Source organism: Diadema antillarum, unplaced genomic scaffold (genome assembly GCF_040938485.1).
Source record: "Diadema antillarum isolate AM-2024a unplaced genomic scaffold, OU_Dant_1.0 seq00000846_RagTag, whole genome shotgun sequence".
Classification (NCBI taxonomy): Eukaryota; Metazoa; Echinodermata; class Echinoidea; order Diadematoida; family Diadematidae; genus Diadema; species Diadema antillarum.
In genome coordinates this window covers 304884-376972 of record NW_027271720.1, presented here as the reverse complement: position 1 = coordinate 376972, position 72089 = coordinate 304884, and the positions used below count along the sequence as shown (strand labels likewise).

The following is a 72089-nucleotide window of genomic DNA, read 5'->3' as shown; positions in this document are numbered from 1 at the left end:
GCCAAGTTTGAGTTGAGTTTCATCGTACATACAAAATAATCAGATCCTCTTGGCTTCAACAACATTATCAGGTCCCCAGAGACCGCTTCATGACATACACATAAGTTACAGTAAGTCATAATTATGTATCAAAAGTAGCATAAAAAGATTGGTGATTTTTTGGTCCGAGATATGTAGTATTTGGCAAGCGTGTGCTAGGGTGTAAGTGGAAAATGACAACAAATGCAACACGGCTGTTTTATTTTTCGTTTGTTTTTTAGTGCAATGTAATGCTTTTCTAGATCTTCTGCCGATACCTTTGATGAAGGTGAAAACTTTCTTCCCTGAGTGCAAATTGTTTCATCATCATTCGTCAATACTGCATGACGCATCCGACACGTCGTAACTTCACAAGAATTCGCTCTTTTAAGTTGTTAACTTTCGACGAGCACACCACTGATGTTCTCACCGGTTGGATAATATTTGTTGGAAGTCAGCCTTGATGTTTTACCTTATCAAGAGCTAACGATTCTTAAAGAGATCCGATATACCTCTGCCTGCCTGCAAATTGATGTCTCTGTGGAATGCAAGAAGCGACTACTATTTGTATATCATTACTGGCAAGAACTGAAAAATCCGATTGTCGGGTTTATCTATAAATGGCTGAGTAAACAAACAAAGATTTGCGTCTCCTTCCGTAATACTTCTTTCATTACATCTAAATTATTTGAATGTACTGTATACATGCACAACCATCTCGAGGTTTTAACTTTGAACTTTGGCCATCTCTTCTTCTTTTTTTGGGGGGGGGGGGATGGGGGATGGGGGTGGGGGTGAGGCGTGGGGATGTGGGTTTCAACAGATTGTCCTGACAAGACCCGAGGAAATGTTCCGCCCTGCACGTGAGCGTAGTCAATCCAATCCTCTTTTGTTCTGAACTCTTGAAATGCTTTCGCGATACAAGCAGATGTCGGTGTGAATTTCTTACAAAAAAAGAAAAGAAAAGAAAAAAATGCTTGCTCGTGTAGACGGTCGCTTTCTTTATGTGCACGTACATTTACATGCACAATATGTATTTATTTGGGGAGTTCAGAATTGCAACAGGCGCGTGCAAGAAGGGCTTAACTACATCGTTAGTTATATAATCATATAAGTTAAAAAGTTAAATAGTTACACCGGAGGCACCTCCAAAACTGTCCTCGCTGGTTCACTTTTGTCAATTAGTGCATTGTTGTATGTACACGTGTCAATATGCCCATAAGTGTGACAAATTTGGTGAATTTATGGATTTGGTGAATGTTCATTCACGAATACAGGAATGGCATTTACGAGCTAAATTATTTCTCTCAAAATAGCATATTATTCATCGCAGTAATCAGTGGTGCACTCCTTTTTCTTTTTTAAAAAAATTTTTCATTAAACTAATTAAAGAAAAGGAGGGGGCATTTCTCTCGTGTGACCTTTTCTCCGTGGCTACTTTTGCTAGTCTACTCCAGATCCGATGCCACCAGAATCGGATATCAACACAAATATATGAACATTGGATGGGTGAATGAATGAACAAATGAATAAAAGAATAGAGGAATGAATGAATGAAATGATGGATGGATGAATGAATGGATTAATAAATAAAGAAATCGTACGATATGAAGACACGCATATCAATGAGGTGATTGACAAACAAATGTGTGTGTACATGGCTGAAAGAATAAATACAATAACAAATAGTCAAGACAACAATTTGCACAAAAAGACAACAGAAGAGAGTATCACGACAGGAAATAGCTGTGATATAGGAATCTACTTTGGTCATACATTGTATTGATATTTTAGCAGACACTTTGGTATGTTACCACGTGATGTGAGTTTTGTTTCAACAGTACAACCCGGAGTCATTATGATTATACGCAAGTGTGACGACTGAATAACAAAGTTTACATGACACACGAGATCGCACTTGCACGGCAGAGCATGACTTAAGTCTGCCGCACGCTATATGATCAGACCAGTTTTACGACCTTAAGACCGGAAGTGTGACGTCACCAGCCTTGCCAGTTTCCAGTCGTGCGACTCGGTCTTCGTGCCAGTCGTAGAGATTTGACATGTTGAACGTATAATTATATCAATATCCTTGCGATCTCGTTAAAGTGAAGCATTCTCTCTGCATTTCTCTTCGCTTACAGTGGAAGAAGAAGAAAAAAATTGTAAATGCACATGGTACGCAAAACATGTTCATTTTGCCAACATACACAAGACTAGCGCGACAGTCTCAATTAGCACGCGAAGTATAAAGAACTGCGAAGTACGAGAATAGCAGCAGCAAAGCGATAAAAATGGTTCTTTGAGCACTGACCAAGGATTGACCTTTACCCCTGTGTATATACACACATGTGATACTTTCGAATTCAGTTCACACCCTTACACACACACACACACACACACACACACACAAACAAACAAACAAACAACTATACCGTAATTTTGGCGAACGTCATTTTTCTTATTTCAAGTTAATTCCGATTGTCATTGACCGTGACCTTTGAATTTTCACCCTTGAAATTTCCGGCAACTACACTGTAATTGGGCATAATATTGATTTCTTTTTTCTTTCTTTTTTTTATCCTAGTACCAGAAAGCACAGCCACTGGACAGTCCCTCATGCGCAAACGGCTGGAACTGATAGTAGATAGACAACCCAAAAAGATGTTACCCCTATTAAATCTCTTCATCTTAACCAAAGTAGAGTGACTTTTGACCTTTGACCTTCCACCAATAGATTGCTCTGGAAATGACTGTCAAATCATCTTTACCCTGTTTTCCAATGAACATCACAACTGGACTTCACTATAAGAAGTAATGGCTGGCAGTGAGGTCTTTCCTTTTTTTTCTGTCACCACAATCATTTCAAGAAAACGTCTGTTTAATTCTACCATTCCAACCAAATTATATTGCCATGAACATTCTTACAGGACGTTACAGCTGAAAAAGGCTAATATTGGCCAAAGTTCAAATTACTAAGATTCATTGACAGTGATCTTTGACCCTTATGTATTTTGCCTAAGATCTGACTGATGTATCTGCACCTCATGCATCATTCTTGTACAAGATACCTAAGAATGTTCATTAGGTGGTTTTCTTCAATTGCAAAAAATGTAATGTGGGACATAAGGACTGACGGGCTGAAGGGCACCGCAAGTACCTTGTATCGATAGCTAATTATCGACATGCATTAACAGTAACAAATGAATTGAACGAGGGAGAATAAAGTAATAGATAAATTGACGGTGGAACATATGAATAAACGATTTGAATAAGATTAATCTTTAACGCCTGCAGCATGATCAGAATGAATATCGTCCAAAAGATATCGTGTCATGTATCTGGCCAATACATGATAATTCACGCCAGGCGACATAGTTTAAGTACACACACTGGGAATTGACCGGATTATCTGAATGACAAAATTCTACTAGTCACCTGCATTCAGTGAGGTTTCCTGGAAAAATAAAGAAGAAAGAATGGAACAAATACACAAACGAACATATTGAGGTATTTTCCAAAAGCAGTAGAAAAACAAAGCATGAAAGAAGAAAAAAAAACATGAAGTGGGCTATGCATGGTCACAAATGTAACTTCAATGATAGCTCGTGAAATTACGCTGCAAAAAGTACTGGAGGGATAGAACCTAGCGGGTGCCATGTGTGAGATTGTCATGGATATTGGCTCAGCCATGTAGAGACTGTTTTTAGTGGTAGGGAATATTAGTTACTGTTTAAAAGGCGAAATGTCATAGATAGCCCCTGGAAAAGGGAGTACATATCATTTCCGTTTGGGAGGAATGTTCATCTTGTCAGCCATGGCAAGAACAACATGTCTATGACTTTTCACTTGTTCGTTGGTCACACCCTTCAAACGTTTTCTGAACTCGCTCAGCTCGTCCTCGAATGTCGGCCCGTACTCTGTGATGCGCCGCCACAACGTCCTATTGAAGTGATCATACAACTGCACGTCCGCGGCGTTCCAGCGGCGGATCTTCCGTCGCATCGCCCTGGTCGCCGTAAACGCCTGTGTGGTATTGTGCACCATCTTGCGGACGTAGAAAATGTCCGCGGTGTCCCAGCAGAGGACCTTCCGCATGAGAATGAGCGACTCGTCGAAATGCTCGGTGATCAGCACGAGGTCCATCTCCTCGTCGAGGCGTGCGATGGCGGCGTCGACCGCGTCCGAATCGTCGGAAAAATCCGTGTTCAGGCCGAGGTCGAAGAACTGTTGATTGTGGATGACGTGACGCAGAGGATGGTCCTTGAGAAGCTTGAAATTTTTCTCCGGATCATCGAGGAACTCCTCCAGGACGTTCTTGTACCTCCGACCATCTCTGTCGAATTTGCGACGGAGCCTTTCGTCGAAATGGAAGAAGACAAAGGCAGAGACAAACTGCGAGGCCGGGTCACGGAGGACGGTCACGTACTTGGCATCGGGAACCACCGCGTCCATTTCCGGGCGGTTGTACCGCGCGTGGCTGGAGAAGATGTTCACGCTCACCCTCCCCTCCTCCCCATCGCCGACCGACTGAGGCGCGTTGGCCATCATGTCTCGGTGGAAGAGCTTGGTGCGGTGCATGTAGGGCTGGCGGTCCTGCGGAATGGCAACGGAGAGGTTGTTCCGTACCGCAAAATTGTCGAAGATGCTGGCTGCGGTGGTGCTGGCCGTCTTGTGGGTCTTGATGAAAACGATGTTCTGCTGTGGCTTGCACGCTGTAGCCTTTGGCGGGACGAATTTTAAAGAGTCTCCATTTGTGAGTAATCTAGCGCAATGTAGGAAACAAAAAAAAATGATTATCAATTTAATTAAACTTAATTATATCAACGTGCAACTCCATACCAAATTCAGTCATTTTTTTTAAAGAGGGTGAAAAAGATCAATCTTGGATATAAGCCATGGGATTTTTCAGGTATTGTTCTCACAGCTGGGTGATACCATTGGTTAAATTAGTAGAGGTAACGGTGTCATGAATCTACACCCTTTAATTAGTTGCGCACGAAAAAAAAAAAAAAATATGAACGATTATCATTTCATTCTGTAATTCTGAACGTCTCCCATCCATCCCCATTCCACACAAAAAAAAGAACTCATCACCGTTATAAAATCATATAGGAAAACCATAAAATGTATGTATAATGCAAATGGAACAAGTCGATGATGTAGATATTATCTTTGGTATGGAATAATTTAGTACGGCAAACGTGTGTGTGTTTGTGTGTAGACAAAACAAAAACATGAACAAGATTTGCGTATTCCCTCCATAATAAAGTGATACGAGTCAACTTTGAGTCGCAACCATTTTCGTAAAGTCTTTCAAGCCTTAAATGACAAGTTCACTCAAATAGCATTATATATGTAGATTGGGTGAATGCAGCAATAAAAGTAGAACACATCAGTGAAAGTTTGAGGAAAATTGGACAGTCAAAAGAATGTTTGCGACTATAAGACACATGTAAATAATCAATCACATCGCAACAGTTTCTTCCTGCCATAACAACAATCATCACTACCACTTTGCCCCTAAATGGACTCACTTCTACTGATGACAATGATCAAGAATGATGGTAACAATAATTGCAACGAAATAATTGAAAATAAAAATCATGATTCATACAAACATGAACTAAAATGACGGTCAATCTACAAGTAATTGACCCACATTGAGAAGTTACCTCGATCCGCCGCCAATAATCGGTGATAGGATTCCATTCTCGGAGTCGTTCCTGATGTCGACGACGAATCCGAGGAGGATGATGACCACCAGTCCGATGATGACGCCGTAAGCTAAATATGCTTTAGAAGCCATGCTGTCTGCCCTCGGCGTGAAAAGGTCCTGAAAGACAAGTGACGGAGTACACCGGATTTTTGTGAACGGATGGTTCATTTCAAAACAGATTGTCTATCAGACAACGTGTGACCATGAAAGGAAGCGGATAAGAACTTTTAGTACTTCAAAGTATCTCCCGGATATATCTCCATTTCTTCGTTTCCATCTAAAGAAGTAGATAGTGGTAAAAATATTATGAGACCCCATATCCCACGATTTCTGCTAATGTAAATAGCTCCTCACATCAAACATTCAGAATTATTTAATGTCAATACGATGAAATGTTATTAATAATAAATTTGTGTTATCATTGGATTGACACGTCATAGGAAAATTCACAATGGATGCCCCACTTTAGTTAAATTTCATTGACTTTTGAGCTTGACCTTAACCCTGCGTACTCACTGCAATCATAATGAGCGAAATAACTGCTTATTCATTTCCACCTGTCAAATCAAACTGATTAATCACTAAACATTTTGACCTGTAACATTTAAAGAACAAGTCCACCTTCATATACATAAGGATTGAGAGAATGCAGCAATATTAGTAGAACACATCGGTGAAAGTTTCAGGAAAATTGGACAATCCGCTCAAAAGTTACGAATATTTTAAGTATCTGCGCAGTCACTGCTGGAAGAGAAGACTACCACATTAGTAATGCCTCCACCAGTTTCGACATGGAGGTATAAAACAATTTTTAAAAAAAATAGTGATAATTATGATCATTTTATTCGACCTGTTCCAGGTTATTTAATTTGTAGACTCAATCAGAAGTAGAATTCAAAAATTTACATGGATCATTAGATGTCAGCGGTGGGATCGTAGTTAATGAACGAGTGACTTCCATTCCAACCCCCCAACCCCCCTCCGGGTAATGGTATCATGGGAGGGGGATACTTTTGGACCATAGATGATTACCATTGTGAAATAATTGTCTGAATGAGATGTCAAAAAGCGCAATGAAACGTGCCATGGCGTTTGCTGTCAGAGGTAAGAGATAATTTTTCATGTGCATTGTATATATGTATATATATATATATTTTTTTTTTTTTGGGGGGGGGGTGAATTCTAATTAAATGTGAAATTTGGCAGTGGCGTAAACTCGTCCACGAGTCACTGCAGCAGCGGGTCATGTATAGTTATGATCATTCATCAAAATCATGTAATATCATATATTGCAAAATTTGATATTCTATAATCATATGTTCATCCTTAAGACAACTTATAACGAATGGGAAGAGACAACGGTGTACCTGCTGTGACAGTTATGATATGTTCTAGCACATGAATGAAACCACTCCTTGCTAAGAGTTCCATGTTTCCGATTCTATATCACACATCACAAAAACGAGCTCAGCGCTGTAAGTTTGAGGCATCTGGACAAGGGGCATCTAGAGATTTGTGTAACAGTGCACTCGAATGATTGCGTCCCCCTCTACAAACGAATAAATCGTAACAAACCAAGACCAGCAGAAATAAAACAAAAATACAAAAATATCCGTTAATCCTGCTCAATGATTGACAAGCAACTTGCTCATTGACAACAGGTTTAATTCTAAATAGGAGGCTAGTTCCGCATTATTCATTCGAGCATTCCCACTATCGAAAAGCATTCCTCACAAATTATGGATAAACTTACTCATACGCAATGCCGCATTAAAATGAGAATAGGACATAGGCAAAGAAATCTGCAAAGATGATATGTTCGAGTAATTCGGGTCACCACGAGTATAGTTAAATTGTTTTTGAAAGGTTGTTTTGCCTAGTTGCTAACGTGGGAATTGCTATGATTTTCCTACGTTCAACGAATGTAACCTGCTTTGCACGACTGTAGACGCTGGAGTCGTGCTGTATGACCAGTTAGCACGTCGTGTGGACAGCATATTGGACGGGTGTTGGAATTCTACATCAGCGAGAAATGTAGAAGGAAGCTTAATTTGAAATAGACAACTCTCGCTATATATTGAAAGGCGTTTACAAACGGTATGGGCACAAGACCACTGAGTTTGCTCTTGGTCCCGGTGAAATAGTGTGATCGCGTAAGGAAGCAAAGGCATCGCGCTCGACTGCGCTCTGTATAGTGGACTTGCTGTATTGTAATTGTGTTTGTTTTTTTGCTTGCTTTTTTTTTTTGGGGGGGGGGCAGTTTATATATCTGCAGGTGCCACTTCCGGGTTTCATCGGCTGACAATAAATAAAAAAATCGTCAACGCAATTTTCTGGTACAACTTCCAGGATTCATCAGCTCACAACATAAGACAAAACATGGAACCGTTTCAAGAAACTTGTCAGCAACGACAAGCTGTCAGTCATTGACAATAACATTTTAGTAAGATCTTTGGCTTTGATGGGCTGAGAAGCTCTGGTGTCTGACTGTTACCACGGTGAATGTCAGAAACTGACAACTTGTCAGGGCTGACAACCTTCATTAAACATGCACTATCCTGCATGATATTTCAGCAGCTGCAACGTAATCGTTTACATTTCCTAGCAGCGGCAAGGCTTCCGAATATTCTTTTCCTATATTTTCATGTGCTTTTGTTGCAACGCTGCGCCATTAATTATCGATGAAGTTCCTGGTGACGCATACCGGAGACACCAAATCTAGATAGTATCACTAACACACTCACCTTCGACAAGTCCGCTTCTGAATAACCAGGTGGTCTTGCTGGCAGACTTGCTTTCATACTCCTCATCTCTTGCCTCGAATTTTGATTTGCGAAGAAAAAAAAATCCTCTCCAAATAATCTCCCATCTTTATCTCGGTATTTCCAAGTTACATTTACAGAGGAATAAATTTGATGTTTGATCACTTTCACTATATACTTCTACCTGATTGGTTATAGTCCGTCTGCTCCTGATGTGTTTCGGATCCTTCAATCACCGTGTACCAACCAAATCCAGATATCTGAAGGGCATAACACGTCTCTTTAAGTGGCAGTGACAAGCGACTTTTTTCACTCTTCCGGACAAGCCCCCATTTTCTAGCATGAACCATTCACGTAACATTTGGAAACATTTAGAAGCGACAATGATCAGTCCCTATGTTCTCAGATCCCCATACGCACACACACACACACACACACATACACGCACATACACAAACACACGTAATAAAAAAGATAAATCCTGCCCCATTGCTCATCTCCTCTTCTATCTAAAGTTTTAAAATACAACACGCCAAGTCCCATCCTTAAAAGGAGGTAGCACAGCTATATGAGGAGACATAGATTAGACCACTATCTCTCGATGGTTGGAAAAGGACATATTGGTGTCTTTTCGCTTTGTTGACCCAACTAAACACGTTTTATATTTCTCTTTTTTTTTTAGTTGATCAAAAGAAAATGTTACAGGATATAATTATAAAGCATTTCAATTGAAATATTGAAGACACTTTTGCAATGGCACTTATGTCTATGAAGATCAAATTTGGAAATTGACACCTTAGTTGCTAATACGTTTTACGACAGCTAGTCAACGATCATTGTTTACGACCGCTGCAACATCCGTCCGTGCCAATTTCTCAGAAAAATTATGGCATCGTTTTGACAATTGCGGTCAGTATGTCTGCTTTAGATAGCGGGCAACGGTCGGCCTTGAACTACACGCAACAGTGCACTTCAATGCTCAACCGATGTTGTCTCCACGACGGAATACGATCACTGCCAAGATTGGCCATGCACGTAACGCCTACGCTTCAGTGAAAATGGCAGCCTACAGTGGCGCTGCTTGCTCCGTGGGGAATTTACGCCCGATGTAGCATGTTTCTGGTCTCAGGATCGGTTTAATCATGCCACAGTGAGGATGCTGTAAGGACTGATATCATAACCTCAGTCATTCATCAAGAATTCATTATGAGTTTCCTGTTTGGTTTCCAATAGGTCAGTTTGCCAATGTATTTAAATTCATTGTAATTGTTCTTGATGCAACTATCAACATATTCAGCTAACCTGTACGTAGGTACTTGTAGATCACATGCTAACACCTGAATTCAACTTAGCATGTGTCTATTTGTTCCTAGATATTGGGCAAGCCTATCGTCAGAAGCCTTTGATTTGAAGACAGACATACATTGTAACTACGCGAATATAATTATAAAGGAGTCTGGACATCTATTTTCACTTCAACTCTTGTTTCTTATTAGTTTTTGCATGTTTACACTAATTTATTCATGTTCAATCACTCTTACAAATTAAGTGGTATATCTTAACATTTTAACTGTTTCCACAGCTCCAACTTTTTGTTAAATGTTACATTTAACCCTCAAAATGTATAGTACCATTTCAGAAATAGTAAATCCAACATTTTGAGTATTAGATAAAACATCTATAATAAGGCTGGAGGAGTGACAACATTTGATATGTTTATCTTACCATTTCACTTTTAGAGTAGTCATTTCCGTTTTGTTGAAACTCCATAAAGCTTCGTATTGCTTATGCTGTGGTTTTTTACTTCTCTGTCCTCGGTTAATGTACATGAAGATTTCATGTAGGCATCCGACCTCATCAATCACAGCTGACTTGTTATCAAACTGACATGTCGTCACTTTTATGACTTTGTTTCCGAGTATTTTCATAGTATCACTGATGTACAAAAGCCCGGAAAACTGCTCTGTATTGACAGGTGCGAGACCTCCGCTTCACGACTATCAACGAGGCATAAAATAACACGCTATCTGTGGTCTCTGAAATAACTGTTCGCCTGACACGTTAGACGGAAGATGCAATTGAAAACCACTCAACTTCCCTGTTTGTGCGCTCTCTCGCTCTGAACAATAGAAAAATTATACTCTCTGAGGAAAGTCCTTATCATCCTTGAGGCTTCCGATCGTCTCGTGAAAACGTTGAACTTTTATCGTGTCATCCAAACCATGTTCAAGTTGGATTTGCTTAACAGAGAAAATCACACATCAGCATATTGTGACGCAAAATATTACAGTTGAAAGTTTTCAAGTTTTACAAAATGTATCTTTCACATTTTTGTTTCTGTTTTTGTGTAACAATACACACAGAATAATCTACAAACCATGACTTTCGGTATAGACAGATTTGTAGATGATTGTCGGTTTAAACATAGAGCTTTTAAGATATTGATGGGAACAAAGCACATGTAAACGGATTTAAATATGATGGCATTGCATTACCTCGCCTAATTATTTACATAGTTTAGTGGCGACCATCACTGCAGCGTATACTGTACAAAAATGTGTACTTCTGTTGTGTAATACATGAGTATCACCGCATTCCAATATTACGGAGATGCATGCTACATCATTTTTACGGATCTTTGCTTTTAAGAATATTCAAACAGGCCATGGTAATATGAATTTTCCTCTCTGAATAGATGGCGACTTAGCCGAAAAAAAAATAAAGTAAATGGCTGTGTCGTACGAGCTATCAATCAACACAGAATATCGTGTAAGCAGTGACAAATCATTCTCTCTTGAATGAATTCTTTGCATCCGTGTTTTACGATGTTCTAGTTCTAGAAAAGGTAAGTTTCCGAAATACCGGTATCATTGTGTATACCCCATATACTCGTAACAATTCAAACGGTTATGGTGTGTTGGATGCAGAATGTCTGCACTTTGGTATTTTTTTCCTTCTTTCCTTTTTTTCTTTTTTTTTTTTGAATCCCCAGTTTCCTCTACAAAGCCACGGTGCACTGCATACCGTTCCTTCTCGTATCTTCCAACAATTCTTGTTCACGAGCGTGATAACTATCACGCCGAATTGCAAATTTCAGTAGCCATAATCCAAGTAGTCATGGCAACCGGTAGTGCCATTTTCATTTCTGTTTGCAACACCGACTTGACTTGTTCCTCGCTCGCACAGATACTCCTAAAATCGTAATTTTGCGGGTATGCGTATATAGTGAAGGCGTGTGTGCGTGTTTGTGATCTACCACTCGTATATAACTTGCATAATTATTGGAGATGATTATCTTGTAGAGAAGCTTTGAGATTGACAGTGAATTGAGCAAAATTAAGGAATATGCGCGTGAAAATGTAAGCTTAAATAAGAGAAATGATAGATTATATAACTTTTGAATATCAATCTATCATCTCACGTTGCATGTGCGGTTTGTTTTATCAATCCCCTGATCGATCAGGAACATGAACTGCCTGTGTGTCTGTGCAGCCAGTTTACGGGAAACCAAAGCCCAACTATATAATTTGGATTGAGTGATAGCAGCAAATTTAATAGAACACATCAGTGAAAGTTTGAGAAAAATCAGACAGTCGATTCAAAAGTTAATAATTTCCAAAATTTCAGTGTGGTTACTGCTGCATGAGATTACTACAGATCGTGGTATAAGACATCATTTTGAACAATATCATGAAAATGATAAAGGAAATCCACAAAAATTTCATTTTCATGACAAATGCACATTCCTTTGACTTGTTACTGACATAATGTTAAGGTTATTCCCTCCGCTTCCTGAAAGAGTTGCTAGAAAAAGTAAAAATATGCTAGAAAAGTTAACATATTTTTAATTTCTTCGTATTTTCTTTATAAAGTCGGGCAAAATGAGGTCATGAGCAGTCTCCTTATATCAAGCAATGACGGCACGGAAACTGTAATAGAAATTAATAACTTTCGAATCGATTGTGTGTGTGTCTATGTGTGTGTGTGTGTGTGCGATCAAACATCTGCATTCTAAAAACTTCAAGATTTTATTTTATTTTGAGGCTAACATGAACGTGGAGAAGCGTCACTTTCATAATCCAAGTTTGCTCAAAATTGGACCAAAATGTAGCTTTTATGTTGTTACTACTTCACATAATAGTAATTATCTTCCCCTCTATAAGTCATCTTTGGTAGACACACACACACACAACACAAAATGAACAAAAAAGTTTGTCGTCTTCAGATCTTTTCACGTCTGATCAGGAATAAACTCAAACTCATCCAAACGCTGTCTAGGTACATGTACATTGACACTATTTACCGAATGATGAGCCACAAGGTTATACAGAAGTACTTGGACACATTGACAAAAACTGCGGAAACTCCAATGATGTATAATGAGGTCAAACGGTATAGCTCATTGGTCCACAGAGTAAGCAAAATTGTTGATGCGTGCTTTGGGGTATAGAGTAGAAAATAATGTATTAAGGAATAGCTGTGCAAGTCTGCTTTGTGTAAGGGCGAATATTGTGCTCGATACTGCAATGTGAAGTGTGTAGTTGCATACTGTGATAATCATGTACGAAGTTGAATTAGAGGTGCAATAAGGAGTTATGTGCAGTTTAATCTTGATTGTTGAACTGAGTTTAACTCGCCATAAGTACTGCTGACTAAACTACTGGTGCTGAAGAAAACTGAATAAATAAATTCTGGACAAAATTGGTTGTGATGTTGCAAAATTGTCACAGCGATTTGAACAGGAGGCACGAAATTAAAAGCTACTTCCGCTCTCAGTAAACACAATACACAATAACATGGCTGCCTTGAAACTTCAACAAAATCTCATTTCAGCATGCTGCCAATTTTATTCTGCCGACTCTTCTTGCATACATGATGTAGCATAAATTACTAGATGTGACACCACAGACATTATCCATATCCTGTACCATGGACATTTTCTATGTAGGCCCTACTTCGTTACATTCGCTTTTGGCAGGAAGATACAAAAATGATGATTGAAGATACAGACAGCCTGGATGATTGTCAACTACAAGTCAACTACAACGTCACATACAATATCTCGAGAGATGTTTGTGCGAAGGTATACAAAACGTTCTATGGAATTGGTCGGAAAACGCACAGGTTTAATCCGTTATAGTATAATAGTACACCTCTTTGACGTGACAGCTTGTAACACGCGATCATCACAAGAAAATGATACCGTAAGTTACTTGCGAAGAACAGCATGGAGAAGCAGAGCAGAGAAAGAGCAAATTAAAGGGACATTCCAGACGATTTTCATGATTTCACATCATGTAGCACATAAATTGACAACTCCATGTATAGATCTGTGGAATTCATTGTGGTTCTTGAGCAGAGACACAATACATTGAAAAACCTTGAACAAATTACACTGAACAAGGATGATGACATAGGAGGTTCACATATTTCAGAAATGTAACAGTGTAATTCCATTACAAGACCGCTTGCTTGCAAGTTCACATGTGTATAATCTATGCATGCCTTCTTCTTTTGTTCTGCTTCCTTGAGCCCCAACTCATACACTCTTATGGTGACTCTGCCATGTCATCATCCTTGTTCATTGCAATTTGTTCTAAATTTTGAAAATATTCTTTTTCTTCATCCCAATCATCACAAATTCGGAAACTCTGTCCTCAGTATAACTAATCTATAGTTGTTCAAATGTAAAAATCTGAAAATCATTCGGAGGTCCCATTTAAGCTACACGGTCCGTCGATGTTCCTTGGCGCATTCGGCAACGATAGATAAGAGAGCTATAGGTGAGACATCTTGATGGGTGCAGCACACACTTTGCCGCAAAAAGCATGTAGATTTCAGGTAAGACTGTACCATGATCATCCAGGATTTAACCCAGGTCATAGTGTAATTAAACGGGTAATTGCTATTTAACTAACATACTCTAAAAGTGCAATTTGGCCAAGGGGCATGAATACTGTCGACTATCGATATCAAATGCGCACAAGGACCATCGTTTTCAACGCCACAGAATCTTTAATAAAGCTATCTGTAATCAGCTACGTATCTACTACGTTCTAGTCGCAGTCGTCACTGAAGAAATCGGAGAAACACTAATTTTCACAGAAATGCGTAGATTGAAATTAAGGCTGTACACAAGTAGTTTCAGTTGACCCATCTTAAGAATTCACACGGCATATCACAATACAGTAATAGAGGAAATCCCAACGAACGACGCTATGACAACTAAATCTTGACAGACAAATCTTTAGTAAACACAAGCGTACAGACATACGAAAGAAAGCATAAACACACCGACAAAACAAGCGTATAGACACGTCCCTTCAGTTTCGCAGGCAGAATGGAAGATAAAGCGTCAAGTCAAAATATTGCAGTGCTAAGCTTTAATACTGCAGACGTCCAAGGTTTTTCGTCTGACACAGAGAGTCAAGAGTTAATAATAATACTTATCTTTTTTTTCTACTTAACTGTATTTACTTAATGTTCTGGGGTCAAGAATGCACTGAACTTGAACGTGGGGAGCCGTGCGTGCGTGCCGTTTGTATATATGTGAACAAGAAAAATCAAGCAAAAGATAAATCAATCATGAATGATGAACACTGCGACTGCATTGAACACACAAAATTCAATAACACTATCATAGAAATGTAAAGCAAGTTCGTCGTACTGGTATGGAAAGGATAGATAAATTTACGACAGGGCATATATCTACGTTGATTCACACATTTAGCATTGAATGCTGCCATGATAAAAGCGATCAGTAACTCGGCGGCTCAGCCACCTTTAAACATTTCCAATGTGGCTTCAAGTCATAAAAGGGGAAAAAAAGCAAAGTCACTTTAAATACAAATTTCAGATAATTCACATAATTACACGTAAAAGCACAATTCAATGGAAAACAAATATGCGGTGACAAAAGAAAACTAAAAATGTCGCCATGGCGACTTGTATGCCTCCGCCATAATGTATGATTCTCCTACAGGTCTAAATTTAGAGTACATCTTGACAATGTGTGAGGACAATTTTACATAATTGGCAAAAAGTTAAAATGACATGTTTGTCACAAATGTGTTAAATGTTGCCTTTCTTTGAAGTACGTTTAATTGGATGAATGGTCATATTTTCTAAGAGAGCATGTATTTAGGAGTTTGAGGACTTTTACTTGAGTTTATAAATGAGGGAAAAAGTGAAATTTTGAAGAGCTGACCTTGACCTTTCAAGCATGAACTTGAACCCCATGACCCTAAAATTCCCTAGATAATCACTGTCAGTCAGTACATGCATAATGTACTATGTTCCATGAAGATACCTTGAACCATTTCCGAGATATGGAGAGAAAACTGAGATCTTAATATTTTCACTTGATCTTGGACCTTTGATTTTTCAAATCATGACCTGAAACTCTCACCAGAAAACCTTTATTGGGTAATACATTATAAGTTTCAAGAAAATACCTTTATTGCATTGCATAGATATGAAGAAAGTAATGAAATTTAGAGCATTTGACCTTGACCTTTGACCTTCAGCATCTGCACGCAGAAGTTGATAGGCACAGGTTCACCCCCTATGCATGCAAAGTTTCATTAGGATACCTCAAACGGTTTTTAGTTAACGCTGTCCACAAAATTGATTACGAACGGAAGGACGGACGGACTGACGGACGGACGAACGGAAGGACGGACAACCCGAGAGCATAAATGTCTCCGGCACCACTTCGTGGCGGAGGCATAAAAAAAGAAAAAAAAAACAGTACAAGAAATTTATCAAAGACAACCATGCACCAATAGTCGACTTTGCACAGTTTTACACACATATTTTCTTACTCTTTTTTGAAAAAAAAAAAAAAGCAGTCGGAAGAACTCAGCTTATTTAACCAATACCGTTACGAAAGGAACAAAATGCCAATTTTTCTACATAAAGATTCACGTGGCTCCTAAAAATAGTTAAATACGAAGTCCATTTAAATAAATACGAAGTTAGAAAAGCATTGTATGCATTGTACAAATCAACAGTACATCTATAACATGTAACCAGTATCTATTATCCCATCACATTAGTGTTCGATTTCTTTGATAAATACATACGTTCACATTGAGTTTGTATAGGCGGCTACATCGTTTCTGATCGCTACGTTTGCAACGATCATGTACGTTTTATAACAATGACGTACGTTTATATCGTCTACGCCCTTGAAATGACGGGGGGGGGGGTTCCCCTGCAAGCACAAACGGTTGAATGATCGCTCCAATTAACTCACTTATGCACCATCCACTATGCCTGTTTCTGACATGATACATGGGGACGATACACGAAAAATATTCCACAGGCTAAAGGTACACGATACCGACGTTACACGCTCACTAACGGTTTAACAAGCACTTTGGTATGAACACGGCCTTTCTACAAACGAGTCTTCCAAGGGCGCATCGCGATATTGTAAAAACAACAGCATATTACTGATCATTTTCTTTTTCTCTTGCTCAAAAAGGCAAAGAAATTTGATTCCATATGTTATGATTTACATGTACCTTGCGTCATTTCAGTGTACGTATTTTCACAGCACGTCAACCAACGCTGAAAGCACCATTTTTAACATTATGCATCTTAGTTTACAACGTATAAAGATCTTAGCTTTCACATTCCACTGATAACTTATATTTGCACGCAATATCTAATGGAGATGTCGAAGAATCGGTACCTTTAGTGAATTGAAATTCATCCACAAAATAACAATTTTCATTGGAAGTATGCTCATGGCTATAAACCACATCCAATGAGAAGAAAAGCACGGACTAAGGTGAATACGGACATGGAATAAATCCTAGCGGGTAATAGAAACAGGCAATCAATGGCAGAAGTTTACATCGCAATACGACGACTTAGCTACGGTCATACCTTTGCGTAATCGACTTGCGTTTTGTTGCGTGTTGCCTAAACGCAGACATTTGCGCAACGAAACGTGCTAACTACTTGCTCTGTACGCAAACGACGCAAAGGTCTGCGCTATATAGTCGCTCGCTATAGTTGGTTAATGCCGTGTCACACCTTTCCGGGCAAGCTACGCGGTATTGTTGCGAGGAGGGATTTTCCAGTACGCAGGAGAATTTTCCGCGGGCGGACAAGAATGTTTGCGAGTTTCGCACTTGCTTCTTACCTGCTAGATGCGTGCTACTTACCTTCTTCTTGCGCGTATTCCGTGTGACCTGCGTGAGAGCTTTGAAACCGATCCGTTTTCTGTTTCCGTTTTCCATTACGGGTACTGAGAAGTACCTGCGTTGGAGTTACCTGCAAGGTGCTGCCAGTAAGGGTATCCTACTGGCTTTCTGTGTGTACCTCTGCGAGCGAACCCCACGACTCACTCGGAACAAGTTTTGAGCATGCTCAAGGCCTTGTCATACCGTATCTGGGGAAGTTTTGCGGCTTGACTTGCGGGGAAACAAATTCGCTAGGCGGAGCTCTCCGCAATTGGTCCGCACCTGACAGTGCCTAGCGCGTATCTCGCCTGTAGTTGCCCGGAGGTGCGCATGCAAGTCCGATTTAACCGCAGCCAAGTTTTGAGCATGACCAAAACTTTTTTTCGGGTGAGTCGCGGGGATGCCCGGAGAGGTCCACGCAGAACGCCAGTACAGGAGGCCCTTAGCGGCAGCACCTCGCAGGCAACTCCCACGCCGGTACTGCAGTCCCCGTATGCAGCCAAGATAATGACATTCTGTCGGACTTCTGCCATTCACAGAGGAATTCCTTCATTGAGTTGTCAGCCCCAACGGGCCTGGCACACAGGTCAGACAGTATACCCGCAAGTAGAATTTAAGTAGAACGCGTCCAGCAAGTAAGACACATGCACTGACTCGCCCAAATCCTTGTCCGCCCTCACAAATTGTTCGGTATGCTGGAAAATCCCTACACGCAACAAGCCCGCGCAGCTTGCCCTGAAAGGTGTGACTGTGCCTAAACATGGTTGCGGGTAAAAAGATTTGTGTGCGCACCTCCGGGCGACTACGGGTGAGACATGTGCTAGGTACTGTCATGTGCAGGTCATCTGTGGTGACCTCAGGGTAGTAAAAATTGTTCTTTGCAAGTCGCACGCAAGGCTTGCCCGGAAAGGTGTGACACGGCCTTTAGGGTTTGTTTGTTGTTGTTTTTTTCAATCAAATTATCGCAAGCAGAGCAAATTGCTTTTGATACTCGCGGATACGAGTGGCAACCAGCTAATGCAACAGCGAGCAATGAGCTAGTGACAGCGAATGGCTTAGCGCAGCTATACGCAAGCACGACGATAAAAGGTCTGATTAAAAACAAAAACAATCACGTAGAAAACTAGAAATATCACTGAAGGTGATTAATACCCCCGCCCCGTGACGACAGTCTTACCCCAGGAATGATCTTTCCTTGATCGGAAGAAAGATTGGAAGAACACTGATGAAGCAGTTTTGCCATGAAGCATTTTGCCCTATATTTTACCAATAACATGCCGTTACCATGGCAACGCACTTTTTGCCACTGCGGAAATATGTGTCTTGCACATTAACATATTCAGATGAACATCTGTACCTAATTTCATAAAAATTGATCAAAAACTGTGGGAGGAGTTCGCAAGATTTGAAACCCATTTTTGCCCATAATATGCCGTTACCATGGCAACGTACTTTTGGGTACTGTCAAAAAATACGTCTTGCACATCTACAACCCAAGGCACACATCTGTGCCAAGTTTTATGGGAATCGGTTGAAAACTGAGGAAGTAGTTCGCGACGCAAGATTTGCAACGGACCGACCGCCCGACCGACCGCCCGACCGACCGCCCGACCGACCGCCCGACCGACCGCCCGACCGTCAGCTGATTCCTATATACCCCCTTCAAACTTCGTTTGGCGGGGGTATAAAAATTATAGCTGTCCTTATGAAATCAAGCGATTGAATACATCCACAAAGTATCACTGTTTCTTTATATTTCAGTTTTCTGTCCATTTCCCAATACAAACAATTTTGACAAAGGACTGATATCAACTTTGTGAATAACGCTCTCTTCACAGATGAGGGTCCAAACGTGTATGTCATGCACCACAATTAGTCATTGTAATGTATCTCCACCAAAACATTTAATAATAATACTGATAATAATAATGATAATAATAATAATATAAACGAGAGGAGCATGACGACATAAGTATAGGCCTAGGCAGTTACGATTACGACAGAGTGTGAGTCAATTTTGTAAAATAAAAACTCAAAGCTTTCACTCCTGCCAGGGAAAAGAACCTGCATTTTCTCATATTATTAGATTAGGATATTCTGAAAAACAATGCGAACAATACTTGTCAGATTTGTTATTATCAACATCAATATTATAATTATTACTACTACTATCATTATTAATGTTAATGATAATGATAATAATAACAATATTATTGTTATTACCATTATTATTATTATCAATTTATCATTATCATCACTATTCAGACTAAGAAGATAAGATGTACACGTCTGGTTCTACAAAATGGCTCGTATTTTACACCGACGCAGCCCAGGCGAACTGTTCCGCTGTAGAGCGAGCTGGCATGGGGCAATACGAACAACACACCAGCTACAGCGAGGGAACACTCAGCGAGACGCAACGAGACCAACTGGTACGAGCGGCTAGCGAGCAGCTCAAGAGCAGAGAACGCGCTGCATACGTAACGTGACGAGCAAACTATACGTATTCACTCGTACCGCTATGAGCAGATGTTAGGGAACTTTAGTGGGGGTAATACGCAATAATACGCAAACCGAGCGCAGTCATTGTACGGGCGGCGTACGATGCGAGCAAAATACACAATAGCGTGACGGCAACCTTTGTGTTTTTATAAGCACAGCAATACGCAGCAATATACGCAAAGGTGTGACCCTAGCATTAGAATTTAATCTACATATCACATTACAATTAAGATATTTACATATTATAATTATGTAAAAAATCCTTTAAAAGGTGAATTATAGTGAAAACGGACACTCCCACATGCGGTGTTGATTTAATATACAATTACAATTCATGTAAACTTGAGTTAGATAATATGCATGCACTTTCATTCTCTCTATTGCTCTTTCTCTCTCTCTCTCTCTCTCTCTGGGCGTCCATCGTGCCAACGACGATTCGTCACCATCAGGTTACTGTTATTGATAGGAAGAACATATCTTGAAAATAGACAAGGAATGCAAAGCAGAGTTGTTTGGATGACGAAGTTTTACAGAAAATTGCAACTTTGGGCGCTTTGCAATATTAATATCTCCCCCAAAACATGTACACAAAGTACTCGTCAGTAAACTATCAGGAAAAAAAATCATGCATTGCATATCTTATTCTACAGCATAAGTTAGTGGATTTAAGTGTTCCCATGTTATGGGTAGGCCTACTCATCAAGTTTTTAACACACTACTGTGCATCAATACAAAGAGAACGACTGATAAAAATCAGATGTGGCCACGACAAAGATTTAAAAAGCATACAGTAAAAAGGATCAAACAATGCCACACGGATCTGAATAAATGGTGACAATGTAGACTGATAACGGTCCCTACCATATTACCTGTACTAGCGTTGATCACGACAAAAACACAAATTGAGCCAACAAGGTAAAATGTAACACAGAAACTATGACGCAACGCACATATACACACACACACAGAACACCCACCCCCCCCCCCCAATAATGTATGTATACACTCATACACATGCACATTCAGCTTTGCTCACCCACACAACCCCAAGCTCATTCAAACACATTACATGTACATGTACTTACACAAAGATGTGTATTTCCTCGTAAATGCACTTTCAGTATAACAAAACTTTAACATGGACAGCCAACTCGTCTGACGCAGCTATCACACTTGTGATGGGATTAATCCCAAAGATTGCCATAACCTCTTAATGTGATTACATTAACATTCAATACGGCGTACATAGTAATTCATAGCTTGAAAACCAACAAATCAAAGGCTACGCAAGGGAGAATGGAGACACATTAACTATCTAACTAGAATTCCTCTGTCCTTCATTCGCTTGATCAGCTTTTTGGTGTCTCTCGAATGCTTTCCGGTTTTTCTTGGGGAGGTTTGCTGGAGCAATTGACGGAAGTGGCGTAGTTCGTCGTCGAATCGAGGTCCGTAGGCAGCGATTCGCTGCCACAACGTCCTATTAAAGTAGTCATAAAGTCGCGCATCGGCGGCGTTCCAATCACTAATCCGCTGTCGCGTGGCCTCGTCTACTGGAATCTCGTTGCTCGAATTTCTGACCAACCTCTGCGTGTACAGGATGTCTTCGGTGTCCCAGCACAGGGTGTCGCGCAGCAGCAGGAGCGACTCGTCGTAGTACTCCGTGATCATGACCAAGTCCAATTCCTCGGCAAGTCGCGCGATGGCCTCGTCGACAGCGGTTTGATCGTCAAAGTACGAGGTGTTCAGCCCAAGGTCAAATATCTGCTGGTTCCACAGCACGTGCGAGTAGGTCCGGTGGACCATCTGGCGGTAGTTCCCTGCAGGATCTCTGAAGAAGCCGTCAATGACATTTGGATAAGCCTCGCCGCGCGCCTCAAAGATTCGTTCGAAGCGGTCGGCAAAGTTGAAGTAAACGAACGAAGACACGAACTGGGACCGGGGATCGCGAAGAATAGTGACGTATTTGGCATTGTGCACCACGGCGTCCATCTCGGGTCGATTGTAACGCGCATGGCTCGTCAGCATGTTAAAGCCATCCTCTTTGCGCCAACCGATCCCAAAGTCTCGCGTTTTGGCGATCATGTCACGCTGAAAGGGCAGCTTCCTATCCATGTATGGCTGCCCACCGGGCGGCACGGCAACGGTAAGATTGTTCTTATAAGCGTAGTGATCGAAAATTCCCGAGGTGGTGCTGCTGGCTGTTTTGTGCGTCTTTACGAAGACCACGTTGTCGTGGGGATTGCAATATGGCTTTCTTACATGACCAGAAGCCATCCACTTATTTCTGACACGTGGAACGTCGAAACTCCGGCTGCATGAATGATCAACGAGGTAGTGGCAAGACAAAAATGAAAAGTGTGGGAAATTTATCATTGGGATACTTAAAACTACATCTCCCTGGAACGGAAAAACCTTGAAATTACTGTGAGTGGTCATCTTCCCATCCCCTCCCTGTTCTTTCATTCCTTCCCATCATGGAAATGTTTATGACTCCCTTGGGAACAGGCATTTTATTGTCACTTTAATACCTTAGTAACGAAATACGACAGAAGCAATGGATTCACAACGGTCTGATTTGTCACTGAATGACTTAGTTTTGAGGAAATGTTGCACAATGGCGCAAACATCTTGATCTACGGCAAAGGATGACAAGTACCAAACCCACATCACTTAAATACTCCGGCCGAATTTCACTTAACATATTCTACTGTATTAAGAGAGTTATAGAATACATTGACTGTGCCCTCCCTTATTCTCCCAGTTTTTTTTTTTTTTTAATAACACATTATACTAGCATCGAAAACTCCTGACATCTGATAATTCATCATTTTCCATCCGAACTGATCCAACCTCGTAACACGCAGCCACTTCTAACAGAACACAACAGAGTTGGTTTCCAGTAGTCACTTCGAGCAACTTTATCTCTAGGTTTATGAATAAACATGGCATATAGTCGAGGCGTATTTCTTTTTTCTTTTTCTTTTTTGAAGGGTGCCTCTTTTCCAGTTTTGATATGCTGATATTGTTTTCTCAGCTAACAAACTTGGAACGTGGAAAGTACGATGTAATAGTTGCACATGCACCGCATATCCTTCGTGCAAGAATTATTGATCACTGCCCATTGGTTGGGCCATCGCAATGCCTCTCAAGATAATTCTGCCCCCGTTTTGTGCCAGCGAGAGAGTTCATGAATTACCCACCGCTTCAATAATTGGGTAGCTGAAACGGCAGCCAACTGGAGGCCATCGATCACAGAGAAGTTCCATGCATTTTACATTATCCCGCAGGTATTTCAAACATCGGAGCAAGGAGAGAACAGCATTCCTACCACTCTACTTTACGCATCGAAAGATGTTATCCCTCCAAAATCTCAAGTGACTGAAAAAATAATAATCTGATTTCCTAGAAGAAATAGAACTGAAAGACGAACAATCGTTAATAGTGTCCAGAAACAATCAAATTTGACATTACTATACGACATAATGTTCCGTTCCGTCCTTTATCCAAACCCTATTTAGACCCGTCTTTTACCCTGAACTCAATATTCCCTACAACGCTCAAGACGTGCTGTGAAATGTTCTTCTGACCTTTCTCACAGCAATTTCACGCCTCAAAGTTCATACGGCAATTTCTTCTTCACCGTAAGTACCTATAAGGTTATCCAATTTCATGGAATGTTTCCTGGATTACCCTTTTCGCTTTCTCCGAATTGCACGTTTAAATTAATTTACATACATTCTTTATTCACTCATTCTACAAAACTTGACAGAATTTCCTTGGAACCGTGTCCCTCGAGCGGCTGTCTATATAAGGATTTGCATTGGACCAATTTCAAGATTCCGTCGATTACTTTCGCTATCAATATACAAGTTAAAAAAATTATATAAGCTTGGCGTTGTTCAAAACTTCAGTATCTAGCGTATTATGCTCTCAACATTCCGATATGAATTCAGATTGTGAGCTAAATATGTTAACCGTACAATTGTATAACATTTAACCCCTTATCAGCCATGTTGATTCTACCGTGTTGGAACGAGTTTCCCAAGATGCTTCCGATTTCATGCCATAATATCCTGTTAACATGAAACTGGAAAGAGGTCCTACTAAATGAGTACTTCATAAAGACAAAAAGTGCATGTGCCTTCTTTTCGAGAGTGTTAGGAAATGATATTCATCAATCAAAGGCTGTCAAAGTCGACACCAGTTTTCAAATCGATCTCAAATTATGTGATCGTTAATATCAAGTGACTTCAATGCCTGACCATGAGTGAACGATAACGGTTAATATTTGTGATGATCCATCTAAGGTGCAAGGATTTGCTGCTTGACTCCCCCCTTACCCCCCCCCCCCCCCCATCCCCCCACCCCCCCCCCCCCTTAGAAGAACCTGTCGATGAATATAGCTCTATAATGACACTGCTAGATCTTGTATAAACTCGAATGCTTCAGTGTGATTCAAGAAACTGCAGTGACTATCTGCATTATGAGTCATTTTCACCTATCGTCAATCGATTAAACCCCATTCAAGCCCACCAACACCGACAGCCCGCTCTACAGCTAAGCGACTGAAATTGTTCTCCGATGATACGCTGAACGTGTGTAACAGAATTACAAACGAGCTCGACCTATTTCCACTTTTTATTAGATTGGACCCAGGTGCAAACACATGCTACCGGGCTGGAGAAAGGGGCACCCACAACCCACTACGGTGACAAAACATCCATCTATCGTGCATTTTACTCACTGGTTTTGCTTAATGGGACTCAAACTCTCTAAAACGTCGGTTATGGCCAGTCAGAAACAGTCGGGATATAATTCGGCGTATTTTAAGAGAATCCTACAAAGTGGAATACTGGAGCTGAGTGATACCATGCCCGCGGATACCCATTCTTACCCCCTTCCCTAATCCTGCCGAATCCATTTTTCCACTCTCTTGTACTTCCTGCTTCTTTCAATGGAATGTAATCGGTCTTTCCACGTGATGGAAATTACACGACTATACAGTTAGGACACATAAAGCGTAAACTGTGTCACGGTAATAATTACTTACAAGAGACATCAGCAACTGCAGGTCTTGCCCTTATTCTACTCCCAATATTCAAACATATCGTTTTCAAAATAATAGTTCCATATTGTGAGAGCAATTGTCTCCAGAATAATCGGCAAATATTCCCATCATTCATTTCATTATCACGGGTTTTCTACAGAGCTCACATCATCCCCTCACCCCTGAATGAGAAAATGAACATTGGTTTAAAATACCGGATCAATATCAGGATAATCATATGAGAATCCGGAGTGCTGATACAAAATCAATTGTGATTATTCGATTTAGCACTCTTTTTCGTAAATGGGGTTGTGGAAATACACTAGCTGGTTAAGGTCAAAGGTGCAACAAATAGTTAATTCATATTAGTATCAAATTTGATATCATTATCCTAACGATAAGTCGGGTGTAATTTCCGATTGTGCATTATTATTATTATTATTATTATTATTATTATTATTATTATCATTATTACTATTGTTACCTTGCCGACTGCCCACTGTGATCCAGAATGGTAAGGTGTCGTGTTAAGGAATCCCTTTTGTCGGTGACCACCAGAGTGGAGATCAAAAAGAGTGCAAATATGACCAGAACGGCGAGTAGAGCAACGATCACACGTCTGCGCGCCATTTTGGACGGGTCTTTAACCTGACCACATGTCTTTAGGAGTACCTACAGCACAGACAAGGGGGTGGGATAGTCAGGACGAGAGAAGAGCGAAAGAACGCATGTCAAGATCCCAAGAAAGGGGGAAAGGCATATCGAAAATAGTATGAAGGAACCGATTAAATTCAATCAAACGTTAAAATGCGGTGCAGTGTACACTTAATGTGGTTAATGAAGTAATACAAGAAGCTTTAACCAGTGTTCCCAGGTGTCAACGTGGAAAGAAATGTCATACAATATCAATTTTACCATATACCGGCTAACTATACAACGATCGCGTTAGCAGCAAAGTATCGATTACTTTTATACGTTCAGGACAGTCTCTGAAGGGTAGATAAAAACGATCAAACAAACAAACCTGAAACAAACGACAACCCTAAAGTACGACGTGTACAAAACAAAATAACACAAAACCATTTTTCCCGAAGTAATAATAATATGCCATATACAGCACCTCGTCTGGTATACCCGAGGGGGTATAAGAGTACCTCCTTGACAGGTCTATATACCTTCAACTTGTCTCGACGAATTGTGATCTACAATGTACGTGTAACAGACGGAATCAGTGGAGCATGAGAGCATAATGCACAACACACTGCACTGTGGCCAGTTGGAGTTCTTCCACAAATCAAACCACAGACACAAATGCGAGTACACAAGCAGATACATGACTGTAGTAAATGCCAGATTGAGAGCCCCCTTTCTTGAGAGTGAGAGAGCTTATTTTTCTCGACAAACTCCGTTGAGTTGAGCAGCACCATGAAATGCACAATTGGGAGCAACGATAAGCAGTCTTTTCACAATAAGTATGCAGGATTCACCTATTGAACTTTCTACAAAGGCTTCAGTGCGTATAAAGTCTCCCCTACCGAATCCCTTGCCCCCATCCGCACCCTTACAAAGTTCCCAAACAACAACAGTTATTCCTCTCCCGACCTCGACAGGTTCCTGTCACATGCATTCAAGGCGACACACTTTGTAAACGGGATACAATCGAAGAACTCTTAGGGGGAAAAAGAGAACGAAAAAAAAAATCCGTCTGAATGTCTTTAAAACGCGAATGTGACTGGATGTTCATCATACTTGCATGCATGGAAATCGAAAGTGAACAATCCAATCAGAGTATAGGGCCTACTTGAGGAAGCGTACATCATGGAAATGGCAAGACTTGTCACGGTACGAACAATCTACCTTGCCTTGGGGTCCATCTACCTAGAGGACCCCCTCCTCTTTCCCTCTCACCCTGCCCCCTCGGCCCTTTATTTCTCCTCTTGTTATTTAACTCTCTGGACTGACAAGAAGGTAAGGACTGATTTTAGGTGCTCTCCTTACTCCTATATCAAGCTCCTTGCTCCTATCAACCCGACACTGTTGACTGGTACTCCAAGCCTACTTCTTGCTCCCTCGATTCCTACCGCTCAACACTCGTATCCATGTTATTTATTTTCTCCCCCTCTTTTTCCATTCAGCAAATCCACCCTGGGCTATATTCTATTAAATAGAGAGAGAGATGCGTATGCCAAAACGCGGATGCCAAGACTCGACGGCTTCGACGTGTACAGGCCCGAGGTCAACAACCCATCGGATAGCCTGTGCCCTTTTAAATTCCTGCCTTCATGCTCCGACCCCGTTGTTTCCCGAGCTGACGAGATTTACCGGCTCCCAGTCTATACTATTCATCAAAATCTAATTACCAATATCACAATATGTCCGGTATGGATTCCCTTCCTGAAGGATTTGAATAAAACATTGAAGTGAAGCAAAACAAAAAAGAGAAAAGAAGCATTTATACAATCATACATAATTAACAAATATTATGCCAGAAGACTTTGCTTTCGAAGAACACTGAAGGCACGTTCACTGTACTTCACTTAAAAGACAAAAATCTTTTTATGCCTCCATTTATCTTTTTGTCCTGTAAATCTTTTCTCGTTTTGCTGGATATCACTATTCACACACACACACACACACACACACACACACGTTTATTCAAGTCAAAATTCATTCAACAGAGCAATCAACTGATCACTGGATTCACCATAGTAACCGAGAATGTAATCGTATCTGATCGCGAGAAGATGGGTTGTGTTTCTTTAACATATATCCATACTATTTTTCTCACTCGCAACATGCCGTCGAATCTAACCTTTCTCATATCCAACACTATCAGCCTCCCCGACAACTTCCCCGACCAGCCAAACCAATGCATTATTCATACGCGACTTCTCGCAGCGACATGCCAACGAAGCGTGCGCTAACTCTACGCGCTTCACTCGTCACTGGATGGATCCTACGATCACGGCAAAGGTCAACCGTGTCAAACTGCGCAGTGGTGTCTTCATGTTGCTCGATATATCCCCATGCAAGCGAGCATGCGGGGTGCGATGACTTAACAATCTATATCACAGCTGATGCTGGGTCCACCACGAAGGAGAAATCAGTCGGTTTTTATCAGAACTACTACATGATGTACTCATGGGGAAGCGGGGCTCGTCAATTGCAACGTTTTCATCATGCAGTATTCATCAACAAGCAGAGGTGCCGATGCAATTGTTCAACAATGTACAAGAAGAGAATGACATGAATTCGACAGTATCGACTTTTTTTTGTACATGAAGCTAAGGAAACAATACAGAGCATTACAGTGTTTATTGCCGCCTGAAAAGTTTCACAGGCTATTATACAAGAAAAAAAAGACTGCCACACGAACACGTTCTTTCAAGACATGAACACATAAACCATATAGGCGAAGAAATTTCGTATTTTGACATTACATTTTCATCTTTCATCAGCTGTCCAAGCTGTGTAGGCCATACATGTGGGTAGTCAGGAGCTTGGTACATTGAAAGTGATGTGTTGATGCCTGCCCTGAGAAGCGATACAAAGTCGCGGAACACGGAGTTGCGGAGCCAAAAAGGATTCCGCCTATTAGCTATAGGTAAAAGGGTGGGGCGTGTCAATAAGAGATACAATGCACATTGCAGGCTACACTATTGTTGCCTCACATTTGCACAACATCCAGACGCTACAAGACGTACATTTTCTATTGCGAGTATGTTCATTTGTTTCTCCCTATGTGGTCATTTCTTTGGGTACAGCGACACAATACCATTGGATAGCCACAGACCATCATCTCAACCTTGTGACGTCACAGCATTTGTTCTGATTCATCTCTCAGAGACCAGTCATTACTACATGTAAGTACTCTGAAACCACAACAGTTACAGTCACTATACTATAAAAGCCAAAAGTTTCTTGATAATTCCAAGGAGATACTATAAGCGAGCTCACCTAGTACCTCTTGTCACAAATCGACTATTGTATCAAAAAACCCGTGGTATAAAACCAATATCTTTTGGTGCATAATCACCGTTAATCTTTTTTTTTTCCTTTCTTTCTTTTACGGTACGAAAAAAAAAATCTTTTATTTCTCAGAAACATTATGGTGACTGTCTTGATTCATCGAGCATTTTTGTATTTTTGTTTGAGAGCTAGTTTGTCATGAGTTTGTCTCTCTTTTATCGTATTCGAGAAAACTGCACATCAATTTCATAATCCCCTTCTACTGAGCAATAATCAGAAGAAACTCAGCCAGTCCATTCATTTCGCTGCATGGCATTAAAAAAAGCAGAGCCACAGAATCAATAGGGCAACCTTACATCGAGAGTAAAGTTATACTGTACTTCTGAGTGATCTTCTCTAACTCTCTCTCTCTCTCTCTCTCTCTATGTCATTTACAACAGCAAATCTTTCTATGCGTTTTGCATCACAAACTCAATCGATGCCCATTGTGTGCACACAGAAAAGAATATCCAATGCACACTCTTTGGCATGAACTATACGGATTATGCGATAGCAGAAACATGAACGCGGTAAGAGCTAAGCAGAGCAATTGTAACTGCTATACCATGTCGTGGTCGAGAGACGACAGATGGGTCGACGCCCGAATCGTCTGTCTATACCCCTGACTCATCGATACGATGATGTAAACAAGGATTACTCAGCGCCAGAAATAAGATTTATGACGTGTCGAGTGTGTCATCTGGGTTCCAGACTCGTCGAGATCTCACAAAAGCGTGGATTCCATTATGGGAGCGCACGAAACGCGTTGAGACTGATCAGTTTACTCCAAGATTTGTGTGTTGCTCATTATACTATTACAGTGTCAGTTCCAGGCAGCAGTGGGTTAAGTTTGCACTATCCTTTTGTCTGTTTGGCCTTCATTATAGACGATGATTTCAAGACTGAATGAAACACACACATACACACTCACACACATACACACATACACACTAGATCATTATCGAAACTGCAGTCACATTGTGCGACTATTTTGGCGACTTCCTTTGACCCCAAACCAAACCTCCGTCCTAATTCTAAGGAGAGAACTGTCCTTCGCAACTTCCTAGTATTACTAGTACTATATCGAGCTTTAACTCTGCGACGTGAACGCTAAGATGACGCTAATTAAGCAAAATGGCGTCTGCACATGCGCGAGACAGCCGTTTCTATTGTCCAACCTGGGAGGCTACGTCGTCTCACCGTTCGCGTCGCAGATCTAAAGCTCGCTATTACATTACAGTTGTTGCTCGCGTCCCTCACTTGCCACTGGCATAGGAAGAAGTCGGGTGAAAAGATATAGGGCGTGTCCGTTCCTTATTAATGACAATGTGTTAATAATCATGAAGACATTTCCCATGCTAAGTCTTAAAGGTGCCAATTTTAAACGGACATTCCCGACAGTGACAAGTGTGTCCTATCATAATGCAAATGTCCCATGCCATTGTGTGTGGTATCAAAGATTTTTAAAAAATAAAATAAAATCTCGCAGGCACTCGAATTTAATAGGGCCATCTACCCGTACACGCGTGTACAATCAGTTAACCTGATGTGCTAGTAGACGGACTCCTTTGCAGTGTGCGTATTAGAGATGCCAGTAACATAATACAATCATGACAACGATCTAATTTCACGACCTCCCAACTTCACGTATTACAATATACAAGATTGATACGCATTACAAAAACCAGGGAGGTTGGATTCCCACCTCTATGCAAAAACCCTACCCGGAATATACGAACAGTTTGTACGCTGCAAGCAAAATACAGATTATCGTTACTTACCGAACCCACCAGAAATAGAGATGTTCCCTTGAACCTTTTTTTTTTTTTTTTTAATTTAACGAAACAGAAAGGTCTGAAACAAAATTACCCGAAACACTTACGTGATAGGAAATGAGATCTTCGGAACGACGTAAGTCATTGTTGATGTCCGTTAATGAAATTTTACGGTACCGACATGGTCGCTAGCTCTGATTGGAACGGTGAGTATCTGTGATTGAACTGGCATGAAGTAAGGCACGGCGCGCTTCACCTGGTAGGCACAGAACGTGAAGTCGCAGACGCGCTTTCGATTAACATCGACCACCAGTCACAGCGAACAACGAGAGGAAAACGGGAGCGGACAAACACCATACTAACAACCTCATGCTCTTTGGCGAATGACGTCTGTGCAATTTAAAAGTTCTAGGCCTTTATATCTCACAAAGTAGCCACATGATTGAAAAAAAAAACGAATGAACGAATAAAACATGATTATGTTGCACAGCAAGCCGACGCTCAATTTAATTCTCAATTAATGTGTTGGCTGCAAGTCATATTGATTATACAACCCCAATGTACTAGTATTCAATACCTATCCTGTTTATCGCCTGGTATCCTCACTGTATGATGTACACAAAGGAACTACACATTTGCCTAATCACTTTTTTACTCTGCATAAAGCTGGATACTGTACATAAAGCACTTGATATGGGGGGGGGGGGGGGAAGTCAGCCAACAATGTAGGAAATTAGTCAAGGAGAGGGGAAGTCAGGGCCCCACTGGTCTCAAGACCGTATCGTGGCTTGCGCCGAAATCTTCGTCCGTTCTCTTATATGATATTGAGGACATCATTCATTAATCAATCATCATCCTCGTGTTTCTGTGATTGATGGTTCTTCTCTCTTGGGCAATGCACAATAATCATGTCATAGACATTTCGCAAAACGAGCGCATAAAGAAAACAACATTCAGCGCACATCAAGTGAAATAGTACACATGTTACGCATATAACGTCAGTGGAAAGAAAACACGACCTTTCGACTCGCACAGTAATTCTATTCTTTAATAGGTAATAGAGATTTATATTTTGGATTTAAAAAAAAATATTCTCTAGTCTAGTGATTGGTTGAAAAAGCTTCACGTGATTATCGGTATTTTCAGCTATGTCAGAAAGTTGGCATGTTTGACATTCCATAAAGTACTATTTGTAAAATGTCATATAGCAATTCTGAAATAATTGTACACAGCTTTGTACCCGTCACTCTGTGAAATGTAGAAGTAACATTTTTTTTTTACATTGTGACATCACAAAGCAATTCTGACATCGCCCACTTCGCCGCACTATTACTCTGTGAAAAGGTAACAATTTCTAACAAAACGATTGTGACGCCACAAAGCAATTTTGACATTGCTCGTATCGTCAGTCTGTGAAATGTATCAATTTCTAACAAAACAATTGTGACGTCATAAAAAGCAATTCTGACATTGCGCATTGCTTCGTTACGTCGCGACGGTGTCGCCCTGTGCACATACAATGTAACATTTTTGAACAAACGTCACAATGCAGTTTTGACATTGTGCGCTGCTTCTTTATGGTCAATGGAAGATCCCTTCACAATATTTGGCAAAGAATATTTTGAATAACATATTTTGCCTTGTGATTCCTTAAAACTATGGGCAGAGGTGACTGCCAAGTACTATTCACCGAGAAGTGAATATCACTAAAAAAGGAGAATTCCGGTTCAGATGAAACTTACATGTAGTCTGACAAGACTGGCAAAATTTGACCAGTAACTGAAAATTTGGTCAAAATTGGAAAAAAAAAATAAAGAACTTATGAAATTTCAAAAATTCGCTAAGTTTTGTGAAACAGTTCTTGAACAGTTGATATGATGGATATATGCAGTAAATGAGGGAGCTGATGATGTCAACACCTTCCAATTTTTCATTGATCACGCATAAAAATGTCAAAAATTATATTCTTTGTTATGAAAGTTTAAAATATATGTTATTCCTACTTGAATAACTGTAAACTTTTAAAATGATCTGCCTGATATATCACGATTTGAGACTGGGGCATAATTGCGTTTGAATAAAAAAAAAATTGGCAATTTCATTTTTTGTCTATTCTTTTTTTATTTTTACAAACTGTATGTCAAGTTGTAAAGGGATTATATCATCACTGGATCAAAATTTAAAACAAAAGAAGGATATAAAAGAGGCAGGTAATTGTGTGGTGGATGTGAGTTGTGGAGGGATCCTATAGTGATCATACAATGTACGACGTACGAAGCAGCGAGACGATGGTGTAACAATGCACCACTGTGTGTGTGCATTTATAATCTTGGGTCACAACTGCTTTGTCACATAATGAAAAAAGTGTCCGACACATGTACACTTTTTGGAAATAATATTGTCATTAACAGTAACGTAATTTTCCATAGGATACCATGGAGAGTCGAAAATGCCGGCATCTAAAATACATGTACCATACAGTAGTTGAAAATCATCATAATCACATGAAGCTCCAATCCAAATATGATTCCATACCGTGTATATAACAGGTGATGTTGCAATATGAAAAGAGTCTTGAAACAGAGATGCGAAGTTCAAAAAACTTTTATGAGTGAGATTTTCATGACTCGGCGTCTCGGCGCTCGCGCACATGCGCGCGCGAACGAGGGGGGTATCCCCCCTCCCATGAAAGGGAGCTTTTTTAGATTATTAGCTCTTAATGATGCGATCTGGTGCATATATTTTTACTAATTTTGAAAGACAAAAGGGAAATATGCCTTCAATTGCAACTATCACTTTAATCCTTTGAGCTATGCTCCTTATTTTAGGCCCAAATTGCAGACTTCACCCGATGCGTGAGAAAAATGGGTGCCATGCGTGAGATCGTGAGACAGACCCTAAATGCTTGAGTCTCACGCAGAATGCGTGAGACTTGGTAGCTCTGCTTGAAACTGTAAGATAAATTAGGATATCTGCACATGACACTTCAACGCCTGCATGACATGAGAATTTGTGTGAGATAAAAACTGCAAACAGAAATTGTCCAATGAAGTGATGTACATTGTATAGGACCTACATGTACAGGGAAATATTAGGGTGGACTTTACACAATACTGTACGATATGTTGATTTTTACGAGAAAATTAATGATAAATAAAGGGCGCACTAGAATATTTCACTCCACTTGGCCTAACAATAAGAAAGTGATGGAAAGGTAAGATATGTATATTTTGCAAACAGTGTGTTTGACCACAATCACAATTCACATGCACATGTCCACTGATTAATCACTTTTATGCAAATTAGAGACTACAGATGTGACATCACAGCCTTCTATGCTCTCTCATTGGTAAGTAAATTTTAATAGTGAAGACTGGTCTGCGAGCAAATGTGAGACTTGAGAGCCCTTGACATTACCTTAAATTCTTATCCAATTTGCACAATTCTGTTATTCCCATGATAGACATCACTATTCTAGAAAATGAGTGAAACTAAAAGTCTCATGACCTCGTCTTGTTTAGTCAGACTTTAAGGACACTCACTTTCTCTTTCTGATTCTTTTGTTTACCTTCTACACACTGAAGTAAACTAACTTCACATTAGAGTGTAGAGCCACTGTAAATGATATCAGTAGCTTGAAAGAGGGCATACAAGTGGGTGCACAACCTACATTGTACATGTACAGTAATGTACATGTACCTGCACAAATGCATTGTTTGCAAATTTGAAGATCAAAAACCCAATTGAAATCACTGCAAGCTTGAGGTCAAGATCGCTGCTACTGGATGAAAGACATACAATGCACTCCTACAACTGCAGAACCAACTAGCCAGTCACCAGAGAAGAATGGTCCGAGAATGTAAAACGATCCGTATGTACAGATGTACAGTACATTGCAGCGACAAAATGAATTGCTTTTAAAGGTGTCTGCTCCTCATAATTTGAACATGTATCAGAAAATATACAGATTTACTTACAGCAGGGATCACCTCCCTGCTTACATCATGTGACTTGCACACAAATGTATACGTGTACACTTTGTATATTGAGCAGGCTTTCCTACAAGTACAAAAATGGTGTATTTTGTAATAAACACACATGTATACCAAATGGTCTCTGCCCTTTACATGTACATTGTATGTGCCAACATAAAAGGAAAGGGAAGACTCGTAAAAAGATAAATTTCCTTCCTTGTCCAGAAGTAGAAATTGAGGATACAATGTAACATCGGTGACTTACAATATTGTAATGGGAGTAAACATGTTCAAGTTGACTATTAATAAAATTCTACCAAATTATGTTTTGCATGGTTTTCACAAAGGATTGATACTGGTTGCAACAAGAATATCTTAGATGAGGCAATGCCATCTCTTATTACCAGTCTCCCTCTGTATCTTAGATACAGGGTACATGTACACTATGTGTATGACATAATACACTATGTACATGTATACATGTACACAATTAAAAAATACATTTTGTTTCACAAAAATGTTTCCACTGATAAAACAATTACAACGCTGCATAGCCCCCTTTCCCCTATACAGCTGTAAGCCACATTTGCTATTGTTACAACTCATCACTGATCAGAACAAACACTTATGTACACATGTGCAATGTTTAGTTCTAATACAGAAAACTTTAGTGAAGTCTTGTGCACAGGTGAATGGGAGACTTGAGAAGCAGGGATATCATCTACCTCATTTAATTTGCATACAATGGTAAATTTATTGTACAATGCTTGTCACCGCTGACATTGTTCCATGAATACTATACATGTACAGTATTTATAACTTTCTAATCCCACTATGTACCCCCATTGCTGCATTTAATGAAACTTCTACATATTGTACTATTTTGTTTGTTTAGTATAGATTGAACTTTATTGTACATGGGGTAAAATTCAACGGACAAAAATTTTTACTATAAACAGACAAAGGGACATTGTACAGTCCACTGCCATTCCAAGCACGCCCTGCCTTCTAAATGACATTTTTTTACATCTTGACATACTGGTACACCTTGTACATTTGAACATCAGATGTGTATACAGTCCACACCACTATACAACTGCATAAAATGGTAACTTGTGGATACTATTACTTTTAAAGCTCCTTGATGAAATCTTGTGACCTACACTGTCTTGATGTACAATGTGGCTGCTTTTTGTGTTTTAAAAGCTTACTGATTTCACTACCCTGTTTAATCTGATTCTGCAGGAAAGATGGCACCAATTTGACTTTGTTTTGATAGTATAAACCCTCCCCCTCCCCATTCTCTCCCCCTCTATCTCTCTTCCTCCCTCTCATTGTATACAATAATATCCTCAAATGGTACAAATTTGCTTGATGTCCTTACTCAATGTCACGCATCACTTTTTATGTCCATGTACTTTAAAAAACACTAAGGATGTTTAAAACACAAATTTGAAGCATTCAAAGTCTGAAAAGTCTGAAATGTCCTCTCTACAAGCTGCATTGATGCATCCACTGTTACAACAAACATGTCCAGAAACAACTTCCGTATACTTAACTTCCTCTTGCAGGAAGTACAAGTACATGTAAATGTATTTCTGATCTTCACGTCATAAATCTTATTTTCCAGCTTTCATCATATCTCACCAATCATTAATATCCTGTGTGTATCATAACTGTAGGAAGTACAATGTACTCATGTATTTCCGATCTTCACATAAGTCTCATTTTCAAGCTTTTATCATGCCTCAACTAATCCCTTCTGCAGTCAATGTATAGTAAACGGATAGTAATGACCAGACAAATGTACACTGTGCACTCAGAATGAGATGTGAGTTCTCCTACTGCTCTGTACAACATTAGGGAAACTGTAGTGTTACAGTGCATCATTTTTCACACAGGTACAGTATGGTACATGTACAACTTGTACAAGTGTGAAATGTTAACATTGTTCCTTCCTTTTGGGGGGAATTATTTATCAAAGTCAATTACCCCTGCCCCCTTCGCACATCAAAATGAACTTGCATACTTTCAACATTCAATTCTTACACTATACAGAGTGTGGAAAAGTTGAAGGACCCAAGAAAGGAAGGAGTTGTTGATGAAAGAGCAATCCGTACGATATTTATTTTACCCATAGGCCCTACTTGTCGCGTACATCAGCTGTACAGTACATCAATGAAATTTGTATTCAATCAATGGCACAAATAAGAATATTTTTTTGAACGTCAAAAAGTGTTAGGGAATGGTTTGTACCAAGACACTATATTTGAATAAAGATGAAAATGCACGTCTGTTTTTGTTGTTGTTTGTATTCCAACTCTTTCATGCAAATTTTCAGCTTTGTTTACATTTCAGATGCATGACAGCCAAAGCACAACAACATCAAATGGGACAGCTTTTCCTTTGACATGCTGTGACATGTTGGCTTTGTTTTGGGGCATTTAAAGACAGCTAGGATTTGGACAAGACATCATTTACTTGATTATCTGACCATTAATCTTAACCTATTGAGGATGAGTACCGAGTATACTCGGGCAAGTGTCTAGATGGGAAATAAGTGTTCCTGTAGAAAAATTGAACCGTCCTCAACAGGTTAAAAAGTCATTTTCACCAAAACTTGAGACACAAGGGAGGTCTTGTCACCACAGCGATTATATACCTGTAGGCTGATACAATTTACAAAGGAGGAATGAATGGCAATTGACACTGCTGTGATGCTAATTACAGTAGTCTTTTACTATTGCTACTTATAATTACTTTGATAATTGCAATGTACTAGGCTAGAAAGAGATTATGATGATTGTCACACCATCACTGAGAAAGTGCAGTACTGCATGATGATACAGGGCAAAATGTATTAAATGAGTGAAGAAATGGATTTCTCGAAATTACCGCCAATTAACTGGTTAATGGCAGCAATGAGATAAAAGGTAAGTTACAAACATGTAGAACAGTTACGGCAGTTACTTCGTCACAGAAAACTCACCTTTCTGTTGAACTTGAATGACAAACAGTGCGTTCAAACACCCTACATGTACAGATGTACATGTAGGAGTATACTGGTATGATGTATAGAGACGTCTGATCTACTGGTAGTTGGGCCTTGGCTGCCGTCATTGAGGAGTCTAGGCGTCTGGGACGTGTCCGGAGCGATATGGACGAGTTTCTGGTCAGCTGAGATTTAATTTGTGACTAACCACACACGAAGGGCAAGAATATCGAAGTTGAAGAAAGATATTCTGTAACTGCAGAGACAAAGCAGAGTCTACTAGAATTACTCGGTGTCAAGAGTTGCATGTCCAAAAGCACAATACTGATTTATCTATCCCAGCAATCGAGTGTAGAAAGACAAGAATCCACTGACCTGTACCTGGCTGTGGCCATAAGTGGTGATGAAGAGGGTACGGTTTCTTTGCAGTACCAGTTCGACCCTGTATTGTACCAGTTCAGTGCAAGGCTTCGGTGCAAGTGCGCAGATTGTGTAGTAATTCTACCTCTGTTGTCTTCAGTCCGAGATTTACCACTGTCTTTGCTTCAGCTTCGTGGGGGTACCGAACAAGCATCCTGTGTTGTCTGCGTGGTAATTGGGAAAGGATGAAGGATGTTCCCACCGCATTAATTCAGCCGGCCAGCTGGTGGGTGAATAAACCCACTGGGAAAGGGGGTACAATTCGTAGATTTCACGACATTTTGCTCGGGATTTGGGGATGGGTTGTGGTGGCTGTCAAACTGCGAGAAGGTTCGCGGAAAGTAGCGCGCGACGCGCGCCCGCCCGTACACAGCAGCACGCACCAAGGTGGAATTTACAATGCTACCTCAAATTCAGGTAGCGAACAGCTCGCGCTCGTGATCCTTGAGGTTTACACGCAGGCTGTAGGCAGATTACGGTACACCTGTACAAAGAACGCTCCGATTGCTCAAGCTGAGAAAGGGAGTACAATGTACCGGGTGCCTTGTATCTCGGAATGTATGTCAACCTGCTAGATGAACCCCCGATCCTTGATGAGTATCAATACGCACTGAGAGGGGCGTGGGATAAACTTAAGAGATGAAACCATAATCTGTGCGTCTGTACTCCGGGAAAAGAAAATGACTGTAGGTAACTCACGCAATAGCAAGTAATTGTAAAAGAGGTTCTTGAAAATTTGTCATCAAGTTCACTGGATTTCATTAAACAGAATTCATTGTGAGATTCGTCACCCCGTCGCACAGAACGGAAGAGCGGGTTCTTCCAAGTCAAAACCTGAAACATGTATAATTATATGAAGATTATGGAATTTTAAAGTACCATTTATAAAGGCCCTTCATTTTTTTTCCCGAAACAGTGATTTGGGGAACAACCACAAACACACGGATCAGACGAGGTATAAGACGTCATGAAAAACACCTCGTTTCCTTATCTTGTCTTGCAGGTTTATTATACTTGTATATATATATATATATATATATATATATATATATATATAGAGAGAGAGAGAGAGAGAGAGAGAGAGAGAGAGAGACGATGAAGACAAACAAGTTGACATAATGCATTAGATTCCAATTTCATTTATTTGTAAACCAAATTTTCGACCCTTGCACGGGTCTTCCTCAGGGTAACAGTGATATTTGTATTTGAAGCTCAGCACAGAAAAATAATAATAATAACAAAGAAACGCGCCTGGTTGTCAGCTTAGAGTTTTCCAACAACCAGGCGCGTTTCTTTTTTAATTATTATTATTTCTCTGTGCTGAGCTTCAAATACAAATATCACTGTTACCCTGAGGAAGACCCGTGCAAGGGTCGAAAATTTGGTTTACAAATAAATGAAGTTGGAATCTAATGCATTATATGTCAACTTGTTTGTCTTCATCGTCTTCATGCTCTTATTCCAACACGCGGATAATAATACCATTATATATATATATATATATATATATATATATATATATATATATATAGAGAGAGAGAGAGAGAGAGAGAGAGAGAGAGAGAGAGAGAGAGAGAGAGAGAGAGAGAGTGCGAGAGATAGTTCCCTTCCCAAACGTACTCGGTGCCTCATTGTGAGTAGCATATACTGAAAGAAATTAGACTGAGGCGGACGTTGCTCTCGATCTTTAGTCTCCCTTTTAATCAGTCGAGCTTTCGGCCAGTCATTAGGTTTGATTTGTGTATATGATGGTAATATTTCAGAAGATTGGTATTATATGAAATTGCATTACACATTGTGACACATCAGGTTATTCAGATAACTATTCTGTTGGTTGATCCTGAGGAAGGCCTGATGACTGGCCGAAAGCTCGAATGAATAAAAGGGAGACTCAAGATCGAGAGCAACGTCCGCCTCAGTCTAAGTTCTTTCAGTATATATATATATATCATAAATTCTTCCAATGATCTAGCGGCAATAACATTTGGAAGGGAAGTTGCAATGCGAAAGCTTCAAAGAATAGATTATCAGATAAGAGAAAGGATTAATTATTATTTTTTCGCCCAATAAGAGAGTTTTGATTAGATGAAATCAATTTGATGTATAGATTGTGACCAATGTAAAAATTTTCTGTAGAAAAAAAAGAGGGAAACTTAAAGAATCCTTTGTATGCTTCGAGTGCTTCATTCGTTCATCTCATAGAGCAGGGCCCGCATAACCCAGTGAAGTGGTCCACCTCACATCCAACTGGACCTCATGAAAGACCAGAGTGTTGCGGCTGAATATGTGGCTATCCAGCCATCTTCTTAGATGGAAAGTAAAACAAACAAACACACAAACAAAAACATTATCTTATTCTGATTTAATTCGTATACTATAGAATAACAAATTTGTACATGGTGAATTGCACGTCCTAAAGGTGAAAAAGACAACAACATAAATAATTCTTCAATGATAGTGGGCTCAGTGATCTCCATGGTCACTCTTTCATTAGTTTCCCCAATGTTTGCTCAGTCGGGGCTATGGTTAACGAGGTCTCCATCATCCTTGTTCTTCAAAACAGTATCCAAGTGGTCACTGGATGAGGCGAACTTTTAATGACTGTTCAGCAATTTATTAAACGAGTGCTCAACGGTACACTATTGTTTTTCAATTATGATAATCGCAATATATACCAATCTGTTAACGCAGGCAATGATTATTAAATTGGGCGATTCTTTTTTTTTTCTCCCCATACAATTGCGGAGGTATCAGAGAAATATCGTTGAAAGAGTAGTTAGTTTGTTTGTTTTGTTTTGTTTTGTTTTTTTGTTTTTTGTTTTTGTTTGTTTCATTTCCATCTTAGAAGATGGCTGGATAGCCCATATTCGGCTGCAATAGCTGATCTTCCATGGAGTCCAGTTGGATGTAAGGCGGGACACCGAGTTAAACATCCTACTCTTTGCGATTAATGAAGCGGGATCTTATACGTGCATGAGATGTGCATAAGTCTCTCACACACAGGCCCTTCATTTTATGTCCTATATCCGAGGGACAGTGCTTCGCCTCTTTCTACAGGGGACGGTATGATTACTACACACAACATTACTCAGTGGGACTCGGGAATCGAACCCGGGTCCTTAAGATCTCGAGGCGCTATTGACTGAACTAACTTCCGACTGGCCTAACTCACCGCCAAAGAGCCGTCGATGAAGGTGTGAAGAACCCTCAATGAATACTTTACTACCGAAATACTAATCATAAAAAAAGATTATTGAGATTACCAATAAAGCGCTAAAGAAAGACCGGTGATAATGGTTATGACCACAGTGAGTGTTGGATGATTCTAGGAGATTTTCCACACTGACAACTCGAAGACTGTCGATGGATAGGTTTCGACAACAGTATCGGTCGCTCAGAGGTGAGTGCTCTGGATCCTGTGGGACAGAGGGCTCTTGCAATGTCATTGGAAGACTGATTACGATATAGCGCCACCTATCGAAAGGCTCAAACTAATGGTGAGAGATTTTACTGATACTAAAGTTAGTGTACAACGCACTTTCCGCGTATCACAACACAGCTGTATCGAAATAACTCGTCGTCATGTTACCCTGAGTTTTGGTTTCGTCATCTATTTAAAGAAAACCCTTGTGCTATCTATTTTCTCATAATCATCACGTCGCTGCATGTACTTGTGTGGATATTTGGATGTTTCGAATATTGTAGCTTGATATTCTTTTTTTTCAGTCCAGTGATATGTACTGTATTTGGTTGTTGTCGTGAAGTATACGAGTAATGAATTCAAGTAAATTCAGTCATAGTACCATCGAGACCTCCCTTCCCTTACGTTTTCCTTTTTCTCTAAGATGCAGACATCAAAGCTGAAAAAGAAACCCCACCAGATGAAATAAGGTTGCGCTGTGGAAAGAGTTGAATAAATCCACACCCCTGTATGAATCAAAAATTGTATAATCAAAAATTGTATAATAATCATATGATATATGTATAATAATCATACATAACGTATGTCGCTTCCTCTTGTCCTAACTGCTATGCAATATTTGAAAGACACACAAAAAACTTCCAGACTTCTATTTAAAGAAAAATGTTATGAAAATGACATTGTATTCTGAACTGACGTACATACATATTTCCTTCACCAATAGCCAGGTGTCCGCATCAAAACCCTTCATATATATATATATATATATATATATATATAATGATAATATTGATAATCTCTCCCTCCCGCTCTCTCTCCCTATGTCTGTCTGTCTGTCTGTCTGTCTGTCTCTCTCTCTCTCTCTCTCTCTCTCTCTCTCTCTCTCTTTCCCATCCCCTCTATTAGATAGACAAAAATGCATCTAATCATAATACATATATGTTACAGAGCAATTGCGGCATCACAAATCAATTCTGACACCGTGCCCTGCATGCTCCGTGCAGTCACTGTATATTTTAGGATCCTTCGACAACATTGATTCCATCCGACACGAGTTCTCGCCTCATTTTTCCCGTTCTGTTGTTTAGAATTTTGATCAAAATATTTAAAAAATCACATTAATTGATCTAGGGCCTACTCTATCTGATTTCGAGGTTCTAGTTAAAACTATGGGTCTTCGTGCTTGCAGTGGTACTACTTTTGAATCACCTCTACCCATAGTTTTTTACCTGAAACTCTCATAGCAAAGTATATCATTTTGTATATTATATTTTGGCTCAAATATTAATCCTCTAGTGATTGGTTGAAAGATCTTCACGTGATTATGTATTTTCAACTATATTTCAGAGTAGTGACCTGTTTGACACTTCATGTACTCAGTATACACTATTTGGAAAATGACGTCACTGTTTATGACGACATTTTTCAAATAGTGCACTACTTCTGAAATGATATCACAAAACAATTCTGACGTCGCCGGCTGCTTGGTATGATCACCTTGTGAAATTTAAAAAAAAAGCAATTCTAACATCGCGCCCTGCTTCGTGGGGTCGCTGTAGGATACCTTCACACTATCATGACTATGTCGTATCCACCTCATGACTTCTTGCTTCGTATTTCCCCTTCTTTTCTTTTAAGTATTTGATCCTAAATATAAAACACATCTGTAGGCTCTGTCTTATTTCGAGTTTCTGGTTTACAATCGTGGGCCTCTGTGCCTCCAAAAGTACTATTCATTTCGGGACTGCGCCCCTCAATGAAAAGTGTTATTTTGTATTATCTATCGAGTACTATCACCTCTGTTCATGATTTTAACCAGAAGCTCGTAAGGGATAAAGTATGATTATTGTTATGATTATTATGACGTATAAATCTGAATAGATTCGAAACATTTTTTTTGGTGATTTTCTCTTTTCAGCCGTTTTATCTTAGTGCTGTACGTCGTTGTTCTGTTCTTGAGTCTGTCATGATTTTGTTCCTGTCAGGCAAACAGAAGTAACGTGTAACAAACTTTCTTGCCTTGTACAAACTTCCTTGCCCTTTACAAAGGCATTCTACGTGTTTTTAGCAATAAAGAAGAACAATATAGAAACCAGATTATGGGTAAGCACCCCCAAAGATTTACTCTACCCTATAAAGTTCTTATTCCTCCTGTCCATATTTTGCCTCCTTGATGGAGGTATTTTATGACAAGTAAGAATAAAGTGCTCGCACTTTTTATTCTACCACGTATGATCAGTTGATGATATTCAATTAAAAGATATGCAAGAGCACGAGACTGGTAGAGGGTTTTTTAAGTTACACTTACACACACACACACACACACACACACACACACACACACACACACACACACAATCAATTAATACAATGTGCAAGAGAGTAACGGAAAGAAATTTAGAAAACTGGAATAGAGGGGCCCGTTGCAGAAAAGTTACTATTATGGTAATTTTGCCATCCAATGGTAACTACCATGGCAGCAATACTCAACAGCCAATAAAAATCAAGAATTCCATGGAAGTTACCATTGGATGGCAAAGTTACCATGATAGTAACTTTTATGCAATGGACCCTAGGTCTTACTCATGGCGAAGTAGTAGTAGGCCTATCATAGTAGATTTCTTTTAGTATTAGTATTGTATCAATACAAGTATGAGTTTGGGTACGAGTACGAGTATGAGTACGAGTTATGTGTATATATGAGTATGAGTACGAGTTATGTGTATATATGAGTATGAGTACGAGTTATGTCTATATGAGTATGTAGTGTTAGTATTAGCGCTTGTATATCAGTATTAGTTTAGTTTTATGTATTTGTATTAGTATAAGTGTGGAGTATTTTGTATTTGTATTATTTGTATTTTTATTTGCATTAGTTTTAGTTTAGTAGCATAATTATAGTAGTATAGAGTAGTGTTATCAGTAATGGTGATAATAGTGATAGTAATGGTAGAATTAGAAATATAGACCAGTTTGCAATTGCCTAAATGGTACAAATGACCCCGAATTTTTAAACATCGAAACAAAACAGTTGTGCCAACTTTCTGTAGATATCGATGGATATCACCCACGTTAATATACACAATCGGACATGCCTATATTAACAAGCTCCGTAATTGAATGTTCGGAATGATCTGTCACTGCTGTCACTTTGTTTGTTTGTTTGTTTGTTTGTTTGTTTGTTTGTTCGTTTGTTTATTTTGTTTGTTTTTCATATGAACTGTATCTACTCATGCGCATTAAAAAAAAAATGTACTGGTTTATTGATAGCAGAAGTATCAGTAGAAGTCGTAGAAGAAGTAAAAAAAAGGGAAAACTACAAGGGCCTGGACACCATCACTTCCACTACAGAATAGTATATAACATGACAGGAAAAGAGAACAAAACCCTAAACAGCAGCTGCAATATGAACGAAACAGACAAAACACAAAATTTGGCCTTCTTTTCTTTTATAAATGCTGCATTTTCACAAGAAAATGTATAGGCATTGCCACTCAAATTGCTTAATACAATGATGATGATTGAAAATAGGCCTAGATGAAATTATGGCCTACATAAAAACTGCGGATATACGATAGCACTCATTGCGAAGCGATAAGTCAGTAATGGGCGTTTAAAGTGTAGCTGTGATAAAGATGAATTGTTGAAGTTAACATTATTCAAGTGTTAATTGTAAACATGTTTATCAGTGCGATGAGACCCTATACTAGTAATTGTCATTGAACATGACTATATTGCACAAATATTACAAACTAGTGACGAAAAACAAATGATATACAAAATAGTTATCACGGAATGCATATAGGGCAAAATTGTATACGTACTGCGTAGATCAATGAGCAATTATATATTTTCCTCATGTGGTGATAATGAGTAGCGATATCAAATGAAAACCTGGCGAGAGAGATAATATAAAATCGATGAAACAATGATCAAGGTCTCACACCTGTAAATAATCACACAAGGCGTAATCACGTGGTCAAAATAAAATTCGACTATAATACATGAAACTAACCTGTCTCACTTCAATCCTGAAAATTGATATACAAAATTGTAACAATATCGGGGTTTTATGTTGTTTTGGGGTTCGTTAATGTGTTTTTCTTTTGCTCAGGTTTGTTATTATTTTCGCTCAAAGGTCCTTCAAGGAGAGTACGGTTTCATCAAGGAAAAAAAAAAAGAAGAAAATGTCTGCGTTTTCTGAATCATGCCGAAACAACTAATGTCCTCTCAAGGAAAGAGAAAAACGTATCACGCCTCAGCACGGGAATTGAATTGAAAAATGGGATGCATTTTGTCAAAGAAATCAACCTCATCAACTATAATAACAACGGATCTTTTCTTAGCAAATTATTTTATTAGCAGTCCCTTTTTAGTATGAAATTTGTCACATTCGTTTCAGTATCTCTTTTGAGGAAAAACTACTGGTAATGGAGCTTGGGAAAGTCCGTTTTGATTACAGTTCATATTGGAGTTTTGACTAGTGACGCTCACGTTGGGGGATTGATAATCGTCAAGGCTTCCGAATCCGAGGTCCTCATGTCTGCCATTGAATATCGAACTATCCGGGCTTAAAACAAGAAAAACAGAGAAATGATAACTTGAGCTTTTTTTATCAGATTGTTGTTTGTATACACATGGGTGGGTGTGTTTATGATTAAGTGAATGTAAGGAAATTTATGTGTCATGGCGCTAGCTTTTGAAAGGTTTTTGCGTTTTACGTAGCATCTTTTATTACAGCTGTATAACTTTTTTGCCGGCAAGCCATGCAATATGTAGTGTATATGATTATAAGATAAAAATTCGCAAGGGTGCCAGTTTAAAAACTTGAAAATTATCCAAGTTTCTCAGTAACCTTCTTTGAACGCGTGTGAAGTTAAGATATCATTTATGATACAAGCTAAAAAGATTAAACTTCGCATAGGTGTGACAAAGAAAACTTGATAATTAATTTTTCTAAGTTTCTCAATAACCTTCTTTGAACGCGTATGAAATCAAGATGTCATTTATAATACAAGCTATTAATTTTTATTGTCCTAATGCAGGCCTCGACACTAACATTTTTCTCTAAAGTTTTGAAATCTGAAATTTTGGTGGCCTGAAATAAACCAAGGTCACAAACTATACTTCAAATATTAGTTACCCGATTGGGCCACCAAAAGATAACGGCTTTCAAAATTTCGTGGCCTGACATCAATTTTTAGTGGCCCCGGGCCGCCGGGCCACCGCTAAAGTCGAGTCCTAACTAATGTTATAGTACACCAATGGCCGCAGGTTCTATAGATCCCTTTACATGGCTTCGTCTAGACACGGTATCAGTCAATGTCTATGTGAAAGCCCGTGATACTTTGGATATTCAAGCTTTCAAATTCATAAGCAGAGAGTATTTTATCTCCATTTAAAGTCTGGTACTCTCTGTTTGTAAATTGTCGCTGCTCGTTCCGTTTGCCTCAGGGCGTATATCGCTGAACGTGACTTCCTTGGACGCCTTCGATTTGCCCTTAGGCCTTTGCAGAAGGTTCGTCGTACTTGAGCCCACCCGGATGTCTGTACTGCTCGTCGTCCGGGTGCGGGCGCGTTCCTTGTACGCCGATGTCGCGGTCCCTGCCAAGGCGCTACTCACCATGGACGGGACGGCGGGCGTGACGTGGATGACGGCGTAGAGCTTGATGATGAAGACGCAGACGAGGACGAGCATTGAGTTGACGCCCGCCAGGATGGCAGCGTAGAGAAAGCCCTCGAAGGCACGACTCGCCGTGATGTAGGGCACGCAAAAGGCGGCGATCAGGATGCAGCTTCCGAAGGAGGAGAAGGTGATAAAGCGAGTCTCGTGGTAGTTGTCCGGAAGGTGACGGGCCAGGATGCTGAAGATGCAGCAGAGCAGCAGGAAGGAGAAGTTGTAGAGGATGGTGGTCAGTGGCTCCGCCCAAAAGACGTCGCAAGCCATCTGGATGACGAGATCGTCGTTGACCGTGAAGGGATAGGGAACGATGGCTGTAGGCTTCATGTACAACCATACCGTTGATATCCCGGCCTACAGATAAAGACGAATATATTGCATTTGTATCAGTCAAATATTATGATAGGCTTAGCAAGTTGCACAGTCATATCATAATGTTGTTCTCTAATACGAAACGATTCCCAGGTAATAATAATAATAACATAGTCTTCTTTATCCACGGTAGCCTCTTCAATTTGACACTGTTCTATAACAGAGGGCCCTGCGAGTACTACCCTAGCGTTGCCAAATAACCATCTACACCCCTGGGTCGCGAGGGACATGGTGGGTAAAAACATCTTGTCCAAGGATGTAAGCACTGAACTGGATTCGAACCCAGGTCCTCCGATTGAGAGTCAGAAGTCTTACCCACTATGCCACAGTCCCCCACTTATGATAACAAACAGCCAATGATGTAATGACGATAATGGCACAGCAGCACAATGATGAAATTATACTGATCTTATACATTTGCATGATGCATCCAAATGTCTTTAATATGACGTCATCAGGTAGCAGGATTATATGCATCGACTGGTAAAATAAACGAAACATAAAAACTAGCCTGTTCACAGGGAGCACAACCTTTTTTTTTTTAATTAATGGCTCGAGCAATTATGAAAACGTACGAGTAAGTATCTAGAGTTTGCGTGAAAGTTATTCAATATAGCATGGAAGGGAAACGAGCGGCGCTTACCTGTCCAAGGACGCCAAAGGCGAAGAGAGTAAGCTGGCTTGGGAGGCTCAGTAAGTGAGCCTCTTCTTGCGAGTCGGTCGCTTTGGCCTTCTTGAAGATGCGGAAGAGGCGCACACTCTTGATAGCAAGGGGGACGTAGATCACTGTGTAACTCAGAGAAGTTGCTAGTCTGTTGAAGGTGCAAACAGGTGCCAGTGGCGGGAAGATCACCGTCAAACCGACAGCGAAAGCGAGGAAGATGCCCACGAGGATGATGAAGAGGAGTACGGGCTCGGAGCGTTGGATGAGGGCATCTTTGATGTTGACGACGAGGAGGATCAAGACAACGCAGGCGATGAGGCAACCAAGCGCGGAGACACCGACGAGGCAGGGTCCGAGCCAGCTGTAATACAGGAGCGGGACGAGCTCCACCTGTTGGCACATGGTGTAGCCGCTGGCCGGATCGGGAAGGGAATCTGCAGGACACGGTTTACATTCGGTGAGGTTGGCCACAACCTCGTCGCGCTCGCACTGCTGGCAATTCCAGCAGCAGATGGCTGTATCCTGCACGTGGACCCTAGCGTACTTCGGCGGACACTCCTCGCTGCAGAAGGACGTGGGTGGCTCTGTGGTGTTCCATCCTGCATCCGTGTAGAACAGAATATCCGCACCATCCAACACAAGGCGTTTCCCTTTCTCGCGGGTTTCCCGCCACGAGCCCACGTAGACTGCCTTCAGATCTCCAGTAGCCGTCATTTGGTAGTTCTCTATCGCGTATCTACCTTCCCCGTTACCCTCTGCGGTAAAGCTGAAGTTACCGTTTGCAAGGCTCTCAAAAGATGTCTCCTTCAGGTAAGACAAAAGGCGAGTCCCATTTTGACTCCGGGCCACCAGACAGTATTTCCTGCTCTCTTCACTGAAGTCTTCACATTCTTCCCTCATCATAGTGTCCATGGCGTGGGCGAAGGCGTACACCGCGTCCATAACCAGCGTTTCTTGGCTAGGAGTCTGGACCACTGGTTCACGGCAAGGCAAGTCCTCTAACGCGCACGGGATGTATCTCCTGAAGAACTCGGACGCCCAGGGGTTGTCTGTATTGTCCGGAACAAGCTGGACGAATTCTTCCTCAAACGCCTCAAGAGTTTCTGAGAAGGGAACCGTGGCCAACATTCCTGTACAGAACAAAGCCAAACACAATCTAATTATAGAAAGCATCATCAACAAGTTTTTCCCTTCTCTTAAAGCCGTGCATTTTTTTTTACTACCGAAAGACGCGCTGTACTTTGTCTTCTGTGAACATGATATACACGTATGTTTGTATGTCTGCTGCTGTAAATGTAGGCATCGTTGTATTAATGTAGAATGCACTGATGTTTACAAGTAGGCAAAGCATGACGAGAGTACGTATTATCTACTCCATCATTCAATTACCGTCAAAATAATTGGAATCAGAATTACAATTTTTATTGTTTTGGTGATGCACATCATACGAAGGATTGTGATTATGATTGTCATGATTGTCGACGATGGAATCGGTGCCGATCGGAAAACACGTCTAAAACTTTCCCTTTTTGCCAAAGCTATAAAGTAGCATGGCAAAGTTTTTGCTCGGTACATCTATCGATATCAGCTCCCCTCAGGTCAACAGTACTTGATTTGCGATGGTTGTGCGCTCACTGCACCAACTTCATCCATCTCCTATACCACATGAAATCCCCGAATCCCTATAGTGTCGGAATGGGTACCGTATGCAATACGCCAAAAGGGAGGGTATCATGCCTATACAGAAACAGATCAATGTCATGTCATCAACGAATATGTCATGACAAGCATACTGATGAATTGCAACAGTTGTCTAACAGTTACGGCGCCATCAGGTTGCCATCCGAGCATAAGCTTTTCTGTAGATAATCGGCTGCTATAGACTACTGTTCAGAGACGTGAGAAACACGTCTGCTGAAATTTGGGGGGGGGGGGGGGGGGGACAACCAAAATTTCCCGCTGGTCCAAAGGCGTTTATAACGGCGATAAAAAGTGACAAGGGCTTTGATCAAATCCTTGCTATTCTTTAAAATTCCAAATCTCGGTAAATAGATAGTTTTGTCTTTGCACATTCTTGTTGTTTTGAATAATTCATCTCATCTCGTTTGTATCAGAAAAAGGCAAGTATTACATTTGAAAAACAAAGTGAGTATTTTACATCAATTCAATATAAAAAACGACATCTCCGCCATCACAAGTAGCGTGCAATCAATTTCCTTTACAAGTAAAGGTATCGATGAAACCTTAACTCCTTGACAAATGTGTCCGCGGGGAAATAAAGATTCTACTCCGTTTCATTTGAAATTGTGCAGTGTCCTGCATAGGTAATCAGCCAAGCTCTATATTGAATCTTTTTCATCCATCGTCTCCATTCTCTCTTTCTGATTTGTCTTCTTCTAAATAGATGCACCTGTGAGTGTATTCAGCGCCATGCGACCAAGCAAGCCCCCCCCCCCCCTCCCACCCACCCCCCGTATATTGGCGCTCCCAAAATGCACATAAAGATCACCCGAGGCCATAATTGAAAGGGATCGCTGAATTATCATACCTCAGTATTTCCCACATGATACCACGCGGTGCTGAAACCCACTGACATATCGGCAGGTATAGTGAAAGATGAACGCTTATCATCCGGAGATATTTTCAAACGAGCACCCTCGAAGTTAATTTCAGCTAGCTACGCGGTGTGACATCTGTATAATATCTGTTATTGTATTAATTTTTCTCCCTCCCTCCCACCTCCTCTCCCTCTCTTTGTTTCTATATTTGACAGATTGAAAGGACAAGCTGATTATTGCTTTGACTCAGAAATGAACGCGGGCGCTGAAAATCAATTTCATTCGATTAACTCAAATAGGCCGATGCAACGGGTGGCGGTTGCGAGATGATCACCGGGGAAAATGAATCAAAATCCCAACTGAATGAGAAGGTCAACTTTCACTTTGGCTCTAACGAGTTTCTGCGCCATTGATTAAAAAAGAATAACGCAAAAGGGCCTACATATACACACAGATACACACAATAAAATACAAACACATAAAATCACACGCACGTTGGCGAGAAAGAAAAAAACACACCAAATGCCAAATTTCATCATACCTAATCACCTATAGGTCAGGAGGGACGTAAGCGAATGAAACAACGACTGGTACGCAGAGAGGAGGGAATTCGATAGTCTGCCAAATTAGAAAAGAAAAGCAGAATGTTGTTTTTTCTGTTTCCATCAAACAATAGGCATTGTAACGAAACGAATGTAATGGAACTATGTCAATAGAGTCACTTGCCATTACGAAAATTTGGCGCCCGCAAAGCGCAAAAGCGCTGTGCGCACAGATATTAAAATTTTCTTGCCTGATTTCGTTTTGTGCTCATTCTCTGACCACATGATTAAGTGATTATAATCCGGTTGCTATGAGCAACTCTGCTCCACCGTGAACTACAACGAAAACATTTATTTGTTATTATCGTACGACAGCTTGTTGTACATGCGAACCACACAACTAGCATTACCGTTTTGAATAAATTGTAGCCTATACGTATACGCTTATGATACAAGGAGTAAAAAAAATCGGATGATTTGGAGGCCAACCTGTTACAGTAGTAGATTTATTTTCAAAGCTCGCAAGTCTTCCATTACATATATGTATGTTTGTCTGTGTTTATAAACTGTTGTGTGTGTGTGTGTGTGTGTGTGTGTGTGTGTGTGTGTGTGTGTGTGTGTGCTTGTCCATGAAAGGACATTTTTTTTTGTGATTGCTCAATATCCTGCGATGCAACAATTTCACCTTCTTTCCCGGGTGATGATTAAATTTTGATGATTATTACTGGTTGAGTCACGTTTTGTAGCAGCAGGTCGAGAAACTGCTCCGTTGTCTTGATCGATGCGTGGCTATACGATTGTTGCAAGAGATCGTATCAGTTTTAGTTTTAGTTTCAGTTTCAGTTAATTTAACACCAAGCATTAAAGATAATGATTAACGATATTTCTGTATTTGTATCTGATCTTGTACCATCTTGTTTTCGTGTATGTTCTGTATATCATACTGAACATACACTAAAACAAGATGATATACAAGATGAGATACAAATACAGAAAGTTCATAAATCATGCAATGATTTTACACTTAGAACATTCACAGACCTATGTATATAATCTCCCAAAAGAAACTGCTTATATTCAATTTTGAAATTATTTATGAATTTTGACGTTTTGATTTCTCTGTAGGAATAAAATACCATGTAGAGTACAAGGACCTTGATAATTTTATATAACCGAATTTTTTTAAAAGATATATATACAAATATGATATAGATGATAGTTTCCAGAATTTCTAGTTCCGTAATAATTCTTTTTTTTTTTCGGTTCAGCGAAAATTGTCGAAAAGGGATTCTGGAAGCAACTTTTGGTAACATAAATACATAATATACCCAAATGTAAAAGATAGATATCATAAGATTGCAGCGTTTTATGCAAACGAAAAACTGGTTATTATAAAAGCAATCTGAATAACCTACAACGTGTTGGACTTAATAATGTTTTGTGTGTTGGTAGTCTGTTGGTAGAAATTGTTGTTCCTTTCAACATCAACACTATCAAGTGTCTACAATTGCGCGCTGCACTATCACAGCCACACTATTTGTCCGTCCGTGACGCATTCATGTCTATGATAAATGTGAAACACGTGCTCTCGTTTTGTGATCTTGTACTCCTTTTTATTCTTTCTTTACACTTCGTCTTTTGCTTCCCTTCCTTGGTTTCTAATGTCCACCCTCCCTCTGCTCCCACAGATCTTTCACCTGCGTTTTCACTGTCATGTTCATGATTAAATAAAAAAAAAACCAACACAACACTTGGATGCGTGCGTTTGGCAGTGTTTACTACATCACACAACCGAGTAATGCAGTGATCCAGGGAGGACCGCAACCGGCGCACGCTCCCCCCCCCCCTTTATTTTTTTGTTGAAACAAAAGAAATAAAAAGAAAAAAATGGGGGGGGGGAAGGGTGCGTGCGCCCCCCGCCTTTAATTTTGTAAACGCGCCCCCTCTTTACGGAATTCCTGGATCCGTCCCTGTAATGCATCCTGAAGCGAAAGCACTGCAATGAAAAATGTACCTTAATATGACAAGGAACATAAAAATAACACAGAGAGCGAAGAGAGACGGGGGGGGGGGGGGGGGGGAGGGGAAGAGAAGTACAACGTAACTGAACTCTATGTGTATGAGGGATGTGTTCACCTCAAGAGATGTGCATCATTTCTATACTTCCGTTGGCCACCATTCTGATATTAATGACAGATGAATTAAACATTTAAAAAAAGATAATTTGACAGGGATTCTTTATTCTCTGGGTTTTTTTTTTCCTTCTATGTTTTCTTCTATTTCCCTTGCTCATTAGCTTTGCAACACTTCTTGATATTTCCATATAGACATTGTCTATAAAATAAACCCGTGATGTCTCGATATGTCTATAAACTCGTGATATCTCTTACTTGCTCATGGCGTGCTTATCTTGTTTGGAAGCCTTTCTTTACCAGCACAATGCATATACACAATTCACATTCATTGTATTATTTATAAATGCAGTAATCTTGATTCAGGGAAATACAAAATTACTGATTGATTCTTGTGTACATGAGTTTCCTTGTCAAGAAGCTGAAGGATTGCTCAGATCTCAGTTGTATCTCAACATGAGGCCATAAGACAGTGCTCCCTTTATTCGACGCAGTTTCAAAGACAAACGCAAGCAACATCCCCTTACACAAACACACACACACACACACACACACACACACACACACACACACACACACACAGCCACACACACACACACACACACATTTCCTTGATTTTTTTCTCTCTTTCTAGCAAGAAGCGCCTTTCGTGACCCTCTGTAATCAATATCATTCCTTGTGTGTGTTTTTCCCGACATTGATGAGTATGTTATGCATATACTGAAGAGTATGTATATCAAGGTGATGAGAGGCGGTAAGTGTTTGATGAGAATCTGAGGCAGCAGCGCGGGGTAAACAGACGCTCGTGAGAATGCAAACGGCATCGAAATTTGTAGACCTGTATACTTATGTGTGCGAGCGAAAGGGACTCCGAGAGAGAAAGGGAGGGAGATTATAAAGGCACTGGATGGATTGTTTTTAAAGGGAATGAAAGTGGTAACTCACTATTACACCTTGCATATTACTGTCATTTATACGAATAGCCGATGCAGCTTCGTCAGTAGGACTAAATACCTATAACACATTATGCATATATATGCATTGCCTCTTTGAGAGTGTGTGAATTAGAAATGGTCGAACGTGGAGAAGAGTAAAAGTTTTAATGGAGAGAGAATGAAACAGTCAAAATGATCTAAGAAGTTTCTCATATATAAAATTTTGAGAACAAGCCACATATTCATGTAATTTATAGGCTAACACGCGCGAGATGTCGGTGTGTTTGATAAGGCCCTATTATGCGTTCTTCAGCAGTGTTATGGTATGACTGAAATCGTCGTTTCCTTACTTCCGCAAGGAGATTGAAAAGGAACATTTTACTGATTTTGATGTGCCCTGTGTTTTTCCATGCAATGCAAGCATCATAATTATTATCTAAATGACTCTCCAAATGCAGGTAACACGCGAAGCTTATAAGAATTGTTTCCCATAAACTCTAGGATTTTACCGACTGCTGCCGTCTCCAGATTCAACGCCTGAAACATCTCGGCTCCGATGTTGCCTACGGCGTCGCTGACGACCCAGGTGAACGCGCTGGTGATCGGGCCCCTCAGCGACGCCTCGAAGATTTTCCTGGCGCCCTGAGCGTGGGTAAAGAGGACGACGACCTTCGCTCGGTGATACTGATCCGACAGCAGCTGCAGGTAGATTTCATCGTACACGGCTGCGTCGGCGTCTTCGTCAAGTGCCTGTGATGACGACAGAATAAAAGTCGGGATCTATGATCACCATTTCAGTGATTTCACGATAACGGACTAGACAAAGAACGACGAAATCGGCTAAACTCATGGTTTCTTGCATAGATGCTCTTGTCTATTTTCATGAGATGTTTTCATTTAAAGCATTTTAAAAATCATTTTAATCATTTGAAACAACAACAGAATAGTAAAATCAAGTTAATAGAATAGTAAGAGTTTCATAAAAAAACAGAAAAATGAAAGAAGTTGAAGATTACTTCATGAAACGTGACTATTTTGCTCACAATCACAAATGCAAATTGATGTCGTGATGACATAATTCCTGCCCTCTGTTATGAATGTCAACTATAGTATAATTATGGATTGGGGATCCTCTTCAATTCATTTTGATTATCCTTCAAGCCTTCAAGTCATATCATGCACCCGTAGACCAAAACCTTGACCCGCTGTTTGCAATATTTTGAAATCTAACAGACTTTGCTCAGAACTCGACACGTTGATGTAGGCAATAGCTTTAGTGGCATCATATTACATGTCATGAGATTCTACAGATTATGGAATTTTTTTGATATCGAAATAATTATGAACTATGAGAAAAATTAAAACCCAACAACAATTGGGTACATTACTGCATGTACGTTATTCGCCAGGGCAATGAAAGTCGAGTACATTTCAACAAAAAGAGGTATGGTGCACACTTTTGATGAAATGTTACATTTTTGTTTCTATCAAAAAGTAAGTAAAAATAATAAAGACTATTAGGCCTTTAGCAGGGGAGCGTGAAGGGGACGTTGTGGGAGGGGGTATCGTGGAAGGGGGATACCACTCCCAGACGAGCGAGTGTTTTTTTTTTTTTAATGATATGATCTGGTACACATTTTTGGTGTTACGTTTGGAAAGTCGTCAATCCTCGAAGATTAACAGGCTTTGCGCATTCTCAAGAGTCTGTCACATCTTTCCGCGCAAGCTACATGCGGGGGACAACATTTTTGCTACCCGGAGGTCCTCGCAGATGGCCTGCACCTGACAGTACCTAGCACGTATAGCCAAGTTTTGAGCATGCTCAAAACTTGTTCTGGGTGAGTCGGGGTGGGGGGGGGGGGGGGGGTTGTCAGCGTAGGAAAATGCAACATCCCCCTCATGTGGGAGGGGGCAAACCCTCTCACCCCCCCCCCCCCCCCCCCCGCTCCCTGTTTCCCAAGTTTTGCCGCTCCCTCTATCATTAAAACAGATTGACGCCCCTGGGGTTTTGATTGACTTAATTGAAGAAAAAAAAACAGAGAGAGAGAGAGAAATCCGATAGATATAAGGAAATATCTGCTACATTATTGCAAACACGGAAATAATTATTCACATTACCATTTCGTTTATTCTATTTCATGTTAGGGCGTGTTTATCTAAAGATTTTCTGAGGCAGAATCACCATCCTAAACGCGTTTGAGGCATTTTTCGAAATTAGATAAATTTAAAGTCAGTGCAGCAGAAGCAAAATGTATCACTTGAAATTATTATTGGAAATCCCAATACGGATAACAAAAGCAATGTGAGGAGATCAAACATTTGCATGGCAATACAGCCTCTAAATTGTTGAACAGCTTACCCTATATGTATATAGAAACAAGAAAATGAATATCCTTAAGCATTTCAGTCAATCGTAGCTCAAGACATATATCTTAGTTTGTTTGTTTGTTTGTTTGTTTGTTCGTTTGTTCGTTCGTCCATCAGAGAAGATGGCTGAATAGCCCATCTGCACGAGCTGGCCTTCCATGGGCGATGGGGTCCAGTTTTATGTGAGGCGAGATCACTTCACCGGGCTATATGCACCCTGTTTTTGTTGTTGCTGTTGTTGTTTTGGTTTTAATGGCGTGTATCACTCAGAATTGAGTATTTACGCCACAAACTTGCACCCTTGTCTGTAGCCTTATGTCAAGTCACAAGACGGAAAATAAAGCTTGGTAAATTGATACGTGATGACTACATGTATCAGTGAGCCGCAGCAATAGCACAGCTTTCATAAAAATGTAGAATATATATTTTAATATATTATTACTACTACTGATATTATTATTATTATTATTATTATTATTATTATCATTATTGTTATCGTTACTACTATTATTATCATTATCGTTATTATCATTATTATTATTACTATTACATAATTATATACTACATAGTTCAAAATAACAATATAATTCATATTTTTCTAGTCTTGGCGCTTTGATTAGAGGCAATCGTGTGGCTGTGCATTTTCATTTCATTACATTACATCCCACAGTATACTGAAGTACGTCTTTCTGAGTCCATTACGATAAAGTGGAAGGGAAAGACAAATAGAACTTGATGTTGGTGCGAATAACCCGGAAATGCAACAGTAATTCTATTCTAACATCTTTTTTTAACTTCTCCTTTAAGATTTGACAGTCCTCCTCGCAAATTTTGCAATCCCCAGATAATGAAAACCATCCTTTACCTTCTCTTTTACCACCTGGGTTACGGTGACTTTTAAAGACTAACCAACTTTCCAAGAGTTCAGCCAAGGCAACTAAAGACTATTTCTCACCTCAAAATAGGCCGTGCATATCCCAGCCTGCTGCGTCTGCTCTCTGAACGAATCATAGGCACTCTGGCCGTACTCGTCGTCGGAGTAGAGAAAGGACACGTAGCTCCATCCGAAGTGGAGAATGATGTCGACGATGACGCTGACCTGGTGCCGATCTGGCGGCACGGTACGCAGGAAGTACGGGAAGGAGGCCTTGTTGCTCAGGGTGTCGCTGGTCGACAGGTAGCTGATTTGCGGCGTCTCGTACAGGCCCATCAATGTCGCCGCCTGCATGCTGGCCTCGCTTCGCTCCGCGCCAACCAGCCCGACCAAGGCCGTGCCCGAACAGCATGTCGACATCGTCTCCACGTCTTCGACGACTCCTGAGTATTTAGTCTCGCACTCTCCCGACGGTGTGACGATGGGATCGCTCTCCGCCACGTTCACGCACGAGCAGATTTCACCGCTGCGATCGGGGATGAAGTTCATCGACCGTCCCAGAGCTACGACATCGTAGAAACAAGTATCGTAGATCTCGAAACCGATGTTGACACCGGGCAGAAGAGTTTCATCCGCGTTGATGCGGTCGATGGCGTACGTCATCGCTTCGACCCGCTTCAGAGTCTGGAATTCTCGCAGGATGCGGCAGGCGTTGGCGTTCCTCGTCGTGTAGTGCAGGCCGAACAGGCCCCCGAGCACGACATCGCCGCTCCTGCGGTAGACGATTTCGGGTTGAGGACCCTCGCATCGCGAGAGGTACACCATGGTTGCCATGGCAACACAGGCAGTTATCGCCGGAAGACGATTCATCATGAACGGCTTGCAGATGACGCTGCAAATCCGGCGCAAACAAAAGGAATCAATGCGACACGGTATCAGTGGGCAAAGAGTAGACACATCACCACTCACAAAGACCCACTTCCCCACATCAGACAATCATTAGATGTGAATGATGATCGTTGCGGGATAAGGCAGAAACTCGCCTGAGAATCAGGAGTCAACTGATTTCATGTCAGCGTGTGTTTAGACAGCAATGCCATCTCCACCGTAGCATGCATTTCTTTCAGATATTTTGAATTGATCTTCCTGTGAGAAACGAAATATAAAGACAGAGTGGAAGAAAAGTAAACGACAAGAAAGACATTGCTTACTGCCCTTTTGATTAGAGTCTCTTTACTCGATCACACCCACAGAAACGAGCAACCACACACACGCACACAGCATGAAATTAATGTACATAATGATAAATAATCTTGCTCTGCTTGCTATGCCATTAAGCATACTACATAAACGGCAACATGCCCATTTCGGTAGCCATGCTCGATGCGTTCTTCATGATTAATCTATTAGCGCGTGTATGTATATTCGCCATCCATAATCCGCAGCCAGATTGATTTCGATACGTAATACCACGCCTGACGTGTGAAGGTGACAAATCGAAAGGGCATTTTGCTAATTGTTTTCGCCGGGAGATTTTCATCTTCAGAGTGAAGTCTTCTACATGCAACGGCAGCGCTGGTCTTCCATCGATTGCACCAGAACAAATATTTGATTTAGAAAGATGGGCCAACACAGATCCATTTCATTCATCACTACTGTCTTCTGTTAAAGGGACGTCAGTGAATATATAATTACATTAAAAAACACAGTACTTTCTCTTGATAGTGTACAGATTGCCATACTTTCAAAATTTTATCTGCAACAACAGCAGCCACAAAAAACGAAAACAACAACTATTGAAGTGGTCTTTAAACTTGAATGCTATGGGGATAAACTTGGATATATCAGTGATTACTGTGCCGATGAGTTGAATATGCACAAATTTCACACACGCAAACGTATGGACAAAGAATTCAAGTGGCAAGCAGACGGTTAAAGTAATACCTCGTGTGTTTAGTGCTGATTAGTAGAGGCAGACATAGCGGTATGATTTCAGTTCTGAGTGCGAATTTCTTCATTAGGTATTTTCATGAAATCATCAATATCCTCACGAGAAATCGTACGAGATTTGACTTTAACGCAGCCAATTCCAGACCGCTTGTCTGACTGTATATCGCAATACGTATACCGCGTTTTCACCTATACAGCATTGTAACCAAGCGATTGCATCATAATAAAGAATGCGGTCTGAACAAACGATTATGTTATACCATAAATTGCACAGATTACATTCCGAAATGCATTATGCTCATAATTCAAGAAACATCTAATTTTTTAACTTGGCCTAAGAATAATTCGTCAGCACTCATTGATTTGCTATATTGGATTGCTTGCAGAAGTTGCAGTTCTGGATCTTGCCGACGTGGAGCATATTATACAGTGTATATGAGAAAGTATCAACACTCTAAAGAGTAGGCTATTCTCAAAACGTGAAAATTCAGATTGAAAGATTCATACATATAGGCCTATGTCTGTGTGTACATGTAGGCATGTATATGCATGTACGTATTCACTTATTAATCTATCCATTCATTCAATCACTCTTAATGGGGCGAACGGAAATGAACATGAGAAATGGTTGGTTGAACTGAAGAGAAATGATTTTGAATATGATAAAGAATATGGGACGTTCTACCTGATCATCATGTCATTTATATTGCGAGGCTACAAAACACACACACACAAACAAAAACAAAATGTCCGTCAAACATAATCACATAATACTGCAATATATTAGGGTTTGAGAGCAATCGAAAACCCAAATTCGTCAGAAAGGTGTACAAAGAAATGATGATTATTGATTTGCCAGACCAATACGTATCGAATGAAATGCGTCTTCAGTAAGACGTATAGCCGGGTTGTCTACACATAAGCCTATACATGTAAATGCTTACAGCGTTCGTGTTCTAATAGTGACAGACCACAAGTTTATGGTCGATGTGACGATTGAAGTGTGTACACACGTACCTTGCTCCACTATCAAACTGCTATTAAGTTATGACATTTTTCTTTACAAGAAGCTGCGGGAATAATATCATATTTACTACACCTGTTAATTTTACGGAGGGTTGGTCATAAACAAATAAGTCTATAAACACTGATAAAGCATTTTGGAGAAACTTACCGTGTGTTTATGCTGTCGAATGCGATGACATTGCTCCCAAAGCTATTTACTTTTCTTTCCAGTGACAACTACTAAGTAACATATTGTGTAGCCTCAAGACGTAACTCATTCTAGCTGGTGTGCACGAAGCTCTGGTAAACCCATGACTCAAGTTCTACGGACCGAGTTACGATGACACCTGCATTCTTGGACTTTGGAGTGTGGCCCAGAAGGGTATAACGAATATGTAAACGTCTAATTTGTGTCGGCCTATAGTAATCCTCGAATTAACTTGTCCAAACATTGATGGGGTAATAATCGCCGTTCATAATGAAAGAGCTCCAAAGCTTGCCCGTATCATCGAAGACAGCCCGCCTGCCTCCGTCGCAGTTAGGGAAGCCAGTGCGCTCAAAAAAATGATCCAGGTAGACTGCGATCACTTGATCTGCAATCGATATCATCCGTTCGAGCGACTGACTGTGATAGACAGGTGGATCGTCTGAGCGACAGCGAACCCCGGCGCACGAACTCTCGAAGACTCAAGAAGCGCAACGCAAGTCCTATTTCTGCTTGGTACTCTGTCGTTATAATACCTCGATGGTTCATAGCCATATAAATTCGACCAACTGCAACTACGAGTATATTGCGCTCCTAACTTACTTTGAACAGTGAACAGAGCTGTCAGCGGTGCGTGAAACCGACGTGCGACCCGTAAATTAGCGATGCTCCGTAGAGTAAACACATTAATGTATCGCCTGAATGGGCAAACATCGGCGCGCTGTCACGTTCTGACGCGCGCTGACAGCATTCCAACATCTCTCCTCATCGACCTCGCCTCCCGTTGGTAATCGTAGACGTATGTAGTCATAGTAATTTGGTGAATAGATGTTTGCCAATCGACGTCGCTCACTGAGTCAGTTGAAAAACTGCAGTAGTTGCGAACAACCTGTTCTTGGAGAAGGTTTGCGGTTGCTGTCGTTTTTAACCACAATATCTTTTTCTTTTCGTTATTACGAATCGGTTTTAGCCCTCCATTTACTAAATGAGAACTCAGTATAACATAGATACGCGGGTACATTGGAAAATCATTCTAATGTGCTGCTAAAAGTGTCATCATGAGCTCATTAAATCAAAAGTAAAATCGATTGTAAATTCCCTTACCACACAGGCTGCCATAGACTTATTATAGAAATCAACTATATAATCATTTACAACTCTTCATAAAACAGTGCCATCGTGAGTTATGGGGAATCATGGATTCATCAGTCATAGCTTTAAAAAGTAATAGAAATCAATACGTCTTCAGGAGGGTCACGTGAACAGTTAATTGAGCATTGTTCATTATTTAGCAGCGAAATCGGAGATATACACCTCAAATGTTGTCTCGAAAGAAATATGAAAAGGGAAGAATGTACTCGTAGATCAAACTTACAATTACATTGAAGCTATGATGCCTACGGCTTTTTGTAATAGAGATATTGTACCATGGGGCTACTACGATTTTCCTCGGTAGCCCATCAATGAAGGAGCATGGCTATGCGAATTCAAGAATAGCCGCTAAAGACGGTGGAGACTTAAGTTTTATACACCATACATTCACGATGATTTTACATATTCCTCATGTTCACTGGTCATTTTGTTTAAATCATTTTCAGAATTAGTATGCGGAACGTGCAACCATTCTACCCTGACGTCCACTGCCAACAATTCACTCATAGGTTTGGACTGTTGCAGCTTTACTCCAGTATCATGAACTCGTCACAAACTTCGATCACATGACTTTTACATGAATTACTTAAATGCTGTATTCATCCTTTCCCAGGATCTATAACCTTTCAAACGTAATAATAGTTTCAAGTAAGCGGCTGTACTTGACACTTAGAACTAAACACAGATGGCGCTACACTGAACGCCAAGCTTCCGAATCGCTGTATATTACGATCAGTGTTGTGAGTTCCTGGATTATGTGAAAATGGCGCGCTGGCTGGCATTCATCCGAATATGTACCCACAAGAAGATTAAAAAAAACAAAAAAACAACAACAACAACCTTTAATATTTACACGACAGGACAGAAATAGGAAGTGTACATACATCATTGTAAGGATGGCTGGTTTTATGTAGCACCGTTTCAGATATCAATGAATTTTCCATGCAGTACATGATTTTATGGGCAGGTCATTGCCATTAGATTGGAATCTACAGGGCGTTATTACTCCTCACTATGATGAGTTCTTCGTTCCTCTTACATATTCTCCCTCCCACCTCCCCCCCCCCCCTCTCTCTCTCTCTCTCTCTCTCTCTAATGATTATGCTGAACTCGAACTACACTGTCAATCACGTTCTCGGGTATTACAAATTATTAATAATTGAGAAACTTTCTTCATGCGTAAACATGTGTGGAGTCAACGAATGCTGTAAAAATACGAAGAGAAAGGTAAAAGGAAAATGGACAAGAACAATATTCAGTAAACGTTTGAGGCAAACCAGAAATATAGTGATTAGCGGTAAATACGAAAGGAATTTCTAAAGATAGTCTCTTATTTTTAAGTGCACACTCCCTTGACCTGCTGGTTATACAATGGGATAGGCCTATTGATACAATTGTCATTTCCTTTCCTCCTGCAAGAGAAAAAAAAAGATCTCTTCTAGAATCCTTGAAATGTGTATTTTCGTGATTTTTTGTTTGGTGCCATTTCTGTATGTTATCGTTTTACGACTGTGAAATCAGGAATTGTAAAGATCTCATCTATAGAGGGCGGCACACAGACTTAACAAAAACTTGTAAAAAGAAATCATTATTTCTGAAAGGAAAGCTCTGTTTCATCAAAATTTCAGTCAGTGCAATCCTATTCATTCTGCAATCGCAGAATCCACATTCACTATGTTTCAAGAAAAAAAAAATCTTTTTTTAAATGTTGGGTTGTCAAAATTACGTGTTGTAATGATTTTGAGCACCACGTCGTAGGAAAGGCGCTAGTAATTACCGTCAATATATAAATGAATCAATCAATCGATTAAAATGATTGATTGGTGGAAAAAAAATTATTCGTAATGAAAATGAAGATGATAAAAGAAAAGCTAATTAAAATAATAATGAAAATAAAAGTAACTGTATCAATAATAGTAATAATAGTACAATAGTACTAGTAGTAGTAGTAGTAGCAATAATGATAGTAAATGAATATCAATGATAATATTGCATATATCATTATCATTATAAATATCATGATCCACTTTACTTATTACTGTTATTATCTTTAACCTACGTGCTACAAAAATATTTACTTAGCATGGCCATACTATAAGTAAAATGTTTCACATTAATAAACGTGGATTCATTTAAATGTTTGGCACTGTATACGTTTGGTGTAGCCTGCAATCTCATATATAGATGAACAATGAAGCAGGAAGATAACATGGGGCAGAACACTTATAAATGAACATGATATCAAAACATGTTGTCATGGAAACGCTTTGTGCTTATCACCCGGCAATAAAACTATCCTGTATGAGGTGGAGACAGGAAATGAAGGACATGTGTGTCCAAATCTCTCTTATCCCTCACCCCCACCCCCTTTCAAATGATAGAAGGGATCTTTGCCAAAGAAGCTGCTTAAAGGAGACCTCCGGATTATTTTCAGACTTTTGCATTTGAACATCTACGAATTGGCTACATTACACTATATAAGATACAGTTACAGAATCTATAGTGATCGGAATAAGGAAAAAGAATGTTTTTTCAAAATTCATAATTATAACAACTCACAGTGAACAAGGATGATGACAGCTTCACGTAAGAATGCATGGTGTCCATGCGATATAAGCAGAACAAAAGAAGAAAGCATGCATATTAATGTATAAATAAGTAGTATTGTAGTGGAAATAAATCACTACATTAGCAGAATATGTGAGCCTCCTGATATGTCATCATCCTTGATCAGTGTGATATGCTTTGTGTTTTTTTCCACAGTATTGGTTTGTCTGCTCAAGGACCACACTAAATTCCACGAATCTATGCATGGCACTTTTAATTTAGTCCTATATAATGTAAAATAAAATAAATCGTCTCTAATGTCCCTTTAACGCGACGAATCGAGTTTCTTTCTTTCTTTTGTACCATGTTCTTGGACACGCGTCCAAAACTAGTGGTCTGCATGTTGCCAATAGCGGATGTCATATTACATCTTGCCTATAGATTTTCAGCAGCTCTTTCCAAAGATTTTGGTGAACGATGACTAAGCTAAACTCGTGATAACCTCCAAAACAAAGCTCCGCTCCAAAGTTGACCTTTCTTCTTGTTTGTATACGTGCTTGATTATCTCGAAAAGGATTGTACACATTCTTATGAATTCATATCTTAGGCTTTTAAGGCGAATACAATTATCAGAATTATTTCGAAAACGTCGCACGCAGTGTGTCTCACGTTTGGGGCAATGTCTACAGACATTTCGTGACGTGTACATCACTGGTTAAAGGGAATGTATAGTATTGGTGGAGATGAGAATTGGGCTTTAACTTTTTGTGAGATACCAAGAAACCACTTATGAAATAGTACATAGCATGCCATTATAAGAAGAATTCAAAGTTTATTAGATGAAAATCGGTTTTGGAATCACTGAGACATCCAAAACAAAGTAAAACAAAGCGATCCTAACAAAAGGTCGGTCCAGCATATTATTATTAGGAATGCTCTTTTTTGGATATCTCAGCCATCTTAAAACCGATTTTCATCAAATCAACGTTGAATCCCTCTTGGAATTACATGCTCTTTCATATTTCGTGAGAAGTTTCTCATTATCTCACCAAAAGTATTAGAAAACTTATTCTAGGTCTTAACCAAAACTATACGCTCCCTTTAGCACAAAAAGTAAGAGAAAGAGAGAGAGAGGGGGAGATGGACTGGTTGAGAAAGATAACAAGGAAACAAGAAAGAAAGAAAGATGAAACTAAAGAGTGGTGTTAAGCAAGAAATGAAAATTGAGAAGAGGAAGAAACAAAACAGGCAACCATTTCTCCCAAAAATAGACACCTTTCTTGGTCAAACAAACAATGAGTGTTATTTTAAACTTTGCAAACCCTATAACCGGATAAAACTTTCAAAATACCTTCAACGCGAAAAAAGTGTCGAAGTCAATAAGGTTTGCAGAAGAGGGCTACATGACCATTAAGAAATATACTAGTGTGACTCTCATCATATGTGAATGAAGAGATGATATAATCTAATTAAGTTTGGCTTTCGTTGCTGATTTGTGACAGTCATTTTGGTCGTGATATGAAGTAACTGCAAAAAAGGCGAGGATCAGGCCAACATGATGAGAAGGAACGTTTATACCGCTGCTCCCTGATAAGGGTACGCGGGGGAGGGAAAAAAGTAGTTCTGGAAGGTGAAAGCGAGGGAAGATAGAATTCTGGGCGGGAAATACTAATCACAAACCTCACTCATCTCTTTCTCTCGGTCTCTGCAGGAGACAAACAGGCTTTAGCTGAGCACTTTAACGGATATATGCCAGCAAGTTACCCGAAGAAGAATTCCACGGTAATTTACGAAATGCCTGTTCAGCCTTACACCAAATTTAAGAAGTGTTCTCTCTATACACCTGGTGTTGAACTTTTATTCTCCGAGGACCTTTATCACCATTTCCTTGAATAAATATTGTCACAGGGGTAAGGTAAGTTTCTTCTATTGTCACTCGAAACGATTAGGAGTCAGAGAGTCATTTTAAACGTATTGAGTCACAATGCAAACAGGAGGTGAAAACTCTCAGTGGTCGAGACCGTGGAGAAAGCAAGACCACTATTATCTAAAGTGCCTTTATACGCAACGACCACTGTGGTAAGACGATGTAAATGTGAGCGCTCAACTTTGAACAATCGTTACGGATATGAAGCGTGGAACGAGAAAATGACGGCTTACAAGAACTACAGCACACAAGAGGAGCGGATCGCTCGACTGATACGACTCCATGAAATGTTGATGGAATGAAGTTATTCTTACTTTAAATCTTTTTACTGCTACAGACGAATGATAGCATGATTGATCGATCGATCGCTCAGTCTGCAGGTCAATAGTATGAAGATCATCCTCGAGTCTGACAACTTTTTGAACCGTGTGAAATCAACAAAGTCTATACTACCCACCACGGAGTAGGGGAAAGGCCGGATTCACTTATGAAGGTAACTAACTATATAATAGTCTTCACAGTGTATATAGGCCCACTGTCAGTAACAGCTTTTTTCTTTTTTCTATTTTCTTTTTTGAGGACATAAGTTTGTGCATAAGTGGGAATTGATTTGCATCATCCCGTCTAGTATTTGCTGCAACACCTCTGCAAAAGGAAATGGTGTCTGAATCTGAAACGTCAGAAGAAGTTACTCGACAATTTTATGTACTGGTCTGCGCGACACACCAATAATTCCGAGCTACAACTATACGTAATCGAAGAATTTGAATTTTCGTTCATCAAATTCAAGTTCAAGTTCAATTTATTCTACACTTCTCGTATAGCAATATTACATCAAATGTGATAGCACATGTTCTTGTACCTTGTCAACAATTTACAAAACAGACAAATATATACATATACATGATACACACAGTAATTATGATGATAACTGGTCGAAATCGAAATGCATGTAGGGTGGGAGAAAGAGAAGTATAAAGGGACCAACATGAAAGCAAGCTTGTATGGCTGTACGCCCCGTCATCAGATTGGAGTGTCAACACAAGAGTCTTCGTGACTATTATCATTAATTTTCTAGAGGGTGACCATGTTATACTACATGGCACTTTTCCAAGTTGTCATCGCAAAATAGTCAAAGCTGAGAGTTCAGTTGGGTTGCGGTATGTCTCATATTATGGCCGCCATTACCGTGGAACGACTTGCGACTACTTAACATTTAGATTGTCAACTTAAAAATCTTCTAAACGGGTCATTAAGGAGCTCAATGGTAACCTTGTTATGCCTGTTATATGATAGCAAACTGTACACCATGTACACTGGTAAACATCTTTTTTTTTTCTAATGAATCCGTCGGTGGCGCGCTGTTGGTTCAGCATTACAAAACAAATATTAACCGAGAGTCGCAAGTCTAACTTTGTATATTATCGTTGTCTCAAATCCCCACATATAGTTAGCCGTCTCTCGTGTTTGTTTGGTTCTATAAATGTTGTCATCCTTTTATTTATTGGTCTTTCAAGGCATTGGAGGTGCAAAGTTTAACGCAATGACGATGGAAAAAATGCAGATCGGAAGCTATTTTCTCAACCTGACAGGGAAGGGTGGGGGTGGAGAGGGACAGGGACAGAGAAGGAAAGAGAAGGAAAGCAAGTAAAACGGGGAAAACCACTGAACAAATTCTTCCGTTTTGGCAATTATTTAACTTGATTGCAACTCTAATCTGTTGATGATGTTTGGCATGACTGGTACCATAATTGTGAAATTTACGCTGTATGTACAACCATATAAAACGTGTCATTGAAAGTTAAATTTCGTATTCCGTGCTTGAGATTTTTCTTTGCATTCTATTGGTGAACGATAAAACCTACTAGCTTAAAAAGATACTGAGGTCTTCACTTAAATGAAAATTACTGTCATTGTCGACTAATGTACTGCATGCACACGATGTCCATGCATGGTACTAGCATTCTAATGAATGTTTACGTAAGTTAAAAAAAAAAAACTAACTTTCGGAACCAGGGTGCGTGTAATTCACACTTGCCCCCCCCCCCCCCCCCCCGTTCCTTCTCACCAATAAAATAGAATTCTGTGTCCCTATAGATAGAATTAATTTCTTCACGGTATTATCGACCCAAAAGTATAGATTGATAGGATTCAGCACACTAATGAGCGCAGCTTAGTAGCAGTCAAGTCTGAACATTTTGATTACGCTGTTTACCCCACCCTATATAAAGAAGGATTATGGATATCAATGCTTTGTTGACGATATGGAAGAACACTCTCTCACAATGTTTTACTCGTGGGCAAATCATTCTCATGAGGATGATTTCGGACAAAGAAACATCGTTTTACTTTTAAAGTTTAGGGAAATCATGGCGTTGAATAATACAAGCGAAGCAACACTAAAACTCATTATCACTAGCAGTGTTGTTCATAGTAAGAAATAAGTGGCGTGGAGCACTGGCCCGGGCACAAAAAGGGTATCTGTTACAACTAACATTTTTACTGATTCCTCTGACATATGATGAGCGGAATGCATTTAAAGCTCCGCCTGTAAGGTATCCTTTTCGCACATCGGTGGAATGACCTCAAGAGAACAATGGGTTTTAGTTCACAGCGGTGTAGGAAGTGTGTCATACGCTAATCTTATGACGTCACAAAACCGATTGCTCAATCTATTGCACTCTAATCACATGTAATTCTTTGAGTTACCTGACTTCAATAGGTCGTGACCTGATATGATGTAGGACCTAAGTTGAAATGTTTCAACTGTTCCTAAACGTTATATTGTAAGGATGAAACATAGTTTTTATCCACGGGGTCACATACGTTTTTTTTATTTCATGATGTGTGCGTGTTTGGGGTCGTTTTAGTTTTTGTTGTTAACTAAGAATCATCCAGACAACAGCTAAGAAAATAATTGTGCCCTGTTGTGATAAAAAGAATACCTGAACTGCCACACAGAAATCAATACGATTTTGAAATGCGTCTATTTCAGTATCGATGCTGGAATTCTCACATGATACATCAGACCTGATAGATCAGACCTATTAGTTGAACGGTTGTATTTCCTATCGCCAGTAAAGCGTTCTATAAAAGCATCCGCAAATTCTAGTTTCTATATCGAGAGACTTGAATCTATGAATATACTCTATGTATGTATATGTATGTATGTATGCATGTATGTATGTATGTATGTATGTATGTTATGTATGTTATGTATGTGTGTACCTACGCACGTATTTGTGTATAGTATGTAGGTATCATGATTATATATGTCTGTGTATGTCTGTCTGTCTGTACGTATGTTTCTATAGCTCTCTTTTTATATATCTATATGATAGCATTATCACCAAGAACAAGAGAGCTTCAAGAATCAATGCAGATTCTTCAAGTTGTGTCATCATGCTTTGTTCTGGTTCTTTATGTGTGTATGTGTGTGTGTGTGTGTGTGTGTGTGTGTGTGTGTGTGTGTGTGTGTGTGTTTTCTTTTTCAAGATGTTAGGCCTAATGAATAGATATGTATGATTTGACGTAATTGTGGACACGTTTACCTTCAAACCTAATTCATTAACGAAAGAGGGCTCATCATACAAGTACCCGAACGCCCGAAGGGCCGGGTTCCACCCAAAGCTAAGGCCTAGACGATGAACGCTGCAAATTCCTGCAATTATTGGATCATTTAGCGAAGGATATTAGATTGCCGGCTCGAAGGAAACGAGCAAAGAATGGTTTGGGCGAAGAAGAATTTGGGAAATATCCCGAGGATTTCCCGAACCCTCTAAACCCCGTCCCCTTTCATTAACCCGTGCACAGTCTAGAAATTCAATTAAAGGACAAGTTCGCCTTCATAGACATGTGAGTTTTGTGAATGCGTAGAACACATCAGTGAGAGTTTGAGGAAAATCGGACAATCCGTTCAAAAGTTATGAATTTTTGAAGTTTCTGCTCAGTCAAGACTGGATGAGAAGAATAGCTTGCGATGTCACATATTGTGTACAACGAAGAAAGAACAATGAAAATTCAACCCATTTTCACTTTTCTCGCATGATGAAAGAACACTCGAATTCTCTGTTTCAGAAAGCAGGGGGAATGATATTATCCTTAACATACGTCAGTAACAAGTCGAAAAAAATTTGCACTTTATTCAAAAAGTAAAGTTTTGTGAAATTCTCTTTTTATTTCCTTATATCGTTGTACGCATGTGACATCATACATTTAGTAGTCTTCTCATCCAGCAGCGAATGCCCATATATATTTGAATAATTCAGAACTTTTGAACGGATTGTCCGATTTTCCCCGAACTGTCACTGACGTGTTCTACTAATATTGTTGCCTTCACTCAATCCATAATTATGTATCATAAAGGTGGACTTGTCCTTTAACTTCCAGGTTCCTACGACGGGGTGGGGGTGATCATATACACTCAAATGATATTGATATACGTCTTGTATGTGGTAAATGCGTGTCGTCGTGTCTTGGGCATCTACAGCTTCCAATGTTATTATCATGTTATTCATGAACGTTCAAATACTGATGTGTGCCACCAATGCTAAGTCTGGCCATGAATAAGTGCAGTTCCACGTTAAAGTTAAAATTGATTTATATGTAAGCCTATATGACACAGTCAAACAAACAGCATGAGAGAAGCTTTATCGAGATCATCAAAAGAATTAAAAAAAAAACTTTAGATGTTTTGACATGTTTTCACCAAATAGTGATATTCAATCACACAAATCAGAACTGGGGGTATGCCGTCACTATTAATACCTCCCAACCTGTACACGATCATTATTTTCACACCCAAATCATTCATTAATCATGTTTTTAGGGTGAATGCAATTTTGCAACCACAAGTCCTTTCCTTTACATAAATCATTGCAAGTTCATTAGAACACTTCACGATGAGAAGTCAATTTGAGCATGATGTGTAGTCGATTTGAGCATGATGTGTAGAATTAATAGCAAAATAGTAAAGGGATAGGTACAGTGTACTGTAATTATGACCAGATCTAAAATGATCACGCTTGAAGATAAACCGGAGGTTTCTTTTCTTTTTCATACATTGTGACTATGTTTCAATATAAGTTAGAGAAGACCGATTGAATGAACATAAAAGAAACTATAAGTAACAGCCTAAACACGCAGAAAATGTGAATCTATATTCGTAAACGGTGTGTAAAGCGATGCACCTGCTATTCAGATAATTGCAGCTACACACCGCAGATTACACTTTTGACATAAAGTATACTTTTTGGGAAAAACAAGGAAACATGTTGGTCGCTCTTTTCCACCGAGACTTTTGAGCTCATTTATTTATTTTAACATCTTCATACTTTCAAAACCTACA

At 39.9% G+C, this 72089-nt stretch overlaps 3 protein-coding genes across 4 annotated transcripts; all 3 read right to left on the bottom strand.

Moving 5' to 3' along the window:
* Nucleotides 1-3798: 3798 nt before the first annotated feature.
* Nucleotides 3799-6435, bottom strand: LOC139740265 (galactosylceramide sulfotransferase-like). Its single transcript, XM_071650848.1, has 2 exons — nt 5694-6435; nt 3799-4783 (listed from the first exon to the last, which is right to left on the bottom strand). The coding sequence occupies exons 1-2, from the start codon at nt 5903-5905 to the stop codon at nt 3799-3801; spliced, it is 1197 nt and encodes a 398-aa protein (XP_071506949.1). The 5' UTR covers nt 5906-6435.
* A 14810-nt stretch (nt 6436-21245) lies between these two features.
* LOC139740289 (galactosylceramide sulfotransferase-like) lies at nt 21246-38732 on the bottom strand. 2 transcript variants are annotated; one of them, XM_071650871.1, is made up of 3 exons: nt 38367-38732; nt 25727-25914; nt 21246-22506 (listed from the first exon to the last, which is right to left on the bottom strand). In XM_071650871.1, exons 2-3 carry the CDS (start codon nt 25870-25872, stop codon nt 21507-21509), a joined length of 1146 nt encoding a protein of 381 aa, XP_071506972.1. In that variant the 5' UTR covers nt 25873-25914; nt 38367-38732; the 3' UTR covers nt 21246-21506. The 2 variants fall into 2 exon arrangements, with proteins under 2 accessions (XP_071506972.1, XP_071506971.1); XM_071650870.1 differs by lacking the exon at nt 38367-38732 and adding an exon at nt 37989-38041.
* Nucleotides 38733-47230: 8498 nt separating this feature from the next.
* LOC139740288 (metabotropic glutamate receptor 2-like) lies at nt 47231-58824 on the bottom strand. The gene is made up of 4 exons (XM_071650869.1): nt 58038-58824; nt 55225-55465; nt 48528-49678; nt 47231-47866 (listed from the first exon to the last, which is right to left on the bottom strand). The coding sequence occupies exons 1-4, from the start codon at nt 58788-58790 to the stop codon at nt 47231-47233; spliced, it is 2781 nt and encodes a 926-aa protein (XP_071506970.1). The 5' UTR covers nt 58791-58824.
* Nucleotides 58825-72089: the final 13265 nt, after the last annotated feature.

Excerpts from the sequence above, each read along its gene's own strand:
- LOC139740265 (XM_071650848.1), bottom strand. The coding sequence starts at position 5,905 with ATGAACCATCCGTTCACAAAAATCCGGTGTACTCCGTCACTTGTCTTT. Across the intron at positions 4,784-5,693 it reads ATTATTGGCGGCGGATCGAG|ATTACTCACAAATGGAGACT; the intron begins GTAACTTCTCAA and ends ACATTGCGCTAG.
- LOC139740289 (XM_071650871.1), bottom strand. The coding sequence starts at position 25,872 with ATGGCGCGCAGACGTGTGATCGTTGCTCTACTCGCCGTTCTGGTCATA. Across the intron at positions 22,507-25,726 it reads CACAGTGGGCAGTCGGCAAG|CCGGAGTTTCGACGTTCCAC; the intron begins GTAACAATAGTA and ends TCATTCATGCAG.
- LOC139740288 (XM_071650869.1), bottom strand. The coding sequence starts at position 58,790 with ATGGCAACCATGGTGTACCTCTCGCGATGCGAGGGTCCTCAACCCGAA. Across the intron at positions 55,466-58,037 it reads TATGCACGGCCTATTTTGAG|GCACTTGACGAAGACGCCGA; the intron begins GTGAGAAATAGT and ends TCGTCATCACAG. Across the intron at positions 49,679-55,224 it reads TCTGGAGACGGCAGCAGTCG|GAATGTTGGCCACGGTTCCC; the intron begins GTAAAATCCTAG and ends TGTTCTGTACAG.